Source organism: Leuresthes tenuis, unplaced genomic scaffold (genome assembly GCF_036924035.1).
Source record: "Leuresthes tenuis unplaced genomic scaffold, fLeuTen1.0.hap1 SCAF_19, whole genome shotgun sequence".
NCBI lineage: Eukaryota > Metazoa > Chordata > Actinopteri > Atheriniformes > Atherinopsidae > Leuresthes > Leuresthes tenuis.
In genome coordinates this window covers 20,482,399-20,543,346 of record NW_027325373.1, presented here as the reverse complement: position 1 = coordinate 20,543,346, position 60,948 = coordinate 20,482,399, and the positions used below count along the sequence as shown (strand labels likewise).

The window sequence follows — 60,948 nt, the reverse complement described above, 5'->3', positions numbered from 1 at the left end:
TTGAACATTTGTAGTGTCGCAGATCCACATCACAGGTTAGAACCAGTGTGGTCGAATTCTCACTGCAGCGCCGTTGCCTTTTGTGAAGTCTTTAAGAATTTTTCCTCCCATCTTTCCTCAACTCCATGAAGTTTTCACGAGGTCAAGAAAAAGAGTTCAGGAAAAGGCAATAGAATTTTTTTTTTTGACTGGACCTCCTGAGTCTCCACAGAGGCCTTGCAGGGTCGTGTGCTCCTATCCTTGCAGCGCCACCATCAGGTGGAAATCATTGTCCAAAGCCCACACACACATGTGGTGGATGCTTGGCAGCCCCTTCAGATGAGCATTTTGTCCAACCAAAACCAACATGATTGGCACCTCTGTATTTATGCAAAACTTTTTGATACGATACTGACTGATATTTGAAATGCTTCCTACGACTAACACACATCAATTCACTACATAAGAGCTCCTTTTGTGGATCTCTTTACAATGATTCTTTTAGTTTTACATGTTCTATTTGCCTAATCATTAAAAGAAGTAACACATTAAATAAATTGCATTTCTTTTTAAGATTTATTAAAGGGAACAGACCATAGCAGAGCTAAAAGGCAAACTCTCGGTTATAACATAATTGTAGGAGCGATGGTTGAATGTAGTTATTCAGAGCGTCAAAACAAGTAAAAACTTAACATTTAAGGTTTGATCAAAAGTTTTTGAAAATTGAAAATCATAGAGAAAACTTAAAAGAGGGATCAACTTTGTTGAAAGAAATGCATTTCCTAATGGACTTTAATCTGTAAGGGTAGATTTTTACATGCTGGCACTAGTCTATGTTGATATAAAATGAGTGCTGCAAATAATAGCTTAAATATGATTTTATGTAACATTTTCTGGGTTTATTGAGAAAGAGATTTACATTTTGAAATGTTTGCAACTCAAATACTCACTTGATGAAACGTTGAAATAGAGAATATTCTTAATATTTTTCGTGGGACAGCCTGTCCTAAGAATTAAAGTAGGTTCTTTTTAAGGGAATTGCAACACTAAAATCACTGGTTTCTTTTTGAGGAATCGCTGTTGTATGATATTTACACACATATCATATTCTGTATTTTTCTCAACATACAAAACTTAATATGACAAGTACCCAGTATTTATGGCTATAAAATAAATTTTGCGAAGTAAAAAGTATTGTTTTACTTCCTTACTTAAGTAAAACCATTGGAAAACTTTTTTAAAAAAATGTTCTAGGGATTTCAATCAAAGAGCTTTTAAAGGGGAAAGAAAATCAAACATTAGTGACTTGAACTTGAAATATTTAGTCTTGTCTTTTTAAGTTTTACTACTTTTACTCTCTTCTTAGAATAATTAGGCAGCATCAAACACTTTTTTAAAGGTTAAGCTGTACAGATATAATATTGATTTTTTTTTTCAGACCACAGTTTCAATTTGCTAAAAATCTAAAATGAATGAGCACTGCATCGATAATTGTTTAATTTAGTTTCCACAGCTACAGCTGTGACAGTTTTTACTTTACTGAGTTATGCGAGTGTTCTGCTCCTCAGTATATATCAGTTTTACAGCTTTAATCCAAAGTCAGTTGGAAGTCACAAGCGGTGCCCTCCTCCTTGTGGTAGAGAAGTGAACAACAGTTCCAACAAAAACACATTGTATTCATTGCAGGATTTATCTTCAGATATAGATTTCCAAATATGTTCCCAATCAGTCCTGTGACATTCACCTAATCTTCTCTTGGTATGTTTTCTCATTGTTTTGTCACAGGAATGTGCTTTGGCTCTTTGGCTGATTATCCAGCCCGAGCCGCCACAGTGTGGGGGTTCAGGCGAGCATAAGATGAGGTGAATCAAGGGGGAGTGGGGGTCAGTGAGTGGTGGCAGTGTCCTCTGTTTATAGTGGGATTAGAGGTTGACCTGCCCCCTCTGTTAGCCTTCTCCTTTTCTGTAACCACTGAGGGATTCAGCACCAGAGAAGTGAGTGAAATAAGAGCAGAGAAAAGATCTCCAATCAGGCATTCACTGGTAACAACAGCATAATTAAAATAACATCCACACAGTGCAGACAAAGCTACTCTTTCAGATAATGTTGAAATGTGTTTTAACAAAGGACCGTTACTTGTTTATCTACCTCTTCTTCGAGGGGACTCCGCTGATTAAATGTCAAAATCACTTTACTAATCAGGATGAGTGACTAGTGAAGACGAGAAACTACAGTCTCTACCTTTTTTTTTTTTTTAAATGCTCATGCTTCCTATAGTATGAGGCAAGACTTTGATGATCCCTGAAATCTCTCGATGTTGGATGGAATGCCATGAAATTTGATGCAGATGAATCTGATGAGCCGAAGACTTTGCATCCGTAGCAATAACAACAAGTCAAAGATTTCTTTGCATATGAAATATCTCAACTCAGTTGATCTGCACATCTTTTTCTCCACAATTCTTTTAAAACAACCATGACACCACGACCCTTGCCCCAAAACAATGAATTTTACTGACTTTGGTTGTTGTCTGACTTCTCCTCTAGCACCACCATGAGGCTGACAATCATGTCTCCCTCCACATTAATGTCCATCCATCCATCCATTTTCTGTACCCACTCCAACTAAGGATCAAGCAGGGCTGGAGCCTATCTCAGCAGTCATAAGGCAAGAGAACATGTCGCTAGTCCATCCCACATTAATGTTTTGAAGGGATTTTCTAACTTACATCCATTAGGTTGGATTTGATTTGTCCAGAGCTTTGCCTTATGACCAAATCTAATGAAGTTTTCCATTTATCTCAACTTGAGTGCCAGAGAGCTATAAGCATACCAAAACATTACCCTAAGACAGTGATCGCTGTAAAACTGGAGAACTTCTTTTAAATGATCTACACTGTCTCCAAAGCAGTTAAAATAAAAAAAATAGATTTTCTTTTTCAATTTGTCAGATTAATGATGTGTTTGATATGACATTGTGTGAATGAAAGCATACACCACAGTAAAGATGGGCCCAACACCTACACTTTGGATGCACATGCAGGTCCCTAATCTCCATCAAACCCTTCAGACACTAAGTCGATGATCATGTTTTCTATTTAGAAAATTAAGTAAAATAAAAAGTTCACAACCTTCTTCAGCAACCATCGGAGTATTTGATCGACAAATAGCTAAATAATTGTGGTGCAGCTGCATTAAATTTTTTTCAAACTGCACACAAAGTCCAAAACACTCCGTTCACTGAACTCTCTCATTGTTTTCATTACTGCTGTGGTATTTGGTATCTTAAAACAATCACACAGTTTTGTGAAAATTATGTACATTCCTCAAATTATGTTATTATTTCATTCTGAATAGTCCAATGAGTGACCGAATTTTCTCCTGTCCCATGTTCGGCTCAGTGAGAGTTAAAGGTTAAACATCACATGAATGAATGTTTCTCCAAAGAGAGACTCAAATCCAGAGCTTTAAGCAAGGAACATAACAAACAGCACCTGGCCCAACAAGCAGGAAGAGAAGAAGGAAACTGCAGAAGCAGCAGAAAGAGAAGATCCTTTGTTTGTCTTGTACCTCATGAGATTAATTTTTGCGGCAGATTTATGACCACCATCCTGGTCAGGAATAAGTACTGAGAGTATGTTTAATGTGAGTGAGTGACAATTTTTACAGTTGAGTGTTGCTCTGCTGTGAAAATCATCATGTTTCTCCAGTTTTAGCTTCTCTTCATCATTCAATTCAGAATAGAATTTAAGATCTTTCTCCTCACATATAAAGCTCTTAATGACCAAGCTCCATCATATCTTAAATATGTCATTGTAAGGTATTTTCCTAACAGAGCACTTCGCTCCCAAACTGCAGGTTTACTTGTTGTTCCCAGAGTTTCTAAAAGTAGAATAGGAGGCAGAGCCTTCAGTTATCAGGCCCCTCTCTTGTGGAATAAACTGCCAGTAAATATCCGGAAAGCAGACACCCTTTCCACTTTTAAGATTAGGCTTAAAACTTTCCTTTTTGATAAAGCTTATAGTTAGGGATGGCTCAGGTAATCCTGAAACATCCCATAGTTAAGCTGCTATAGGCTTAGACTGCTGGGGGACCTCATCTGTCGCACCTTTCCTCACTTTGCTGTCTTTTCCCCCCTGTTTAATTTCTCAAATGATATTATGTACATGTGACATTATTGTGGTTATTAACTTGTGTTTCCCTGTTCCAACAGATATCGTTTGAATGGCGTTTTTTTCCCCCTCTTTTCTGTCTTCTCAAACCCCAGCTGGTCGAAGGCGGATGGCCACCCTTCCTGAGTCTGGTTCTGCCAGAGGTTTCTTCCTGTTAAAAGGGACTCGTTCCTTTCCACAGTCGCCACAGGCACGCTCAGGACGGGAGATTGGACTGAAGACAAGTTTCGGTGCAATCTGTTGGTTTCCTTAGCTAGGATATTATTTTTGAATTGGCTCCATATGAATTAATTGGATTATGATTACAATGAATAGAATTCCAATTGGCTTGAATTGGACTATATTATTTAAGTGCCTTGAGATGACAATTGTTGTAATCTGGCGCTATGTAAATAAAATTTAATAGAATTGAATTGAATTGAAAATGTATTCCAGTACGAGGCTGTTCTTTTATATTTTGAGAAATTTTATTTTGTCGATGTGTTTGTTACAAAGCAACAGCAAATACTAAACATACTTCCCTGCTATTCACTTTGTATAAAAGCGGAAAGAACAAAGCACTGGCTATGGTAAATATTAGATACGTGTATTCATGTTTATTAAATGTAATGTGAAATGTCTAGTACAACATCAAAAAACACCATTGATTTTGTTTAGGTCCCCCTCCAGTCACCAAATCAGCTTTTCCCAATTGGGCTCATAAAACTACAGATAAAGACTTTACTAGCAGATGTTTTAAGTCCTGTTAAATGTCAGGTGGCGTCTCCATAGATCTGAGGTTGCTGCTTCTTCCCAGAGTACATATCACTGCATCTTCTCAATGTTTTTTAATTACTCAGTGGTGGCCGTTCATTTTTAATCTCGTTATTTGCGTCACACAGTTCCGCTTCATGAGGTAACTGTTTGCTTGATAACTTTGGAGGCATGTACATCACTTTTATCAAAATTACAACTATAAAATTAAAAATATGAATGATATTGAAATGAAATGAAATAAATATTTTTGGGGGTAATTATTGTATGATTGTAAAACGAAGAAGGAGGAACCGTAGAAGAAGAACCACCTACGGACCCTGACGTCATATCCATGACAACAAAAGCGCTTTCTTAGCTAGTTACCTCCGACGTATTAACTCAATCGCCTGTGGCAGATGGTTTGCTTCACTCGGTTTGCCTGTTTTGTTTTTTAAAAAGTTTTCTTTGGTGGCACAATGAAGCGACACGTGCTGCTACTGTGGCTGTTGGTCTGCTCTGGCATGACGGAGGCAATCGAACCTATCAGTACCACCATAGCGGTGGGCATGGCTGCGGCTCTCACAGGGTTCTTAGCTAGCTATCAGAACATTTTCTATTACTTCCACGAGTGCTGTCGACCGGAATGGATTTCTTTCAACAGAACAGGTAATGCATTTAACAAAAATGCAGGTCTCTGTACTTGACTCTCTACTTCTTCTGGTTTTATTAGCGGTTGAAATGCTGTGTCGTAAGAATTTCACAATTAAATAGCTTTAAGAATGTGTAATTACAAGTTACTGGTATAATTTGAGCTGAGTGTGTGCTCATGATACATGGAAAGCTTCTTATACTTGGGCTTACATTTATTTACCGGGTAAAAATGAACTGTAATAGTTGTAAACGATCGGTTTTACATCACTTTTAATGTGTTCACTTTTGGTGTGTTGAACGAAGCCCGTGTACTATCACGTGCTCATGACGTATCAGGAAGTTCCCCGTTGTAAAGGAATAAGCTAGTTTGTCCGCAGCAGGTTTAGCGCGGTTTTGTCGTATTGGTGTAATTGGTTTGCCACTTGAAAACGACTCATGTTGAAAAGAGTAATTAGGTTCGACGATGAAAGTGGTACACGGATATTTGTCGTTACACATTTTTCTGACAGCCAGTGTGCTGGTGAACGCGTTTGACCCGATCACAACAACCGTCGTTGTCGGTCTCGGTGCTAGTCTGGGGCGGACGATTTACAATTATTTACACGAGAGTTGCGATCGCAAATGGATAGCCTTCAATGCAACAGGTGAACATTTATATCCTGTAACTTTTACAGTTTACAATTTACAGTTACGCACAGTCGCACAGTTTTTTTCTCTAAATCAGAAAACCTAAACCAATCAGCACTTTCAACAGTTGGTTCAACTGGTATTGACCCATTCAGGCACCTGTAGCGGTATATGCGTGTGTGTGGAATAAAAACGATGCACATTAGGTTTGCAAAACTAAGAACATGTGTGCAACATGGCGGTGAAAAACTTAAATAGTCTGTACAGTAGGTTGGTAGTTCATTATGGTGTGTACCTGCCGTTTGCAACGTTTGTAAGACCATAGTGATTTTCTAAAGCATTCTTTTTTTGGCAGAATCAGAATGTGGGGAATTGGCTTTGCAGAGTGTTGGGAAGAGGATGTTGCTACAGCCTGGTAGACAGTCTCCAGCATGTTATTGCATTTATTAACTCCTTCAGACCTCATGCATTATAAGTGCATTTTATCACTCACACACTTGAGGCCATAAGCAAAAATGCACACACGTTTTTCTCCACACAACCTGGAAAGAATGTGTGGTGAGAATGTGCACACCCCACGCATCATTCAGAACATCTATATAGGTTTTTTTTTCAGAGTAATTTTAATTTTCTCTTCTTCTCTGATGAGTGTTACAGTTAAATCTGCACTTCTTCTCTATTCCTCCTTTCAGCATTTATCTTTTTATTTTTTTACATGTTGCAAATTATGCCTTCACATATGCAAATAAGTAATTAGAGGAGTGTCCACATCCATTTGTGATTAAGGTTGAGGTTTAGAAAAGAGTACCATACATGTGCATAGCTTTATAAATCTGGCAAAAAAAATCTACATGAACATATCTGCCTTTTATACTTGAATCTACACACACAGTTTCATGCATAGAGCCCCTGGAGTGACATTTGCATTACTTGTAAAGCTGATAATCTTGTTAAGTATAAAGTCATTGACTTATTATACAAGCTGAAGGCTATTTCTTCTTTCTTCAGAGCTGTTTGGTCTGAATGGATTAAAAGATGTGACTGTTCAGAAAGTGGGATTTTTTTTTCATCCCTTTTACTCTGTGTTAGGTTTGGTCCTTCAGCTTGGTTTGCTGTTGTAGTTCATGTCCATACACTGATAGTGTTTCTTATTCCATCTTCCTCACAGGCTCTGTCAGACTTGTCCTCTGCCTGCTGTGGACCACCATCTCCTTGTTATAGTTCTTAATTCTTGCCCGGCTTTAAGCTTTGTTTTTGTGGACAAAGCACAGTTGACTTATTTTTTTAAACATTGAACAGTGGCAGCTCCTGCTGTATGTGCAGATAGCATCTGTTGTGCCAGAGTTTGAAGTATTTCTTCATTGGAAGAAAGATGATGAATGATAATAACAAGAGGCTTTGACGAGAGTTTGATTTTACCAACTGGCCCTGTTCTGTTGAACTGATTGGCTCGGCTCAAGATTTCTGATTATAGACCGATGGCTCATCCAAGTCTGTAGAAGAAAACCTCACAAGAACATCTCCCCTGATGTTTTTTTGTAACAAACCACTCAACACATCAGGTTATTCTGCTTCTGCAGAGTATCCTATGACAGAAAATGACGAAAGGCTCCCCACATGGTCCCACTACATAGTTTGTGTGAGCAGTACTGTGAACAAGAGTGTTGAGATCAATGTCACAAGAAACACTATCCTTGTATTCCTTTTCCTTTTAAATATATAGGTAACTCTTTGAGAGTCCTGCACTTCATAAGTCATTATAATGCATTTTAAGCCTTTGTAAAATGGTATAAATGCCTGTTATCATGCACAGCAACTTGTGACAAGGTTTCCAGATGTGAAACACTGCTGTCACGTTGACATTGAGATGCAAAGCTTTAATGAATGCTGTGTGTTTCTAGCGTCTAATCCTGCTGATATTCCTGCTTACTTTCTAGGTCTCAGAATCGACCTGGAAAACAAACTGTTTGGACAGCACATTGCGTCGCGCATCATTTTAAAAGCTGTGAATGGATTCATGAACAATGACAACCCGAAGAAGCCCCTCGTGCTCTCTCTGCACGGATGGACCGGCACCGGGAAGAACTTTGTCAGTAAGCTAATCGCTGAGAGCGTTTACAAGGAGGGAATGCACAGCAAATTCGTTCATGTGTTCACATCCGAACTTCACTTCCCACATCAGAGTCAAAGTGCTATCTACAAGGTATGGAAAACTATGGATTTTACTCTGAAGGGAAACACTGGGACATTGTTTGGTCTTCTGCATTAGTTTATTCTGCTGCTGTTTGTCCTCAGTCCCAGTTACAGCAGTGGATCAAAGGCAACGTCACCAACTGTGAACGCTCCATGTTCGTCTTTGATGAGATGGACAAGATGCATCCGGGCTTGATTGACAGCATTAAGCCGTACCTGGACTACTATGACAAGCTGGATGGAGTTTCTTACCGGAAATCAATCTTCATTTTCCTCAGGTGACAAACCGAGAGCGTTTTCGTTGATTGTACGTTTGTTTTATGATGCCTTTCAATAACTGGCTCTCAATTCGATCTGATTCCAAGCCAGTAAAATCACAGGATTTCTTAAGTTTTGTGATCTGCTGAATCTATTGTTAAAGCTTTCACTCCTCAACTCACCCGTTTTGGACACATCTCTGCTTCTGACTGCCACGCACAGAGCAAAAAAAAAAAGATTCACTGTAACTAAAACACTGTAATGAAACGTGACAGACCGGCTTTGAGGATCCAAAGGACAGAAAACAACTGGATCCAATGGATCATGATGAGGTTCATGAATGTTGTGCTAAAATACAGCAAACTGAATATCAGTGGTTTAAGTGTATGAGGTGTGTTTCTGTTAGTGTGTCTGGTAAATTTGTTTTGCACCACACAAACTGCATAAAAACAGAAAATAGGAGGTGAACTCTAAAATATTTGCCGTGTTTTTATTTTCTCATAGCAATGCTGGAGGGGAAAACATTGTACAGACCGCTTTAGATTTCTGGAGGGCCGGACGAGATCGAGAAGAGATCGAGCTCAAAGACCTGGAAACGGCACTCTCACTGTCTGTCTTCAATAACAACAAAAGTGGGTGGCGCTCGCTTAATTACCTCTGTTAATATTCAGCAACTACTTTAGTTCGGAACTTTTGAATCACTGGAAGTATTTGTCTCCTTTTTTAGGTGGATTTTTTCACACGAGTTTGATCGACAAGAACCTGGTCGACTTCTTCGTCCCGTTCCTGCCTCTGGAGTACAAGCACGTCGTCCAGTGCGCCATGGCCGAGATGAAAGGCAGAGAGCTGCAGCAGGACCGAGGTGTGGCAGACAAAGTGGCCCGGGATTTAGTCTATTTCCCCAAATCTGACAGAGTGTTCTCCGTCAAAGGCTGCAAGACGATAGAGAGCAAACTGGACTACTACACATAATGTTGAATGGCTACTCGCACTTTTTTTTTAAAAGAAACTCTCGCAGCTACATGACTAAAGACAGGAAGTCGAGCTGACTGAAGAGGTCTGGAAGTTTCTCTGTTTGAACATGTGGCCATTGAGACTTTATCTGGAGGCCTTCTCTGAAGTTGCATCTCACTTACACTGAATGAAAACGCTGAAGAGCTCACCGCAAGCTCAATAAAAAATGAAAACGATTGGAAAGAAATCCTTTGCACCTGATTTAGGAGCTTTTATATCACAAAAGTCTTGAAGACAGTTTAGTGTTTTTTTGTTTTTGTTTTCCACTGTGTGCTCCATGAATGGGAGGACCGGGAACACCTGCCTTAATGCTTAATTTCAGAGTTTTTTTTACAATATGTCCACTGTACACATAAGGCCATTAGCAGGTGGAGTTTGACAATGTGATGATGTGATTACAGCAGAGAATACAACTTAAATTCATCTTTGGAAAATTATGTTTTCTATGCTTTTAAATTGTGATTCGTTCATATGATGATTTAAGTCAAATGTGTTTTCTTATGTAGTCAAAGATCAAGATGTAATTTTGACTGACAGGATGTTGATGATCTTCTTCCACCATCACTGGATCTAAATTAACTCAGATTAGGAGATAAAAAAAAAAAACATTTGTTTTTACTGGATTGTACATGAGTGTTTGAGTTAATTTCTGTTATCAGACATGGAAGTATGAAGACTCTGCTGTAAGATTTGTTGGAGAAGGAAAAAAACGCTCTGTTGGGTTTCTCAGCATCTTGATATTCTGTACGACTACTTGTAGTCGCCTCTGACTGTGAAAGATGTTTGTGGAGGTAAAGTTGACAGTGTTTTCGGCTGTAAACGCCATCAGAAAAGCAGATCACGGATTAAAAGAAATGGAGTTTTCCTGATGTCACTGTGTCTGTGCCGCACCAACAGGGGGCATCGCAGCAAACGAACCTCAACTCACGGAGACTTCGAGCCACGCTAATAAAACATCTTTAGAAATCTGCGGGTGATGAAGGCACTTGGACTTAGATAGGAGTTGTGTAATGATCAAACAGCTCGCAAAACACGACGGTGCAAAGTGCAGCTTTGGGTATTAAACAGCTGTGACCTCATGGTACAGTCGGTGCTGCAGGCAGCCGTGTGCTCCGGAGACCTGGGCTGCTGTAAACCCAGTCACCCAGTGACTAAGGCAAGAAAGGGAAGAAGCGTGTTTGTCAGGTCAGAGTAAATGTTTGTGTAAGAGGCCACTCCCATACAATCAGATTACTGATATGTGGGCACAGATTAAATACAATGTAAATGGAACTACTTTTATTTTTTTAAACTGCAAACATGATTCATTGGATTACAGAAAAAAAGGAAATTTGCAGTGTAATCTGAATACTTTAAACATTAAAAATCTTGCACCTTTAACTGCAACACAAATGCAGCCAGTCGGTAAAGTGTCATTTTTCTGCTGATGTAAGTCATTCTGTGTGGGACGCTGATCCTTTCATGCATGTTTTTTATCGATTGAAAGCCACGTGGAAGACTTTGTTTCTGTAATGCAAGTGGAGCATTTACTCAAAAAGTTTTACTTCTGTTTTCAGTGTTAATATAAAGGAAGAAATATTCGATCAATTTAACACAACAAAAAGTAGATGAGTAACTATTTACCAATGTGGAAGCCTGAGTGGAGAAAGTCTGAACAGTAAGAACAGGTCTGATCAAACTCAGGTTGCTTCACAAACAGCAATCCTCTTTACGCACACGTCTTTAGTGTCAAATTACGTAGGTTAACAGTTATTACAGAGTAATTACTCAGAAGAGGGGTAGAGCTGATATGTGTGCTTCAATAAAACTTCCAATACCTCGAGGATAATTGACTTTTAATGTTGGGTATGCAGGTGAGTTAATGTGATCTCACATCTCGTTTCCATCAAAATTACACTTTGCAATTGCATTGCTCAGCTTTTCCCACGTAAAGCTGCTCTGATGTTGTCAAGTTTGCTGCTTTGGGTTTAAAGACCTTCCTGCAGCACTCTGGACTCATCCAACATGCTTAAAAATTACTTATAATTGAGGAAATGACTTTATCTGTTAAAACTGGAGGGATGCTATATATGTATATATATATTCATCTGAATATGACACATTGGGGTGATGGATTTCATATTTGCTGCCTGAGCTGCTGGGAAAAACTCTTGTTGCATCGTGACAAACGGATGTTATCACATTTTCAAAAGCACAAATTCCTGAATGCAGATGAACAGATGTCACTAAAGCAGACATACATAAGGAATTAGCAGTTTAATTCTGGTGCACCCAGTAAGATCATAGGAACTGCTGCTCTGCTTTTGCTGAACACATAGAGCCATCAGTACTATCGGTTACGCAGCGTTCACGGGAAAATAAAACACAGAACATCAAAATACCTGGTTTCATTTCAAGTTTATTTATACCAAAACTTAATAATAATCATGTTTCCTCCTAGTGTCCTTTTTGTTGCAAAAAATGTTCCCAAGCACAGCTTCAGCAACCTCCCCGACAGTCCGGTGAATGAAAGGCCACTGCTTGTTGCGTCTCTGATGTAATCTACACTCTTAGTAGAACATTAAGAGGTGCAGGACAATGTAGGCAAGCAGGTTAAGAGTCTTAAACCAGCAGAACTGCATTAATACAGCCATCATTCTCTGGGTTATTTGTCACCTGGGCGTATTTACCTGAGAAGTAAAAGAGTTTTATTACTTACAGATTTATCACTCACCACACAAACATCTACTTAGAGTATGACACACTTAAAATAACCATCAACCCCATCCAGAAATATGTAGCTGTCTTAATGAGCTCATATAACCCTTTAAAGAAAAAGCACAAGAAATGATGGATTACTGCAGTGCAAGAAATGAAATAACCAGACAGGAGGACTCACCCCAGATAACCTTTCCTCCTTGCGTAACCAGGCCCAGCTCGCTGACATTAACCTCTACCACTGTTCCCTTTGTGATGACTCCCAGAGAGGTGTAGAGGGGTGAGGAAGGGTTCTTCTTCACTCCCAGGATGGGAAGGCAGAATGTTGCTTTCAGCTCTGGATGTGTGACATGAGCTTTCTTAAAACGCAAACCCTAAAAAGGAGAATGAGGACGAGTTTAAAACAAGTGGCAATTCAGTTCTACCATTAATACTCGAGATGTGTGAAGGTGGGGCAAGTTATGTGAGAGCACAACAAAACATTACCCACAGTGTGATCTTACCATGGGTCTGATGAAACGTTCATACTTTGGAGGTTTACGGGTGAAGCCGTCGCCAACAAAGCAAACTTTTGTGACCATCCTCTTCCACGCTTTCTTCTGCCTCTTTCCAGTTCTGATGACTTTAAGGACTTCCGTCTCTCCTTGGGCACGAACCTTTGGCAGGGGCACCTCCCACTTACCCTACGGAAAAGATTAAATGTTTAAAAATCACTGCTCTGTATCGCTAACATAAACCATAAAAAAAGATACATTTTCATTACAAAATGTGACTGAAAAACAGGCTTCAGACTTACGGCCTTCTCTTTCCTCTTCTGCTTGATCATGTTAGAGAGAACTTTTGCACGCGACTGTCCTTCTCTGTCCAGCAGGTACGCTGGAACTGCTCCCTCCGGGGTCTTGTCATCATCCTTCTGCTTAGTCTTCCTCTGTTCGTGCATTTTGATGCTGTAAACATACAATTCAGACTTGTTCATATATGTATTGTGCATAGTTTGAAACAGACAAGATAAACATAAATGTAACAGCATTAAATGTGTTTTTCCTCCTCCACACTCACGTTTTCTTCATCTGGATCTTCTCTGCATGTCTTTGTTTGTGGTAGAGTTTGGCCTTCAGACCGATCAACTTTCTGGCTTTGTGCGACCGCTCATGAGCCTCTCGGCTCTCCTTCTTCCTCTTCTTTTCATGGTGGTCCAGGCGGTAGCCATGCCGCTTGCGGTGGAGCTCAATGTGCTCGTTCTGGGGCTACAAAACAGAAACAAATATGAATATAGATGTTTTCAGTGTTTGAATCCCGTTTTATTTTTGGGTTTACGTCCCTCATGAGGTCAGGTTTAAGCAAATACAGGTTATATCAACAGAGGTTTAACACGCAACTGCTTAACCTTCATGTGGGCTGATACGACTTTCTAACAATATAATACAGGAAAAAAATGTCAGTCTCTGTTTTCATGTTCTACTACTATACCTGCTTTGTTTGCAAAAGAATTTGGAATTAAATTAAATTTAAAATAGATTTCCATAATACAGCCGTGACTATATATCTTCTACATTTAAGTCTTCGTTTTTCATTTTAATAATATTCTAATTAACAGCTTATTCAGCAGTTCTTTAAAGTCATTCTTGATTTTTACCAGTAATCCTGTTAAATTTTCACTTCCAGCTGGTATCACAGTAAAAGTCAACATACAGTGCAACATCTTAATAGTTCATATTTATATGACTGGACAAGTCAGTCAGATCACACTAGAGTTTTTATGAAGAATATTCACACTTGGTAACGTTACATTTACTAAAGCTGGACAATAAACAAGAAGTTCAATACCACTCAGACATCTGTAACACCAAAGCACAGTAGTACGTCCATTCGCCACATGCTCGCCATAGCTAATGTTAGCACAATATGCTAATGTCTTAAATTGCCTGATTTAAGCAAAGTATACTACCTAACGGCTTTCTTTGCTTACCATTTTGCGTTGAAGAAGTTACGCCTTACAGTGAATCGGTTGGAGGTGGATACAGTTGGTGAAGACAATGATTATTCGGTGTTATTTGCTTCTGGCTGGGGTCGTTTTGATGTTGTTTTCCCCGTAGCCGATACTTAGAGGAAGTGCGTCATCACGCTGTAACCGTTTGTCCGTTGGCTTCAAATGAACGGTTTAGGTTTAATGAAAAGTATATCGAGATTTTTTTGTTACAATTGTAAAATTCTTGTTTTTGATAAAATAATGGTACATTAAAATTCCCTATTTTTTTAAATAAGTGTATTCAACTATTCAAACGCGCTAATAGTAATGGAGCAAATGCTCTTTCATATGCGGAACTATAAGTCATAAACTCCTAAGTGTCCAGAGGATATATTTTGAGGATGTGATCTAAGGCGTGTATTCTCAGAGTTACAAAAATGTTAATTCCTTCATGGGTATTTTATATCTCCAGTTTTTAATAAAGTCAGTATTTATCTACTTGTTATAGGAACAGTCTCACGGTTTTAATCTCTCTGAATGTTCTAGTGTTCCCGTAACGAAAGGACATTGCTCTGGTTGTCCACCTCTGTCTTATGCTTTCACAACATGAGTCAAGCGTTGAGACCGAGAAAGAAGCGTTCTTGACAAATAGACTGGAGAGATGCCTACCAGAGCTTTGCAGACGTTTAGCAGGATGATTAGGGTAAGATCTGATTCTTAAACGTCTTTTTAATATTTTAACTGATGTGCTGACATAGATTCGTTTAATTTCATTGCAGTGTTTTGGGCCACAGGGGACGTATTTATTAGCTGCACGGCATCAGATCTGTAGATGTAGAGTAAGCTGTCATGTAAGGAGGCATTACAGCTTTCTTCCAGGTACGTCGTTTTTATTTCTAGATCCTTTTGAATACTTACTTTATTTGATTTATTATCAAATTATTGTTTTTTTTTAAAAAAACAGTCTTTCCTGGTAGATATGAGGAAATTGATATTTTTTCTAACCTCTTAAGAGATGAAGAGACGCATCTCATGTCATATCAGAGACTAGAAGTACACATGCTGCTGAAAGGCATAGTTTATGGTCTGATTAAAAGCTCCACAACGTATCTTAAATGGTTTTGTTTAGTCATCTGCTGTTCTCCAGGACAATAACGGAATTTTACATTTTCATTTACTTCTCTTTGAGATGTTTACCTCACCTCAAGTTGATGTTTCAAAAGTTATTATTTATTCAGTTATGCAGACTAAATGACAAGTTCTTGTACAAGTACTATGTCGGAGAACTTAAATTGTAATAATTCAACCTCACGCTCACTGTTACAGATGAAGTCAAGTCACTGCGGGCTGTGGTCAGCCCTGATATATCCAAGTAAGTAACTGCTTTCTGCTGCCAGGTCATGAATGCTCCATAGATGCAGGTGTATTGTAGGAGCCATGTTAACCGTTTCTGTATCTGTATCTGCAGGATTCGAAACATTGGCATTATGGCCCACATTGATGCAGGGAAAACAACCACCACAGAGAGGATGCTCTACTACTCTGGCTATACAAGAGCATTAGGAGGTTTGTGGGAAAACAACACGAGTAAATTAATCTCTGTTTGCTTGTGCTTAACAGTTTGTTTCTGTCACTGCTGCTATTAGATGTAGACGACGGAGATACAGTCACAGACTTTATGGCTCAAGAGAGGGAGCGCGGCATCACCATACAATCAGCAGCTGTCACGTTTGATTGGAAAAGTCATCGCATAAATCTTATAGACACCCCAGGTAAAAACATTCAGTCAAAGTATAAACCATTCCAGAGGAAATGAGAAGAAGCAGCCACTGAGATGTTTGTGTAACTGCAGGACATGTTGACTTCACTCTGGAGGTGGAGCGGGCGCTTCGTGTTCTTGATGGGGCTGTCGCTGTGTTTGACGCATCTGCTGGTGTCGAGGTCACCGCACTGTTTCTTTACTGTTTTCTTTTCCATCTGAAAATCTGTTTCGTCATGTAATGGGTTTGCTTCTGTCATCCGTAAATCACCAACAGGCTCAGACTCTGACTGTGTGGAGACAAGCAGAGAAGCACCACGTCCCGTGTGTTTGCTTCCTGAATAAGATGGATAAACCTGCAGCTGAGTGAGTGACTTAACACCAGACTTTACACAACAAAACAAGTTTTGTTTGACCTTTATTTCCCAAAATCAAGCGGGAAACTCTTATTCTTTCCACAGCCTAAATTTCTCCCTTGAGAGCATAAGACAGAAGTTGAAAGCCAATCCAGTCCTCCTACAGGTATGTCTTCAGAAAACACATCACGTTAAACATCCTACTTTATAAAGACTTTATACAATGCATCAAAACAGCTGACAAGAATTTAGGAATTAAAAGTGTCAAATGCCATGTGGTGTATATGGATATCTCAGCCAAGCTCAGCCAGAGGGTTTTACATTTTAGCTGTTCCTAAACTTTTCCATCCTATTCAGATGTGAATGCTACGAGTCTGAACTTTAGGTATATATTAAACACTTGGAAACTGAAAATATTTTGGTAGGTAGCTGAAATATTAAAAACTGTCAGCATCCAAACATTTCTGGACCAAGTTGACTGTCTGATGATGAACACTTGAAATAGAAATGAAAATAAATGCATCACAACCATGATACTGTCCTCAAGTGCAATAAGAACACGGTTTTATAACGGTGTGAAAATCTGCAGCCCACATTACCCACAATACATTTAGGCTGCAGACAGTTCCGTTGGACATTCGGGTGTGTTTGTGCTTTCAGTTGAAGCATGAATGACGAGCGTGTTGCTGAGGTCTAACTGGGAACCCTTCAGGGAGCATATTTACTTTACACTAAACAAAGAATATTCTCTGAAAAGCCCGACTTAGAGATGCACGTAGACATGTTAGTCCATCTGAAATCATATCAAATAGTGCTTCACAAAACCAGACAAACACACCATGTAGATTATGTGGTCGGGGTTCAAATCAAGCCTCCAAAGTTCCTTCTTTTTTAATAAATATGTCAAATTCGCTATAAAACTGCTCTCGTTCACATATTTCTCCGTTTCGTTTGTCAGATGTCTAAACATGTCAGAAATTGCGATTTAAAAGTGTCTGACAATGTCACCATTAAACTAACTTAAAGACTACGTCTGTGCCGGGAACTCAGCTGCACTCACATGTGTGATGAGCTCCCACGAAGAAAGTTCGAAGCAGCAGAGAGTCTTGAATATTTTCTCAAACAGTCCATAGTGTTGTGGCGTAGGACATACCTCAGCGAACACCTGAAGGGGGTAAGCTGTAATAGAGCTGGAATCCTTGCTCGATGCGACTGCATGTAACTGTGCTGAAGCCACAAGTCCCCTTATACAGCCTTTATTTAAGCTGGGCCATTCTACAAGACCTGTGAGCAGACTTTGGTGCTTACGGTCGGAATATTTGTAATAACTAACATTCAAAACGCCTTAGTATGAGAGTATGTGACCCTGTAATTTAACTGAATCCCCCTTCACAGATTCCTGTGGGCAGTGGTAAGAACTTCACGGGTGTGGTTGACTTGTTAACCAACCAGATGCTGATATGGAAGCAGAAATCTACAGGAGATGACGGTCGAGCGTTTGAAATTAAAGGTGTTGACTTGTGTGATGATGCAGAACTCCTGGAGGCAGTCAGTGAGGCCAGGACAGCTCTACTTGAGCAGGTGCACGTCTGAACATTTACAGCTGCGATGAATTCTAAACAACAAAATGCTCACATTGTAAATTCTGCTCTAAATCTCAGGTTGCTGATCTGGACGATGAGTTCGCTGAACTGCTGCTCACCCAATTTAGTGAGGATTTCAATGGCGTTCCTTCCATCAAAGTGAGTCAGCCATCACATCGTACTACAGTTTGTAAAGCAGCACTGTCGCCTGTGAACACCACCTGAACTAAGTTTGCTGTGTTTCCAGCTTCAAGAGGCTGTGCGGCGAGTGACTCTGGCCCGGAAAGGCGTCCCAGTGCTCTGCGGGAGCTCTTTGAGAAACAAAGGCGTGCAGCCTCTCTTAGATGCCATCACTGCTTACCTGCCTGCTCCCAATGAGCGACACCATGACCTGGTGTGAGTTAACTCTTTAACCTCTTGCTAACTCAGAGATGTTTCAAAGTAACCCATTTTTTTGCTCTTTTGCTCCCCCGACACTTGTGGGATATAACAGCACACTGTGTGACCCCTGCAAATGTACAGCAGTACACATGGATTTGTTGTTATGTTGAAGAGGCCATAAGAAATGCCATCAAAAGCCCCACAAAAGTGACTCACTACACAACAGTCTAAGCCCTGTTCATCATTCATAATCCCACAGGCGGTGGTATAAGGACGATTTATGTGCACTGGCGTTCAAGGTTCTCCATGACAAGCAACGTGGACCTCTGGTATTCCTGAGGATCTACTCTGGTACTCTAAAACCACAGGCAGCCGTCCACAACATAAACAGGAACAGCGTGTATGTGTTTTCTTTTCCAGTTATCTATGCCAGATTAACCTCACAGCAGCTGCACTGTTACAAAGTGTTTCGTTTTAATGCAGACTGTCAAAAAACGTTTTGTTTCCAGTGAGAGGATGAGCAGGCTGTTGGTGCCGTTTGCTGATCAGCATGTAGAAATCCCCTCAATGACTGCAGGAAACATTGCACTTACTGTAGGACTGAAGCAGGTAACGCCTCATATTATGCAGCTCCTTTGAGCATTTCCCCCCTCGGGAGGTTCTTCATGTTTTCTGCTTCCACATCAGACAGTCACAGGAGACACCATCGTGTCATCCAAGGCCTCAGCAGCTGCCGCAGCTCGCCGAGCCCAAAATGATAGCGGGACAGAGAAGAAACAGGGAGAAAGCGCTAGCATCATCCTCTCCGGCGTGGAAGTCCCTGACCCCGTCTTCTTCTGCACCATAGAACCACCCACCATGGCCAAACAGGCAGGTCAGTGATTATAGTTCCACATGTAATAATGTTTAGCTGTGCTCCACCAACATTGGAGCCTTCACACATTTGCATGCTTTTTTTCCCTTAAAGATCTTGAGAATGCACTAAACTGCCTCCAGAGAGAAGACCCCAGTCTGAAAGTGAAAGTGGACCCTGATTCCGGTCAGGTAATACTGTCTTTGGATTAGCCAGGGTTTAGTTTTGTCAGAGCCACTGAAGGGTCAACTAATTCCTTCTCTCTTCATCCTCAGGCCATTCTATGTGGCATGGGAGAGCTGCACATTGAAATCCTCCATGATCGCATCAGAAGAGAGTACGGCATCGAGACTCACCTCGGACCGCTGCAGGTAGCCTACAGAGAGACGATTCTCAATGAAGTCGCTACTACAGGTAAAAAAAAGCAGAAATAAGTTGGTACATTTCAATAGCGGTATAATTCTTTTTAGCAACTCCTACATGAACTCGCTTGTGCCAATATAGATACATTGGACCGGACATTAGGGGAGAGGAGACATGCAGCGACAGTACAACTGACCGTCACACCTGTGGACAATGCGTCATGTGAATTAGCATTCACCAAAGAATTAGAGGGGCTGCTGTCACCAGAGTTAAAAGCAGCAATGAAGAACGGAGTGCACGGCTCATATCTTCAAGGTAACGCTGACTTAACCGGTTCTATCCTCATCTTCAGGTTTGTTATTTTTTTAACACGCCAGAGGCCATCTGATCTTCTTCATGAATATGTATTTCATCAGTTAAGTCTTAATAAACTCAACAAAGTGCATGCTTTATGAGCTGGGTTCAGTTTGAGCGGTTCTGCTCACAGTCATGGATAATGCAGTGAATTCAGCTTCCTGTCTCAACGGGCCATTCATTTCATTCAGTCTCTGTCACTTGCGTGTTGTTTCAGGTAAAATATTGAGATGTTTGTGTACTTTCCATAAGCTTGAGGGGCTAATCAAAACACCATTTACATTCATGAATGTCAGCAGGCAGCCCAGAAAGAAAGATTAGGATTGAACATTACTCAAAATTTGTAGTTCTAATCATGAACCAAGCAGCACTGAAATCATAAACCTTAAATTCTAACTTGTTCTAGTTTAAATGTTGTTCAGTTTAAAAGCTAAGTAAGGAAACAGATTTTCAGGTACTTATGCACACATTTTTCTTCCACTTTCAGGTCCACTGCTGGGTTACCCTGTACAGAATGTAGCTACACTGATCCAAAGTGTTTCCATAGAACCGGGGACGTCTCCTGCCATGGTGTCTGCCTGTGTGTCTCGCTGTATGGCAAAGGTAAAGCATGAATGGTTCTCATGTTGTAACTGCTGGTACGGTCGGCAGAAAAGCCAGAGTTTTGCTTTTTTTGGGTGCAGGCGCTGAAGCTCGCAGGAGGCCGGGTCCTGGAGCCCGTCATGTCACTGGAAGTGACTGTGGGAGAGGAGTACCTCAGCTCTGTGCTGGGGGACTTGGCCCAAAGACGGGGAACAGTCAGAGACATCCAGAGTCGTCATGACAACAAAGTGCTTCTGGCAACCGTGCCCCTGGCAGAGATGATGGTGAGACGATGCTCAATGCTAAAATGGAATCTGTTGTCCTTTGGTTTAAGTTGCCACCCTCAAAATTATTCACTTTTCAAATCTTTTCACACATTTTCAGGGCTATTCCACAGTCCTGCGAACTGTGACATCAGGCAACGCTACCTTCTCACTGGAGCTGGATGCCTACGAAGCCATGAACCCTCAGGACCAGAACACACTTCTAAAAAGAATGTCTGGTCTGCTGTGATCCCTATGGGACAACAGAAAGCCTTCTGAAACAAGACATGGCGTTTACGGGACTCATTGTTACTACTGGACTATTATTATGTAAAAAATACTATTTAAAGTGAGGAAATAAAGTGATAACATAAAATAAATGTGCAGCCAATAAATTTACCCTTGTGATTATTCATTTTCTTTCTTTGGAATGATACAGAAGCAGCTTGGTTGTCAACATTTTATTGACAATTCCAGAAACATTCATATAAAAACGAGTGCAATTGCAGAAATCAAACACTTTGACATGAAATGGGATCAAGAGTTGGCTCTAAAAAGGTAAAACAGCATTTGATTTCTTAGTTAAAACCCAAGGCTGGATTTGATTGAGTGTGCATCTGGTTCCCTTCTGGTCCAAGGCCAGCCTTTCAGTGGTTTTCAAATCCCTTTGTACTCACGCGGGCAGTAGCTGGAAAACAGTGGCTCAGCTGGAATCCCACGCCTTATGAAGGGGAAAAAGCTCATGTTATCACACTATTTATTATACTAAATTAGTGCTGTTCTTAATGGGAACTCAATACTTACTCCACCATACGACAGCGGTGCACTGACAGTCTGCTGAATGCGTCGTCAATGTCGGTCACATCTTTCGCACTCCACAGCCGCTCTGCCACGGCGCTCGCACGAGGCCTTCGGGTGAGGGTGGGACATAACAAGATCAGGCTACTGTCACAGAGAGTGTTCCTGTTAAAAATACTTTGATTCTTATTTCGTTTGATCACACAAGCCTTACCACAGTCTGGGTGTCAAGTTAGTAGCGTCCACATACTCTCCCCACAAACAAGCTTCTCCACCAATCACAAGCTTCTTCTGTTCCTCAGTTCCTGTTTTAAAACATGCAATACGTGACGAGGTTGGGTGAGTTCAGCTTTCACAGGAGAAGAGTGCTAATAAAGGAAGTTTAACGTGAAACTGAATTATGATCTCTTCATTCAACAGGCTTACACAGACTTGCACGGGAGCGACAGCTCCGTCACATGTGAGATCTGTTTAAAGAGTCGAGCGCAGTCTGAGCCGGACGACAACAGAATGAAACGATCACACAGTTCTGGTCAGAATTATTGGCACCCCTGAATTTCAAGTACATGTTGCTGAATATCCCCAGAAATGCAAATGAACAAAGGTTTTTAATCAGAATATTGAGCAGAAGGGGAAATACTTAAAAACCATCTCTGAATGTTACTTTTTGCCATCTTTTTTAACCTGTAGTTTCTGCTACTCCTCCATGCTTAAAGTTCAATCTATACATTTGTAAGAGCAGATTGCATATCTCACCCAATATCTTCAATTGATATCAGTTATTTTCATTCTTTTGTGCTGTTGTTGTGCTGAAATGACAAAGCCTCCAGAATTCTTCATTCATAGGACGGTTTTAGTGCCTCTAAGTGGCAGCAAAGCAGCCCCACAACATGACACAAACTCCAACAAGTTCACTGTAGGCAGGCTGTACTTTTTCTTATGGCTTTCATTTTGCTGTTAATGAACAAACTGTTGCTGTGTATTCCAAAGGAGCTGTACTTTGGTTTCAACAGGTCAATATCCCAGAGAGTCTGTATCTTACCTGTGGAACTTTCTGTGATTGCTTTTAATGTGTCGTGTACAGAGTATGATATGGGCTGAAGCCACCAGTCTCAGCCTTAAGCTCTTTATAAAGGTATAGAGGACTCCCCCCCTCCTCCTCTTAGACTTTGCACAATACTTTAGGCTGACTGTGAAACTGCTTGATTACTTTACAGACTGCTGAAACAGGGATTGGTTTTTAGTGTTTGGAAATGATAGCAGCAGGTGTGCTACTCCCAGGACTGCTCTTTTGTCTACACGCTCGTGTAAAAGAAACAATGATAGTTTTTTGGGATAATACAACCACCCTGAAGACACATCTTTATACCAGTGTGCTATAAAGTCACCCTCTGAGGAGTAATCTTCTTGCTTTTGTTTAACAACTTTGCAGATCTCACTTCAATTTACCAATAAAAACGCCCAAAATTCTGTACTTTTAATTTTGACCAGGACTGTTTAAGTGTATAAGTGAGACAAATGACCAACATTAGAATGTGAATGGCACAGAAGCAAGAAAAAAAAAAAGAAAAGTCAATCAAGCCGACACCAACCCTTAAAATCTTGCGGGTCGGCCTTGTAAAAGCCCCGCCAGTCCTGCCCATAGGAGATACGGTTCAGGTACCAGGGAGAGGACAGCAGGGTCTGGTACCCTGCAGTTGTAATATTTGCCATCTCGTTCTGGTATTGCTGCTGGTTTCCTTTCCAAACGTGGATAAGTGTGTCTGGTTTCAGCTAAATAGCACACATACGTCAAGGTTTCAGGAAAGAGAAAGAGGAGGAACACAGGCGGAAATGTGAGAGTCTTCTGTCTGAACCATCAATACATTTAGAGTTTTTCCATGTGCTCGTGCTGATTCGGCATCATTCACATGGTGATATTTTAAAGAGGTGTCTATAAACCAAAGAGCCTGAGACTAACTTGCATTCTGGTTGACTTTCATGGAGGACCAAACCGAATCTTTTCCACCTGACCGGTAGACAATGACCAGGACATTTTTCATCCAATATCTATTCCTGGTTTCATTTGAGCATTTGGTAGCTCAGGATTGGTCCTCCATAGTGACGAAACGCATCAACCACCAACCACGCTGCCCCATGTGCATTTAATGTTAGTCTGACTCTCAGTGTCACATCTGTGCAGTTCTAAATGTAAGCCCATTGAATAAAGACATTGAATTGAAGAAAATCTGATTCGTCCTCCCACCAAATTAATTGATTCAAGATGAGACATCATTATTGTAAAAACTGACCGTTGAAGTTGAGTGGCTCGACTTTGTAGTACTTCTGCCAGTCCTGTGCGTAGCTAATATAATCTAGGTACCATGGGGCTGAGAGGATGGTGGTGTATCCTGCTGCCGTCACCTTGTTCATCTCGTTATTACTCCCGCTGCCGATCCACACATGCACTACCGTGTCTGGCTTTAGCTGCAAGTGTTAGAAGCCAAGCTCCTGTTCTTAGTTTAGACACCATGATAAACACTCGTTCTGGCTAAAGGAATAGTTTGACATAGACAGAGCTGGGTGAGAAGTCTGTGTGCAAACAAAGCTACCAAAACATATTCAAGTTACACTTATATGTAAGAATATGAGCCTAAAGTAAAGACTCTCAGCTTTAATTTGAGGATAATTTGGTCTGTCCAAAGAACAAAGTTACACAACTGCTCTGGCTTTTCGAAATGTTTTTTGCCTTTTTTGATATTAGTAGTTTAAGGACAGCATTTTGGTTGAAAATACTTTGTATTTGCTCTGAAATGTTCTCATGGCAGACTTGGAAAATGATACGTATTCTTCCCGAAGACTTTCTTCAATTGACTGAATGTTGCAGAAGGATGTTCCTTTACCGTGGAAAGGATCTTTCCATCATCTACCAAAACTGTCTTCCATCAAGGTTTAGGCCTTTTGATGTTGTGGAACCAATTGTTTTTCCTCAGAACGTAACAAACCATTGATTTCTTTTTTTAAAAATCCCCCTTTACAGCCCAAGAATGGCCTGTTTTAAATGAATTCCCAAATCTTTCAAACCTATATGCAACACTCTGAATTTAACCAACTTTATCTTCCAGTTTGGATGTAATTTCTTTCAAATTACAGCTGAGAGTATACACTTTAAACCCATATGCATTATGTACCCAACTTGAATATTCTGCTTGTAAGCATCACAGAACAATTCCGTACATTCCCAGACCAAACTGTATCTGAAACCTCTCGGCCACATCTTTGACAAAAAGCCTTTTTAATTCTACAAGTAAAAACCAGGATGCAAAAAGAAAAAAAAAAAAACGGTGGTTTTCTATGGATTACGTGCCAGCTGTAGAGACCATAAAGTCATTTATTTATAGTTTGGGATGAAAACAGACAAGCTTTAAGAATTATGGTCAAGAGGTGCTTTTCAAACTATTCCTTTAATAACACAGAATCAAAAAATAAAACTTAGCTTTACATGTTGCCACATTATATCACATGCAAGTCTCAGCATGTTAAAATCCTACCTTAACACCATTGTCGAAGACCTCTTGCCAGATAATGTAGCCCTTTTTAGTAGTGGTGACAATATCCAAGAGTCTATCAGAACAAAATAGGGAAGGTAAAGAATTAATAAAAAAGAAACTGTTTTATACTTAAATAAAGAACGGAACCTAAATAAGAAAACACACCTTTGGATGTAGAAGGACTCCAGTTTGCTGTAGTCCTTTCCAAAGCCTTGCTGATCCATGAACTTCTGAATGTCCGGGTTGGACTTCCTGCAGGAGAAAAACAGCAACTGACATCCGGCTAATGTTCAAAGGTTGAACTGAAGTAACCGACATCGTGCGCACAGAGTCTCACCAGCATGTGAAATCCACTTCATCTCCTCCCAGGTGAACGTAGCTGTCAGGGAACACGGCGCTGATCTCCTTGAAGAACTGTTTCATGAAGTCGTACGTAGTGTTCAGGATTGGGTTCACAGGTCCGAAGGTGCCGGAGAGCTTGGAGCCAGAGTAACAGGGTGTCAGCAGATCAGTCTGGCCTAAGTGGGAAACAGATGTGAGTAAATACCAAGAAAAAATAAAATAAAAATGAGGCAGTGACTCAGACGAACTCACCTTTACCCCAAGACTGTGTGTGTCCTGGAGTGTCAAACTCCGGGATGACTCGGATGCCTCTTAAACGAGCAAACTGGATCACCATTTTCACATCAGCTGGCGTGTATACGTGGGTGTAGGGGTGGTAAGCACCCTGTGAACATTTTAATGGACATAAACAAGCTGGAAATGTGGAAGAAAACTCGACTTTTTCCTGAGACTGAACACTAAAAGACTAAAAGACCTGCTGGCTCAGCTGTGGGAACGTCTGGCTCAGGTAAGGGAAGGACTGATCGTCAACGATGTGCCAGTGGAAGACATTGAATTTGTTCATCGCCATCGTTTCCTGTATGAAGGAACAAAGTAATCTTTAGTATTTAAAAGTAGGTTGAATTCTAAATGACGCAATACAATAAAGTCTTACATACCAGATTAGCCAAGATGACTTTAATGGGAAGGAAATGCCTCGAGGTGTCCAACAAGATGCCTCTATGTGCAAACCTTGGGAAGTCACTGATTGCTGTTGAATTGATGCTTTTCTATTAAAATAAAAAAAAGAGTTGAAACCTGACCGGAGAAATCTTAATTTTATGAGGCAGAAACAGTCAATATGTCCTTCACTTACAGCTCCATATTCATCCTCATGCACCAACTGGCTGAAAGTCTCAAGACCTGAGAAGGATTTTAAAGGACAACCATTAAAAGAAAATGTAAAACGGTAATCGATGTTGTTTTTATTTACAATAATAAAAATATGGTTGTGATAACTTGTGATCTTATGTTGCAGGGAGTTTGAGAAGTAATTCTGAATACATGTTACATAAAGAAAACCATTTTTCTGCCAACTAAAATGTTAAATAAAAACAGCATAGGGTCATCTGCATCTTTAAGCCCTTTAATTGAAATTATGGCAACATGTAAAATAACAATGAATATTTTTTCTTTTAAATATATGCACATTTTGAATGTACAGCTTCCCTCCAATTTTTTTGGGATGTCTTCCTGGCATCTCATTTAAAATAAACATGTTTTGAAACCTTTAACTTTTGATGTGTTGCCTCTGGAGGATTTTAAATCAAATCTACAATTCAAGTAAGTTTTAAATTATAGGACTAAATTTTTAATCTAATCTAACAATAGTAATAATTGTTACACTAGTCTGATATTGTGTGAAAGACTCCAGGCAGACACCACTCTCCGTGGTCTGTTAAAGGCAAAGATTCGGCCAGGAGACGATTATCTTAGCAGACTATGAAGGAAAACATGTGCTTGTTGTGACTGATGAATAAGATGTAACTAAGGGGACATTAAGTTCCCACTTTAACAAGTTACCACTTTAATAATAGAATAAAGAAAAATAATCTAGTATTTCTAGCTTTTTTAGAAGTGACAATGTCATTTTTCACTCCTGTTATCATTGTAATGCGAGTAGCTTTCAGGTCTGGACCACGAATTATACATTTTTCTTGGGCTCCATGAAGACTGTAAATGACAGTTAAAATATTACTTTGACTTTAAAGACCAAAACATGCAACTAGAAAAAAAAAACAAAAAACATACCGGTCGTTTGACAATGAATAAATAAAATCCTACCATGCAGGGCTCCCCAAACCGTCGGTGCTTTCAGGACAGCAAACGGTTGATCCACCGACAGCTCGTCTGCAGACACAAACAAATGTAAATTGGGCAGGTGCTTACGTCAGGTCTGCGTTAATCCTGGTCTGTGCTGTCCAGGAAATCCAAGTCATGAAGTGGGATCATGAGAGTCTTAACTCGAGGAAAGCACACACCCCCCCAAAAAAAAACCTTATCTTATCTATGTTCTTATCTAAAATAATAAGAGACAGATCTAGGCCAAGTTACAGTTTTCACAGAGAGATGATAAACTGTTTATTAGAGAGTTAGCAGAGGTGGTTCAGAGTGTACCCAAGATGTAAGGGCTGTAGCTGGTTGAAGTGGGGTTAAACTGGTTCAGGAACTTCAACTTGAATCTAAGAAGCTATGAGATTATTAATAGAAGAGGAAAAACTGACCCTGATTATTCTCTATTTACTGGTTTTTGATCCACCATACTAGATCATAGCTAATTAAATATCACGCTTATCTGGACTCTCTTGACAGGTCAAAGAACACTCCGCCAAGAGCACAGCTTAGATACAAACAAAATAACTCTGAAAACAAAGGAAGAAAGAGAACACACATTGTAACTCCATTAACATAAACCAGAAGTGTGCTTCCCATGCAAACAGGCCAAGCTGAGCATCCTGTGTTAGACTTTTGGACTTCAGGTTTTCAAAATGCTTATAGAGCTACATCCTCTCATGTCAACACATAAGCCACTGCACAGGCTGTTTGCACAGAACCTCCAACATAATCTTTGTTCTTCACAAAACACAAATGCAATCAATTATTGAAGTTTGCACCTTCAATAATTCTTTAAAATCTCTAAATCAGCAGCATCATTTAATCTTTGGTGGAACTAACAGCTCAGAACAAAAAGCTGTTCTGACATGGCAGAAACTCATTTTTCTTTCTGATTTTCTCTTTTTTTTTTTTAAATGTATATATTATTACTTGTAACATCTCAGTGTGAAAGCAATACATCTATGGATTGAAAAGTATTCTATCAACAGAGAGCAGATGAATGTTATATCTAACCAGTAAAACGCTTGATGGTACTTATACTTACATTATATAACAGGCCGAGATTTATAGTTAGATAAAAGCAACAATACTGTGATTTAAAAAAAAAAAAGAAGCTCAAATCTAATGAATGTACACTTATTTGCAAACACTGCCTTCATGGAAACAACAGAATAAGCCAAATTATTGAGGAAGTGGAGAAACTCACATGACTCATCAGATGTCACACTGGGATATCCGTCACACTCAGAGTCAAGTGATGTGATCCACACCTGTAGCTCCAACAGGTCTGACGGGCCCGCTCGTTCGCTTTTATTCACCTTCTGCTTCTTGGCACCGCCAAACATGTATTCATAATACCTATAGGGAGACAGGAGGGGGTGAAACTGGTCCCTGAACGCACCGCGACGCTGCGCTCTCTCCAAACGAACACCACCAAACAGATCATCCTCTCACCTTCTGTAAGCGTTCTGCAGGAGGCTGCAGCTCGGACCAGCCGACGACTCCTTGGCGTCTGTGATTTTGAAGCTGGAGCCACTCAGCTTGAATGTAACATCTGAGATCTGCACTTTCTGCGGCAGAGGCCACAGAGAACCGTATTTTGACGCCCGTAGAACGGGCTCAACCTCTTCGTCGAAGAAGTTGTCCTGCAGTCCCTGGCAGGAGCCAAGAGCCAGCAACATGAGGGTAAACTCCAGTAATCTGGTCATGTTTACAGTTGACAGGAAAGTCACAAGACTAGCCTGTGAGCAGACAGCGAGCCGCTTAATCAAAAGGCAGAAAGGCGGGACTTCAATGCGGAAGTCAAGCCTTACAAACAATTTAAAGGGGAATCACAGTTTTGTTTAAATACACAAAGGTCCTGAGTTAAACTTTATCCAAGAGATTGAGAAAGTTTCAGAAGCCCTTAGAGGAAAACAATACAAACAATATTCTAAGTCTGAGCAAATTGCCTGTTCCCCTCGTTTGAAGAGCCCTGAAAGGCAAGCAGTGGAAAAAGAAAAAGAAAAAGAAATGTGTTTTCAGTCGGACCGACTTAACTTTTTCTACTTCGTGCCGATACTCAGCCACATATCCACTAGACATTGCATAAATCTGCATTTTCATGTTACATTTGGGCCAAATTGGCTCAATTAAGGCATGCCCTACCAAAGTTTGACCCAGCTCATGACCTCATGATCGGCCATTTCTGATCCGGACAACACTTGGCAGTGCCACATCTGATCCACACGAGCCCAAAGTAGCCTAGACTTAGCCCAAATGTGTTTGCTATCCAGGTTTGCAGAAGGCAGCAAGGTATTGCAGTGGCTAACAAGCTTGCTGTGCGCTCTAGTGGTCTGGTTTCCTCTCATCGTCCAAAAATGATCCATACTGGGTTAATTGGTGATTCTAAAATGACTGTATTGGTGTTGGTGGTTGTCCGTCGCTCTGTGTATACTCTGGTGGCTCGTCCAGAGTGTACACCGTCTCTCTTGCTCATTGTCAGCTGGGACATGCCCTCAGCCCCTTGACTCGGAACAGGATAAAGCAGGTGCAGAGAATGAATGGATGGTTTGTATAAATCCCATGTGATCCATTCACATTGTTGCTCAAACAACAGCGGAAGGCTTAAAACCTGTCCACTTGTTTTAAAAAAAAAACAGTACATAGAAAATACTTACCTTTTAAAAATAGACCCATAAAATAGCAGGCAGTTTTACATGAAAATCATATTTTTAATAAGCTTTATGTACATTTTGAATGTTAAAATCTTCATTTTTAAAACTGTTACATAACCTAATTCTCTTTATGGTTGGTAATCTATCTTCAAGAATCTGATGATAACTCGTGTCTTCCAAGAACAACTTCTCTCATGACTTACATTTGCACCTAAGTGAGCTGTATGAGTGAATTAAAGTAAGAGCAACTGATGACATGTCCAGGGTGTACCCTGCCTCCTTCCCAGTGGTAGCTTGGATTGGTTCCTGCCCCATGCAACCCTGAATTTGACTGAGCGGGTATAGAAAATGAATGAATGGATGGATATTTATGTCTGCTTTCCAGCTTTGTTCTGGTACTGTTTACAGTTTTAACTAATTCATATCTCAGCCCAATCTCACTTGTGATGCAGGGGGGGATGTTTGAACATTGTTTACAGCAAACAGAACTGAAAAAGCGCTTAAGTCTGCCTTAAAATCTATCAAATTAAAGCGAACCACGCTAACTACTTTACAATGTCCAGTAACACATTTTTGTATTGTCTGCGTATAGTTTGGCACGACTCGAACAGTAGTTCCCAAACTAGGGTCCCTCCAAAGATCACAGAGGTGATCATATTTACTGAATTATCAGAAGTCTGCGTCAGGATGAAGAGCATCAAAAACTGCTGCTACACACAGAGATGGGTTTTTGCGTGTTTTAGGAGACTGTAGAAAAGAAAACTTTTGGAGGACGTTCAGTCTTATTTAGCTGATGTTGCTTAGGATATTTATCAGACTAATCATGCTGGACCTCTACACTTCCAACCTCGACGACAGAGAGTACCTCAGCTATAATGATGCGCCTGCCTTCAAGCTGAGTCAGCGTCAAAGAAACATTTCCTGGAGAACATGTAGAAAAAATCGTTTAGGATTGTCAAAGGACCGAGATTAGCCAAACACTCAGATTCAGCTTTTTCTCCAATTCTATCATAGTCTGGTTATTGGTGAAAACCTTCAACACCTTTGTCCTTGTCAGGGACCTTTAAGAGAGAAACGCTCAAATGAAACTTTTGACAAAGGGGGCCACAGCAATGTATTATATAGCAATATATAATATCTAGAAAAAATAAATAAATATATATATATATATATATAGCAATGTCTTTATTTATTAATTAAAATACTCCATAGAAATAATGTTCAAATGAATTCCAAAAAAATAGAGAACAAAGTAATAAATCAGACATCGTGACTAATGGACCTGGATTCAGTTGTTACAAAAAGATAAGTATTACAAATAGTTATAGTATCAGTCAAGATTTTGGCAAAACAGCTTGTTTGAATTTAGAAAGTAGTTTAGTTTATTTCTGTTGCAACAGCAGAGGTTGTAAAAGATTCAGGAAGTTGGTAAATGGCCTCAGTAACAGTAGCCACCAGAGGGTAGTAGTGTCGCGACACATCTCTTTCTGAAAAGAAGCGAACTGTTTTCCTCTTTCACAGTTTACAGAGAATGGTTTAATGTGGCCTAAATGTTGACTGATATGTGGTTGAAGCAGAAAATTCTGCTTCAGCTGCTTCTTAAGAATTCCGAGCTGATAACTCCTCAGCTATATCTTTAAATTCTCCTTTGGGGAATGTGGGAAATAAAGTAGCAGCATGACTATCCCAAAAGCTGCCAATACGTTACAACATGGAACTCTAAAAGAACAAGGCTGTTACGGATAAAGACTGGATCAATCCTGGACAATCCTGTTTAACTCAGCTGCCAGGAAATACACATCTCTCACATTGTGAGACCAAAAGTCAGTTCACACATTTGACATTGTGGTGAGGGGACCAGTCTCTTTTTGAGAGCCTTAAATCAAGTTGCTATTATGCAAAATGTTATCGTGAAACAAACTGTAATGGATAATACAGGGACAAGGTCATTCCTGAGTTTCAGAGCTGCTCACATCCTCCAGCAAGGTTATTTTTCGGATGTGACACAGGAACACAGAAGCTCCTCTTATTTCCAGGATCTTGCAGATGAGGAGGCTTCCTTAACTTCTAATGACCTGTGAAAACAGTGTTGACAGCCTAAATGGTACCAGCTGTACATGGGGTCAGAGAAACAGTCTGTTAGTATATTTGACCTTGCACCCGCTCTCCCGAGCAGTGAAAAAGGAAATTCCAACAAAGAAACAGCCTGACTAAGTTACTTTTGTAACCTCGCATCCAAGAACTACCACACCGTGGTTCCTTGTTAAAGGCATCAACACGTTAAACAGGTTTCACTCTTATCTTGCTGCATCTGATGGCCCTCAGGAGTCTAAGTGGTGGGAAAAAAAATAAGGTTCTCATTACGTGCTAGGCTAGGTAAGGCGTGGAACTTGTTCACTTCACTTTAGTCAAACACGTTGGTCATGTTTACTTACCCTTAAGTTTCTCTTTTCAATGTCTTGCACTGGATTTGACCTGCAAAAGATCAATCATTCTTGACTCTTTTTTTGTTGGTGTGAAATAAGCAAAATACAAAAGGAGTCTTGGTTGAGATCCAACACATGCAATCTTAACATGGATGCATTGTTTTTGATTTCCTGATCTGGTAACGGAGAGATTATGAATCCCACAGTACCGATATGTAAAAGACCCCCCCAGGTATTCCACCAATGACCAAGTCACTGAGATTGAACTACATAAAGAAGCACAAACCAAGAAGATATGATTTGTTTGTTTTATGGTTCAAGCACAATGAAATGCACAAGTGCTTTGCATCTTTTGATGCTTATGTTGTGTCCGCTTTTCATCATGTTTCTTTTTGGCTGTTTCTTTTTAGCTGTTTCGCATCACTTTTACCTTCTCAGTGTGGAATTGTGATCATTTCATGGTTCCTTTTATTTCAATGTGATTGTTTTTATCTCTTTGGGATCATTTTGTGGACCAGTTTAGTTAGTTATACTTGTCATTACATTTCTATACATTTTGTGTCTCTTTGTGGTACATCTCTGTATTGTTATGCATGTCTTTATAGGTTGCTTTGTATCTCACATTGGTCTTCTTATGCACCTCATTATGGACATTTACATTGACTTTTGGTTGTTTTATATCCATATGTAGGTTTGTAGCCTTTTAACTCCCCTCAAGACCAATTAACGTCCCATTACTTTCATTATTATTAATATTATTGTCATTATTTTTTGTAGTAGTAGTCTCATTTAGGTCATTTTGCATCTATTTGCTGCCATTCCATATTTTCTTGTGGTCATGTTGCATCCCCTTATGGTTATTTTGTGTTGCACCCTTTTTTCTCCCCCCATTTAGTCTCTTACCAGTTATTTTACATATCTTATTACATATTTCATTTTGTTTTTTTGTGTCCTCATTTTTTATATTTTTCTTTGATTAAATCAGTTGCCCCTGGGCCTGTGCTCGATGACTCTTTCTGGAATCAGCCCACGACTGTATCTAAATTTACACAAATATATTGTCCACGAAGTATCTTTTTATGCCATCCTTATATAATAATTTTCTGTCATGAAGAATTAATTTCTTTACAACCAAGCCCACCTCTTCGTGCACTGGCCTGTCTGTACAGATGAATCTACAGGATGACCTCAGCGCTTAAGTTTTCCATAAAAAAATGGAAAATAAGACTAATAATATCCCCTGATGAAAACAGAAAGACTGCTTATGTGGTTCTTTACAAATACAGAAAGATCTCAATGCATAATGGACCAAATCAATTAATCAGACATAATAACATTCCAAACAGAAAGTTTTCTACTTTGCCATAACAGTGAGATATGAACTGCTTTTAATTTGACTGAGATAGTTATTTAAAGAAAAGGTAAAGGTGGATTTAACACACAGCTGGAATGAAGAAGTTAGTTCTTCAGCTCCAGTGTCCGCACCTCGTCCACTAGGTGTCTCTCCTGCCACACACGAGCAGCTTTCCCTGCCATAATGAGGCCCTCCTCAAACCACCTCACAATTTACTTCTAATGAACCGTCTTCTGCATTATCTTTACCGGGAGGCAACAGGGATGGTACTGTTTCGTTTTCACAAACTGATGATGCGAAGGGAAACCGAATGCGAGTCTGTAATCACCTCATCACAAGTGCGCTACAGATATAAAAAGATAATGGAATGAAATAAATAACAGCATTACAGCCTGGAGGGTCCACTGAAGAGTTTAGTCACATCCAGCGAGGGCCACAGACGTGACTCACACAAGACGTTCAGTGATAAAATTGGACTTCTAGTTGCCAGCTACCTCAACCAAAAACCACAATGCCTTTATAATGTTATAGAACTGAACACTGGGCTGTCCTGACTCAGTCAAAGATCATGGCTCTTCCTATATATCATTGTTTTGAAAAGCGTTCCCGTAGTTTATTTAAAGCCCCCGAACAATAAGGCAAACAATAGCTTTATTTTTCTCTGTGCTCTATTCACAATGTTGGGTGGATCTTGTTTAGTCTTTAAGGCAAAATTGGGACCCATACATTTACCTTGTGTCTACTAGATCCTGAACACCAGCAATATATTCACAGGTACTCATGCACTTCACTATAATTAGAAAGTATTTTTTAAACTAAAACACTTTAGTTTTTTACACTCTTCATGGATAAATAAGGCACTCTGCAAGGTGAGTATTTTCATTAAAAAACGAGCTCCTACAGTGAACTTTATTGCCGCATACTAGTGATGATTACCAACTGTTTTTGGCTTGTGGCATTTTCACCAGTGGTTGTGCTTGTTAAAGACTTTACAACAAAAGAGGGATCCAACCAAAAAGGCTGGAACCACTGGACTAAAACATCAAACTGGGGTCTGAATAGTTCAAACTATCCCGCTGCGAGGAGCCAAAATGCTGCTCACGCCGCTCAGAGTCGGCTACTTTTTCCAAAAAAACATAATCACATTTTCAACGCTCTAACTTGTGAAGGATTTGGCTGGAAAAACGACACTAATAATTACTTTCTTGTTTTTTTCTAGTGGATGGGGGGTTGTGTCTGCTGCTGCCCAGTGAGACCACCTCCCTCCACATCCCCATGCATACCCCTCTTTGTCTCTCACTTCGTTTCCTGCGAGAAACGGCGATCCTCCCCCCTTCTCGCTGTAAACACACCCATTGATTTCAGTGGGAGCGCAAACGAGGATCGACACTCAGGAGCGGAGCAGCTGCACCGGAGGAACGTCTTCAGACACCCGTCACATCAAAGCTCTTCTCTTTATTACCTCCTTTATAAATACACACATCCAAATCTTCGAGAGTTTGCAAGTATAGTGGCTTAATCCTGATCGCGCGTCTGCCTGCATTTCGGGAATAACCAAGGAGTTCCACTGCCCGGGCGCACGGCTTGCATCGTGGCTCTTTCAGAAGTGGCATGTCCGAGGGATACTGCGGGCACAATTGAACTCCTGCTTTCACCCAAAGAGGTAAAAAAAAGAGAAGATAATTCGCTTTCCTGTGATCTATTATTGCTCGTGAATAGATATGCTTATCTATAGTGTAACAACGGCTGCGCCCCCTAATCTCCTGGTGATGGAAAACTCAGGGCTGTAGCAGATAAAGCGCAACAGAGAGCAGCGGGATAATGGGAGCAAAATGTAAACATTTATTTGTTTCATCACTATCATTTCATTGCTGTTTGCACATCGATTATGGCAGCTCTGATCTCCACTAAGCCGTTCGTGTTCCTTTTACGTTTTTCTCCCCATGCGTGCTCAAGATGTTTCACATGTTTACAGGCGACATCAGGTGTTACATGCTCTCCTTTCCATCATTATGGATGTTTTCCCTAATTTAGACCCAGTTGGACGCGTGAGCAGCTGGTTCGAAGCTATAAATTTGATTCTGTTTGGGATTAAGATTGATGGAAACATGAAGATCGATAGCTGCTGCTTTGCAGTCTTTGTTTTGCATCTCGCTCGGCAGATGTAGAGACCTAAGTCCACATAAGCCTGGTGTTTACTTTTGAAGTTGTCTCCCTCCCATCCCTCTTCCTGTGTCCATGGTTGGCTGTGAACACCTGGCAATGATTTTAAACAGACTGCAGGCAGCAGCCAGGCCTCGGATCGACTCCAGGGGCTGCAGGCATGGCTTTCTATACTGTGTGCTTTCTGCATGTGGTATGTAGTGTGAGCTTTCTGGTTGTGTGTCTGTGAATCTGGTTTCTATAAGGGAACTAGGGCATCTCTCACAGAAAAGCACACTCACACTGCTGACACTTTGTGCCAACCTACTTTAACAGAAGATAGACTGATAAGTGAGTCAGGACAACTTGAAATTGTTGGCACTAATTTATGGCTTATTTTAGGGCAGCGGCTATTGTTCTTGTTTATTACATTGCTGTTAAATGTCAAAAGAAAGAGAGGGGCAAAATGCCAATCACACGCCTTCATTATTCCATGTGATGTCTCAAAGTTGTAAAGTAGTTTGACTGATCATCAGCCCAAAAGCTTCAGAGTCATGTACGTTACAAAGACAGTAGCAAATTCTCACCTTGTAGTGGATGATTTCTTTTGTCACAGTTTTAGTTTGGAAGGGAACTGAAACTGTTGATCCTCAAAACATGTTGGTCACATAAAGAGATTAATGCTTCAGGCTTTTGTTTTCTCCGTCTTTTCAGTCGGTAGTTTAATTCTAAAGACGGACAAAACAGCCATACTGTCGGGGTGACAGGCAATTGAATGAATAAAGCTAGACTGTCCTCTTGCTACTTTTGCTTCCTCTTTAAGGTCTGAAACTGAATTTAGTTGTCTTTGAAAGGGTTTCATTGCACCTGTAAAACGTGAAATGGCCAGTGAGGATGCAGCTGAAAAATCTTTTAGCTTGTTCTCCTTTACAGCAGAATGACGACTGACAACTTTTTAGTTCCACATTTTGAATTCTCATTCTCAGCCTTGACTTTAAACTGTTTTTCCTCCACGTTCCTAAAATAACTCCAAAAATACGTTAATATTCTTATTTTAGTCTTGTAACATGAGGTGTTAATGAGCCGTCAGGAGTTTCACGGGAGCTTGTAACAGCCAAGTCTTTAAATTTACACAGTTTGCTGTGAATGTAATGGAAGTTTATCTAAGCAGTGATATCTGAATCTGATTTAATCAATAATCTGTGTTTAGATGTTTATGATTATTGCTTAAGAAGACAATAGCCTTTGTGTATTTAAAATGAAGGATCATCCATAGTGAAATGTGGTGTTACCATTCTGACATGACTCTTTATTCTTACAGTAGGCTCAAGTTACAACAATGTTACACTTCACTAATAAATGTTAGATATAAGAAAATCTCAAACAAGGGATGAATTTCTGTTTAAGCTTGACATGTTTGTCACTGGGTTTTCAGGCCTAGCTGGTAATCCAGGTTTTATTGTTTGATAAGCAAATAGTTAAAGTGGTTTACGGCCCCTTTCTTTGTTCACCTTTCCTGCACTCACTCTTAGTGCAAGTGTGTACATACGAGTGAGCACATTCATTTGCTGAAATGAAAATCTTAGATTATAAGCGCTATTTACATGGAACAGGATGTCTTTTAAGTGGATGGTTGCAGGAAAATGAAATGTTGATATTGCAAAATTCTTGACATAAACTATTTTTTGGTCGTCAGACAAGCATGTTGGCATTTCTGACAACAAGGTCGTGTCTTGCTATGCAGTTATCAAGATAAGATAATGTTAAGGCATGACAAGGCCATTTCACAGAGGGAATTATTTTACCATGGAAGTTAGAATACAGACACATAAACTACAGATTGTTTGGTCTCATGGCCCCAGTGGTGAGATTATTTGCCTCTGTTCCATGCCATTACCAGTGCAGAATTCTTTTTATTTTTTTCAGTCACTGTACTTAACTATATTTCATTTGCATGGGCTCATTGAGGAATGGATTCATGCCCAAGGGCCCAAGTAGTCAGAGGGCCCCTGATCTGAAATATGATACATATACCAGAAAGAGACACAAAATCAGATGCAGAATGGACGTAAATGAAAACAGCAACAAAGAGAGGTAAAAATATCTGAGACCACAAAGAGATGCAGAATTTCTAAAAAGAGATACAAAATTACCAAATTATGATGCACATTTTTAAAATTAAAAGGACATGACAGTAAAGCAATGAAAAATTGACCAACTTGAGAAATAAAAAACCCAAAAAGAGATGCCCCAGAGACTCAAAACCACCAAAATGAGACCTAAATTGTAAATCCAAAACAACCAAAACCATGCAACTAAGCAAGCAAAAAGAATTGTAAAATTATCAAAATGTGACACAAAATGACCAAACTATGCCAAAAGCAAACAAATAGACAAATAATGATTATAAAATAAAGCAAAAAGACTAACGTGAACCACAAAGCAACCATTAAGAGACCTATATTACCATAATGTGGCACAGAATGGCTACAGCAATTTGCATAACGATCTAACTTAGACACATAATTATCAAAGTGGTGCAAAAAAACAATACAGGAGCACAAAATGGCTATAGTCTTCTACAGTATAGTGATTCTGGAGCCTTTTACACTTTTGTGTCCTGGAGCCCATTGGTTCATAATCTGTCCAATCAGCTGAGTTCATATTGAACTAGTTTTTCTGTGATCAGCTTACTGTGCCTCAGACCTGAACTACCTTGGGTCATATTTATTAAAATGCTAATTATTAGCATATGTAAAACCTCTCCAATTAAGTTCCTGACTCATTAGCATTACTTACTGGAATCAAGCTACTTACACCTTCCAATTAGAAAACCAGAGCCTCAGTGTGTGCATGTGTGCTTGTGGGAGGTGACGAGTGCAGGTGAGAGACCATCGTGAGGATATTCTCATTACAGCTGAGGCCAGGAGGTAACAAGTTACCCAATCTGCAGCTGCTGGAATGGGACAAATCCTGTTGAATCAATTTTGTTTGTTTCATAAACTTCTGCACCAATATTAGTGATCATACCCGGCTGGATATAGACATAGCAGGGTATTGTTAAATGCTTATACCACCATGTATATCTATGTTCACAATAGTTGCAATACAAACACAGTGTTGTTTAGGGGTTTTTCGTATTAATTTAACAGTAAATGTTTACGGTATTAGTAAAGATATAAACGATTAGAGAAAAATGTAGAAAGCCACAAACGGAAGAGGAAGACCAAATCAGAACGTTAAGAACTATTGCTTGAACATCAAACAACAAGTTCATGGGGATTCATTCACTATTCACTAAGACATGAAGCTAAAGGTGTGAGTGATCATTAAAAATCCCCACTGCTCTTGCATTTGTACCTGCAGGGTTGAAGCTTGATTTCCTATTCATAAGACTGCATGCTGAGGATTGGGGAGCAGATGATGCAACAAATGGAAAATGGAAACTTTCCTCTCCTCTCTGTAGTTTGGTTGTGGGGGAATCATTTATGACACCTGGGGACTTTTGAACTCTCTCTGTCTTGGATTGAAAATCTGTCTTGTCTTGATTATCAAATCCTCACCCAGTGACTGATCTCTTTCACATATCGTGGCTGCTAAGTATTGAGGTATTCAAATAATTATAGTCTCTTTCCAAATTAGGGTTATAGATAATTAGGCAATTTAAAATCAGGCTGATCTTATCATTAGATAACTGTCTTTGAGGTATTCCGACAAAACACAAGCTATTCAACAAAATATATTATTAATAAAAGAAAATGATTGAATGACTGAATTTTCTTATCTTTCTTATTTATTCTGGTTCATTTATAGCTGGAAGGCAGAAGTATGCCATGCCACACGGCTGTTTTGAAAAAGTTTTCTGAATGTTTTCAAAGCCCTTTTGCCTTCGACGTTTGGAATCCTTGGAATTCACAGTAACTGTCAGGTTGTGAGCTGACCACACTTTGCAGCTGTTTGTTGTCAATAAAGAAGCTGCAAGCATTCTGCAAGCACGCCAACCTTGTTTTGATTCTAAAAGAAGGGAGACTGTCAAGGTCAATGGGTTTATTCTCAGATTAGAGCAATCCTTTATCGGATTTGATTGAATTATTTCTGACACCTGCGGCCTCTAAAGCAGGCTGAGAACTGATAAAGTCTATTCAAAGAATGTGTGGATTTACAAGGTCACACAGGGACCCAGTTCCTCTGTTAACAGAGCACAGGAGGCACTTGACTTACTTAGAAAATTAGTTGGAATGAAAGCGAGGACAGTGAAGATGGGAGCACATTTTTCTGGAAGGGGAGTGGAGTAAATTGGGTGCATTTCTGAGAGGCTTAAAAGAGTCCCGCTGTCTCTTTCTTCTATTCTTAAAGAGCCCTCTGCAAAGGGACACTTACTTGTAAATCAGTGTATCTCTGAAAGACGGGGATTACCAGTGCTCAGAGCTTAAGGTGGAAAATTGTTTTCGACTTGACCTTCATAGCCCCAAGATGTATGCAGTTTTGTCATTTTTATTCACTTTATCTCTTGACTAATGTATTTCTCTTGGGGAGGACTGTAATGTCTTCTCCAAAAAAATGTTAATAACTCTCTCATGGATTTTAGCACTGAATCATTCAATATTTCAGCATCACAGTATTTGCATGTGCAGCAGTCAGTGCTGAGAGTAAAATGTGTTAGGCAAATTAGGCCTATTTTACCAGCTGATTAATCATCTTTTTTAACCATAAGAATAACAATCTAGTCTCTATTAGCATGATTTAGCCCGAATTTCAGCGAAAAAAAGTGCTGCTTTATAATAGAATCTAAATGATCTTTTGGACCCCTGCAGCATGAACTGTAGATATGTCATTCATTAAAGAGAGATTTTATTTTTCTTTCCATTTCAGGATTCAATGAAAATGTCCGTGTGTGTCCATGAGAACCGAAAATCACGAGCCAGCACCGGCTCTATGAACATCTACCTTTTTCACAAGTCCTCCTACGCTGACAGTGTCCTCATGCACCTCAACGCGCTGCGGCAGCAAAGGCTTTTCACAGACGTGCTGCTTCATGCCGGCAGCCGCTCCTTTCCCTGTCATCGAGCCGTGCTGGCTGCCTGCAGCCGCTACTTTGAGGCCATGTTCAGCGGTGGGCTGAGGGAGAGCCAGGCCAGTGAGGTTGACTTCCGAGACTCGATCCACCCAGAGGTTTTAGAGCTCCTGCTGGATTATGCATACTCGTCACGTGTCGTTATAAATGAGGAGAATGCAGAGTCACTACTGGAGGCTGGGGACATGTTGGAGTTTCAAGACATTCGTGATGCCTGCGCTGAATTCCTTGAGAGAAACCTTCACCCATCCAACTGTCTTGGCATGCTGCTGCTGTCTGACGCCCACCAGTGTACCAAGCTGTCAGAGCTCTCCTGGGGCATGTGTCTAAGCAACTTCCCTGCTATTTGCAAGACAGAGGACTTCCTCCAACTGCCCAAAGATATGGTAGTGCAGCTTTTGTCACACGAGGAGCTAGAGACAGAAGATGAGAGACTGGTTTATGAAGCTGCCCTTAACTGGATCAACTATGACCTGGAAAGGAGGCACTGCCATCTTCCAGAGCTCCTGAAAACAGTCCGCCTTGCCCTGCTGCCTGCCATCTTTTTAATGGAGAATGTCTCAACAGAGGAGCTGATCAATGCCCAGGCTAATAGCAAGGAACTGGTAGATGAAGCGATTCGCTGTAAGCTGAAGATCCTTCAGAACGATGGTGTTGTCAATAGCCCATGTGCTCGACCAAGAAAAACCAGCCATGCCCTCTTTCTTCTGGGTGGGCAGACCTTCATGTGCGATAAATTGTATTTGGTGGACCAGAAGGCAAAAGAGATAATTCCAAAAGCTGACATCCCCAGTCCCAGGAAGGAGTTCAGTGCCTGTGCCATTGGCTGTAAGGTGTACATCACAGGTGGGAGAGGATCTGAGAATGGGGTGTCCAAAGATGTGTGGGTCTATGACACTCTCCATGAGGAATGGTCAAAGGCAGCACCCATGCTCATCGCCAGGTTTGGCCATGGCTCTGCCGAGCTGAAACACTGCCTTTATGTCGTTGGAGGACATACTGCAGCAACTGGCTGCCTCCCTGCTTCTCCATCTGTATCACTCAAACAGGTGGAACAGTTTGACCCAGTGGCAAACAAGTGGACCATGGTGGCTCCTCTGAGAGAGGGTGTGAGTAATGCAGCAGTGGTCAGTGTAAAGCTCAAGCTGTTTGCCTTTGGAGGAACCAGTGTCACCCACGACAAACTGCCCAAGGTTCAATGCTACGATCCACAAGAAAACCGATGGACTGTGCCTGCATCCTGCCCACAACCGTGGCGTTATACAGCTGCTGCTGTGCTGGGAAACCAGATCTTTGTCATGGGTGGAGATACAGAATTCTCTGCATGCTCAGCTTACAAGTTTAGCAGCGAGAACTACCAGTGGACTAAAGTGGGTGATGTGACAGCCAAGCGGATGAGCTGCCAGGCTGTGGCATCAGGAAACAAACTTTATGTCGTGGGCGGGTACTTTGGTACACAGCGATGTAAAACTCTGGACTGCTACGACCCGACGCTTGATGCATGGAACAGCATAACTACTGTGCCATACTCGCTCATTCCTACTGCTTTCGTCAGCACCTGGAAACACCTACCAGCTTGAATCCCAAACTGTCTACCTGCACCCTCTCCATTAGGTAAGCTAAATCTCTATTTTCCTTAATATCCCTCTAAGACCAATTAAGCTGTGGTTATTGAATCAGTTCTATAAGGGTTCTTAAAACTTTTATGGGTTTTTGAAAAGATAAGCTAGATATCCTTAAGTTTTGATCATAAACATTATAATTATTCACTGATTGAGGCCAAACTATTGATTATGAGGAAACAAAGCTCTTCTATTTGGTTGAAATGGGATGTCAGTCTTTACAACTACTTTGAATATAGTAATATGTACACCAGTAAAACAGTATTATCTTCATTTTTTTTTTCAATCTTTACCTCTGAAAGGGCCATACTCTGGATTATTCAAGTTTGACATGGTGTTGTGTCTCTTGTATTTGTTGCATCATTCAGAATATGAGAGGTATTGGCTTGATATGTGGAGTCCTCTCAGTAGAAAGGAAATAGATCTAAATGAGGGATGGTAGATCTTTTGGGAGGAATTGACAGGGGCTTGTGTGTGTTAGTTAAGTGAGTTATGTGGCTGTGGGGATGGGCCAAAGGACGGAGAGGGTAATTGAAAGAGAATAGGATACTTTTATGGCTCCTGCGGGGGGATTCTCTCTGAGAGGGAAAAGGGGGTTGCCAATTAGACAAGCCACACACCAGCAGGCTGCAACACCCGGTGTTGCTAATCCACTCATAGTCGCCCTCCTTTGATGAGGTTGTGGTCTTTAGGATGGGTGAGAAGGGGGTAGCCTGCAACTCACACAGTGTCAGAAACCATACATCACCAGTTAGAAGAAGAGGGGAGTGAGAGAAGTGGCAGCAGGGGAAGTAAGCAGAGAGAGTGCAGAGCCCTACCCGTCTTATCCCAGACACACACCCATCACCCTTCATAGCAGTGGTCTCACTCTGAGGATTTACTGTCTTCAGACTCAACAGTCTCTTCTGCTTCCATCTATTTCCTAATGTCCTTACTCTAACCCTGCTCTCCTGTTCTGATGATGAACAGGTCAGACGTATGTGGAACATGGGTAGTCAGCTGGCAAAACCTGATCTTTCTGCTCACTGCAGGGTCACGATCGCATCACATCACGCAATCCCCATACCGATGCACACACGCATACCAGTGCAGGCAGTCCTTTTCATTTTTCTGTTTTCTTTGTTGTTGTTTTTTAAATGCCTGGCAGTCCTTGGCTCCTGGGGATGAAAAGGAGCGAATGAGAGTGACTTCTCAGCTGTCCAGCTCTGCATGTCTCCATTTGATAATGCTAGGAGACGGCTCAGAGCAGCTTCACTGCTGCAGCACGATGATGTTCCTTCTCTTTACAGGATGAAATCATTTTTAAGACTTATTATTCCCTTCTTTTTCAGTGACTCATCTTTGAAAGGGAGAGGCTAGAATGAAGGTTCAAACTATCTAGCCTGAGCAACACAGTGCTCAGTGAAGTAAATAATCCTGTCACTAATTTAATACAGAATTTGTTTTCTGTGCACTTGCCTGTCATGGCAACTGACGGTCCACTCACTGAACGTAGTGAATAGACTAAATGTGGAGGAATGGAAAAGAAGGCTGACTGTGTAGGAATGAAAGGGAAAGGAAGTTTGGTAGACCTCACAGAAGGAGATTGTAGCAGTGAGAGAAAAAAAGGGGCTCTCAGTTTTTCCCAGGGGAACAAATCTAACTTGTGTGAGATTTTCTCCTTTTTGGATTTTTCTCTTGGAAAGCTTTTGTTGGGGGTAAATGGTGCTCACAAAATCAAGTAACATTATAGTGTAGATCACCTGTCATGAAGTTGAAAATGTGGTCATTTTTTAGGGATAGCGCCTCTTGATTGTAAGTATCTAATGGCTAATGAAATAAAGTCATTCAATGCCAGTTAGATAGGACTGAATTCCATCCATCCATTTTCTATACCGACAGTCCGTTAATCGGGTAGCGGGTGGGCTGGAGCCTATCCCAGCAGTCATCGGGCGAAAGGCGGGGTACACCCTGGACAGGTCGCCAGTCCATCACAGAAACCACAAAGAGACAAACGAGACAAACAACCATGCACGGTCACACTCACTCCTACGGACAATTTTGGTGTCACCAATTAACCTAACATGCATGTTTTTGGATGGTGGGAGGAAGCCGGAGTACCCGGAGAGAACTAGGACTGAATTGTTTACCTGAACTGCAACTTTATGGCCAGGAAAAGGTCACTTTTACACCCCAGCAAATTCAGGTTGCAGTAGGGAAAATAAGCAAACAAAAAATAAAAAGATGGAGAAGGATTTAACATTTCAAGACTCTAAATTAACACAAAAAATAACTAAAATATATTGGGGGAAAAAATGGACTTTGGTGTTTTTTTGTTGTCAAGAAATAGTATCTACAATACCAGACAAACATATGAACATATACGCACACCTTTTCATTCAAATTGATAGTCGGGTGTGTCCAAAATGTTTTGGTGCTTTATAACGCATGTGATCTTCATACTGCAAGGAAGTAAGACTGAATGTCTAAACAAGCTCATACAAACCCATCTGGTTTCTAATTCCCGTGACAGTGTTTAAATGGTTTCACTGTTATCCGGCATGTGCAGAGTGTTGGGAAAATATGTTGACATTTTGGGAATATGCTTATGAAACTCAGATGATTTTGACTTGCATAAATATGAAACCTCAGCCAGCAGCCAATAAGCTTAGATTCAGTTATAGGAAGTTACCATTACTGGCTAACAAATAGTCTTTCCCATAACACACTGAAAAAAATACAACGAGGGGAAAAATAATGAGCTCCCTGATTGTGGACTAAAGACTTTTTTAATTTATCATTCAGAAACATACATTTCTCCACATGCAAAAATGAACCTGGTTGGAGTTGGACTCTTCTCTGCTTTATATATTTCAAGAAAAGAGCTGATCACTTTAAACTCTAGATAAAGCCAGGTTTCAGGCTACAAAGTGCTCTTCAAGGTGCATTTATTCACTCTTCATCACATGCATGTCCTCCGGCAGCTACAGCATGAGAAAGCCCCAGTTAGAGATGGATAATGATATTACATTCACATTAGACACACACATCGAGGGGCCACCAAGCCTTTAACCATCTGTGCTGTAGAGATAGGCACATATTAAGTAAAGGCTCTAAAAATGGAAAGGTCAAACTGAAATTCTGAGCATAAAATGCACTCAGATGTGAAAAGTATAGTAGGCAGAAAGCGAGATAAGAAGCTGGATGAAGGCCAGGCTGCACTGAGGAAATAGAGTTGGTGGATTTGCCAAATCTATTAGTCTGGGAGGAGATACAGCATGGACACATTAGTAAGACCTGTGCAGTGTAATGTGATATACTATCAGTGTAATGAAACACTTCCTAGGTGAGATGTATGGCATAAAAACGGCAGTTTAATCATTGAGTATAGATCATTGTGAGCGAAAAAATCCAAGCCAACGTAACATATTGTATGTCAATAGAAATACAGGTCTCCACTGAACAGAAACTGGAATACATAGCATTTGTATAACACTGTACAAGTGTTATTTTCATTTCTTCCACCTCGACAGAAACTATTATTTTGAGAAAGTTTTAAGGTGATTCAGAAGCTTTAAATCCAAGTCTTGTTTCCCCATAGATGTATGTTATTCTCTACCTGTTAGGCTTCCTCTGTGCTTCTTCTTTTGAATTATGAATAAGTCACCTTTTAACTTGTTTGGCTCAGTTTACTTTCGAGCATCTCAATCCATCTTATTAGCCTGTTTAACGAGTCATTCTTCTCTTCTCAGATTTCCCTGGTTTGCATCATCTACCGGTCTCCCAACTGTGAAGAAGCACACATTCTCTTCCTCTGAAAGAGACCCCGAGCAGTGATGTACAGACGCCCGCATTCATTTTGATGTTGCAGAAGCAGAGACTAGATCAGCTGGACGTTTTCTGAGAAGGAGGCTGAGACGTAGAGTACGACAGTTTTACGCAAACAAACCAAACGGACTGCTGCATGCTGTATGAGGCACAAACTCAAAACTTGTGTGCACCTTGTGCTTTCATGCTGCAAACATATCACAAACCTGCATTTTTCCCATTTAGTTATAAAAGGCTTGTGAGAATCTGTATCAATGTTTTATTCTATGACAAGAAAAAAAAAAAGAAGAAGAAAAAAAAATCTAGCATGATGGATGTTCTGTTTGGACTGATGGATGGGGAGGCAGTGGTTGGTGTGAAGAACAAAAAAATAAATAAAATCAGCTCAGTCTGACTGAATATATATACGATTTGTAAAAGCACAATGAAGGAGAAACCCCCCACCCTCTAATAAGCTCTTTTATTTGTATCCTCTTTCATTATTTTCATTTTCTAACTTGTGCTTCTAACTGCTCCGACACAAAAACAAACCTTCGAGTGTTCCTCTTATGAAGGCTTTGGCGGTTGGCTGTCGCTACCGGTCATGAGGTGTTGATGAGCAACACCAGCTGAGGTTGAGGAGGATGGATGGGGATCTGTGAGTGGCCAGGGGGTCGAGGTGCCTCGAGGTCACGACCTCACATGTTTGCTGTTTTTCAGCAACGCGTTGACGGCTGCCTGGGTCATATTCGGTTTGGAGTCCTTACTTCAGAAGGAACACTGCCACATTGAGCTGTACACTTAATGCTGTAAAAGACCGGCTGTGCTTCTATTTTACTGATAAATGTGGTGGTTCACTTGCTGAGTCATAGCTGAACCCTTTTGTGAGCATGTCCACTCATAGTGATTCAGTAATCCTGGCATGAACTCCTCAGAAATCTTGTCATCATAACCCAAACTGAGTTTCTGCTTAAACTTGCTGCAATGTAGTCTTAATTTATATGGCAATGATAACTCTGTTATTTTAATATGTTTACTCCTATTTATTTCTTCTTCCTGCATTCATTTGTGAATGCATGTTGGGTTGTGTCATGCATGTCCAGGTGTTGTGTTTTATTTGGTCTCAGTGGGGCTGCATTTTGCACAGTTCAGTCTTTCCCAGGAGGAACTTTCTCTTTAAAAGACACAGAAGTGCACCTCTCACAGGGTTTTCTGCCGTTTTCAGCGGATGGAAGAGGAATAATGACTCACATTACTGTTGACATGAAAGCAGTCATTACTAAGAACAAGAGAACCTCACCCTAAATGGCACTGAAAGTTTTAACCTGAGTCCAAACATGCCTTGAATCAGCCCGACCTGTACCAAACCAACCAAGAAGACATAAATCACATAACAAATAAGACTGCTAGAATGGCACAGTATGTGACCCATTAACTACTGGGACATCACAGAGCAACCCTGACATGGTTAAGAATGCGACAGTCTTTGCAGCTGTCCCAAGGACAACTGGAGGACGGTGACATGTGCCAACTTGGCTCCTCTGAGTGTTAATCCAAAGTCCTCTTAACCATTTGGTCGAGAATTAGTCCTATCCAGAAAGCTGTGTGTTGTTAAGGCTAGACACCACAGTGCTTTTCACCATAGTGTCATTGACGCACATAAAAAAGAAAAAAGAAAAGAAAACATTGCAAGTTCCTGTAGACCAAAAAGCAGCGAATGTCTTAAAATGCTTGGTGACTTTAATCAGTGTTTTTGTCTGTGTGTCTGTTTAGGTGACCTGAACATTGACTTGTTACAATTGAATATCAATTGAATTTCATTGTAGTTGGTAATGTCTTGGTGAAATATTTATATTTTGTTTGCAACACTCTTCCGTGTGGACTCATGAATCACACTTAGTGGTAAACAGCCCCATAAATTCCAGTTCAGCTCCTTAAGCCACCCAAAAAATTCCTCTGATTGTGAATTTCAAGACTTCTGCAGAGACCATTGTGACAACATAATGTTGACCTCATCCAACCATTGAACTGAGAGACTCTGGCCCCAGCAATCAGATAAGGGCCTTTCTTTCCCATAGAATACATGTTTCCCTGGCAACAGTGAGTAATGAATGCCCCTTCAATTTGCACCTAATTGCTGAGTGGCATTTCCCCATTTCTACTCTTGCTGTCCTCTTCTGTTTTATGTGGAAATCCAGTTGGCTCAAACTCGAGCATGGCATCTTGCTTCTTATAATGATGTAAATTAGACAGAAAATACTGTCAGTGTGCATCGGTTTCTTTTTTTTCGTCATGTAAAAGTTTCATTTCTATTTTTTATGGCGTTATTTTGTACGTGTGATTTTTTTCACAATGTGAAATTCATGGCTAATAAACATAAGAGTTTTTTCCTCTTGACCGTAAAGCATTGCCTCTTTTTCTTCAGTGTGGAGATTATTTGTCTGTCTGCATGTATCAATGTGATGATGCTGATTTAGAAGGGAAACACAGCTTCAACACAGCATAGGGTGCTTTCTCATTACTGCATGTTTTGGGTATTTAGGCAAGTTTTAAATGAATATAGCAGCCAAAATGTCTTGAGGTATTTAAGGCAATATATCATACATACAGGTTTTTGGTCTGTGGGGGAGGGATTGAAATTGTCTTATCTATGCCTCTGGCTTCGAAGCTTCCCTTACAAGAACAGGCAAAACAGCCAGATACTTTCCCTTTCTCTGTCAAGTCACCTTGGCAACAGCAACCTTTATCTGCAAAGTGTGGGGGCTGGAGGACAACATGAAATCTTAAAAAGCACCTCTCCCTTGTTCTCTTCCCCCTCCCTGCTTGGCCTGCCTCCCCTCTCACTTCCTGCACCCCCTCTCAGTGTTCATCAATAAAATGCATTGCAAAACGGCTCACCAGTGAAGCCTTCCTACATTTGACATTCCCCTGGTTTGTAACATGTCTAACATCCCATTAGTGAGTGACTGCAGAGCACACTGCCACCCGTTGCATTACTCCAGCTCCGAGGAGTTCAGCTCTGCTCACTGTTTACATTCTTCACCCTGACACAACTCCTGACCAGTGATGTGTGTTTGAGAAACACCAGTTTTTCTGGATCCTGACCCTCATGCAAACAAAATTTGCCCATATATACTTGAGGGTGGGGGAGCTTGAGAAATAAACATGTTTTTTTTTTCTGAAAGTCACAGTTTGTGCTGAGATGTTGAAACAAGCTGTTAAAATCGTATCTAGACTATTTCAGTCGCAAGAGTGTTTTTTTTTTCAAGCACTTCGAGAGCCAGGAAAGGAAAGAGGTTGACACACAAGGTGAAATGTGGGGGTTCTTGTGTGTGGGAGGCCCCTCTGTGCGACCCCACAATCCCCTCATTAATCAAGACAGGAAGTTGGACTTCCTGTGTGCCAGGAAGTAGCTCTTATCCCCCATCTCCACACCCCCTCCGAGAACATACAGCGGATGGCTCAAACCTTCAACTCTGTGAATCCTTTGGGTGCTGTTAACTTATGCAGAGCTTGGCTGAGCAGACTCAAAACTCGTGTTTTGTGTGGGCAGACTGTATGTGTGGTCCAGTGGGATAAAAACAATGTACCTTAATGTCACCGTTGCCTGGCAACACAGGCATTAGCCCTGACTCATGACTCATGCAAGCGCACACAAATACATTTCCAAAATCCATACATTTTCCAGTAGAATTTAAAACTTCAAATCAAAACTCCTTTTCCGAAAAAAAAGGTAAAAATGCGGCACTGTGTAATTTGTAAATAGAAAACAGAAAATAATGATGTTCTAATAATCTAGACCTGCAATTTACTTCAGCACTACAAGGTAAAGATATTAGATATTGAAACTGAAAATAATCTTTTAGGATTTTGAAAAATATCCGTCTATTTTGAAGTTGATGCCAGCAACAGTAAACAAAATGGGATGATTGATTTGGCATTGCTTTGCTGAATTAGGCAAGACTTTTCTGGGTGGTTTTTAATGCACTGTCCATCGTTCAGGATGAATTGTACTTTCACAAATGGGCCAGTTACCAAAGGCAAAGTGCACTTGAACTGTGCAATCATAACAAGTCAGATGTTCCTTCCCCTAATTCAGCTGGGTTAAAAATCTCCAAAAAGAATTTTAGATTCTGATTAATCAAACCAAAATGTAGTTTTTTCCTCTTCACCTCAGTCTGTTTTAAATGAACTCCGGTCAAGTGAAAGCAGCTGCAGTTGCGGATCTGTTTTATGCATGGCTTTTTCTACATATCATTTGAATTTTACTGGTATTTGTGGCTTTAGTAACAAACTGTGCTCACTGACAAGTAATGTGAGCCCATGAAGTGATTTTCACTGAGAAATCATGTCTGTTCTTAATGCAGTGCTACCTGAAGGTCTGCCATTCTATACATGTCTGCAGCCTCTCTCTTCTGGTTCTCTGAATCTAAAAATGATGTCATGTGTCGAAAATAATGAAATCCCCAAACTATTTGCAGATCTTTACTTCTGAAAGACTCCGGCTTTGTGTCATGCTGTTCTTGAAATGTGTTACTGCATAACGTTTGAATGACCATATACTAAACAAAGATCATTATTATCTCAGTGTCAACGTTTGTGTAATATTCCTGAATAACTGCATGATTCATAATGTTCGAAAACATTACGTGGGGCTTGTTTTTGGAAATAGCCATGTTGTTTTTTAAGTCTTTGATGTCAGATTTTTCAATTAATGTGAAGCAGAATTCACAAAGTATTGCTTGTTAATCCATTGATAGGGAACATGACCTGTGAATGATTGTTGTGAGACAGTTTTGCTAAATCAAAGTATCATCGTCAGACTTCTATGACCATCTAACAAATCCAGATTTAGATGATAAAGAAACTTAAATATTGAAAATAAGATAGGAACTAGCATGAGTAATTGCAAAATAATGAATTCGCTGTCTGAAATATCTGCTGCTAGTGGTCTTGCTTTTGAAAAATCAAAGTTTGATGAAATTAGTGAGCATTTGAAAATTAGTGTTTGTTGTTTCAACCACTACTGATGAAAATCAATCTGAAAAGACTCAGACTGGTTAAGGTATGCAAGTTTAGTTCATACAATTAGTCAAGAGTTTTTATTGTAATGAAATAATTTCAAGTAATGCTATCTAACATAATGTAATACTTTTGCTGTTATATCTCACCTATCAATGAATAAGTATTCTATGTTCCAACATGGCTTAAGTTTGCCTTTCCATATTCTAGACTGTCAAACCCCGAGTAGTAAGGTTCCACCTAAACATATGAATCCTTAATAGATTTTAAAATAAGTCTCCTGCTGTTTCTTTAATAGATGGGATTTTGTGTGTACAGTACAAAAAAAATGTGTTGGAGAAAAAACTAGGAAACACACAGTTCAACTTTGTTAAGCAATTCAAATCCATTTATGTGGGTTGTGCAGAAATCCAAACAAAATATTCACACAGATCCCAAAACTTGGACCATGTCCCTTAGGATTTCTGAGGATTTCATCAGCTGAGGGGAGGCGCAGGTAGGTGGACATGGAGCTGTAGAAGCCCTGTGATCTTTTTTACTTGAACCCACTCACAAGAAAAAATTCAAACCACCCAGGGCGGAGCCGGTTTAAACCATTCCAGACACAGACAGACACTATGATTGTGTCAGGGATGCTTTCAAAATGAGAGCGTTATCCGGTGGGTTGTGCTCGCTCTGAACTCTGAGTTACATCAGCATTCAGGCAGGCAGCTGAAGCCCAATCCGCCTTAGGAGAGGGATGTGTCAGGGGCCAGCGTGTTTCCGTCAGATATCCTGAGATGGACATTACAGGGAAGACTTGCTTCTGGCAAAGTTATCTATGTCTTTGCAGCATTTCTTCTGTTTTACTTAAAATTACAGAGCTAAAACATCTGGCCACAAAGTTTTCATATCATCCTCTGTTATTCCTTTTCATAGCAGCTGAACTCCTCCTTTCTTAATAAGAATTGAAATACAATGTCTGAATACTTGAAATGAATCTGTGTTGTACATTTGCTGCAGATTACATTGTTTTTTTGTGCAAGTTGAAAGCCCTTTGAAAAGCCTTTCAGGTCACTATGCTTATCATGACTACTGGGCAGACTCAGGAGATAACAGTCTGGGGAAAAATAGCATCTGCTGGACTGCAAAAGAAAGGGCCATGCAAAGCTTAGATCAAGCTAGTATTTTCAAAACATTCCCTTATCCGCGCTTCTTTTAAGCATCAGGACAACACAGACAGATGGCTGTAGAGATGTTTCCTGGTTTTTGGATGTGACTTTTTGAGTTTTGTTTCCGAGAACTCAAATTTCTGTTATCTCTTGATGTTTTTAAATGTTTCTTTCAGCTCATTTTGGCCATGACTAACACATCTTTGTTAGTCCTCTGTTTATCCTCCACAGGATGTCCCTTCCCCCTGTGTTATCGTGAGAAGGCCGAACGAATGGATGAGAGGTAATTAACTCTGAGGAGGTCTGCTCACACATACAATGGCTCTGTACTTCTTTCTCCGTTCAGTTTTCCCATGTCCCTTCTCTGTCCCACTTGTCATTACTGTAGCGCTGTCTCTGGATAATCCCTTGACCCCATCCTTAGAATTTATGGATAACCCAGGAAAAGTGCCCTGTGGATTCAAGTGTTTTGCAGCTTAAAGCTAATTTGCAAGTTGAAAAAGACCTGACGTAATCTCCAATCAGATGAGAACATTTAGAAAAGTGCCGTAATTAACAAGGGAGCAACAAATACATGACTGAATACATTTTCTTCTCATCTTAAGCAATGAACTTTAAGGTATACTTTGAGATATTAGGCTTCTTTCTTGTGGAAATTTAGATTGATATTACTTAAATTTGAACAACTAAAGTACATCTACAAACATATGACCTATGTGGGTTTTTTGTAAGAACAGTTTACAAGTTATTTTTGCTTTTTTTCTGATGCATCATATACTATATCACAAATGCAGCAGAAACAGGGATTAGTGACCTGTAAAATGCAGCACTAGAAGCCTGTGAGGCTGATAGTTACTTTTTTTCACCAACTTTTTCTTTAGTTTCTAAAAACGTAGAACTTGCTGAACAATGATAGACTGCAACTGAAATGAACAGGGATTAGATGACAAAAAATGACAGAAATTACCAATGTAGGTATGGAAACCCAATTACTTTCATGAAAAATATGAAAGATATTGACCAAAACTGCAGCTGTTAAACACCCTAACTACCACAAAATGAATTTGAATTAAAATACATTTTTATTGTTTTTTGATAAATGTAAAAGTGAAGAAGAATTATTTAGATAAGGCTGTTTCCACATGTGCTAAGCTAAGCTAAGTAGCTACTGGCAGTAGCTTCATATTCACCATGCAAACGTGAAGCAACAGCCAGTATTTCTCATAAAAACATCATGGCAATGCATTTAAGTTTTTGTGTGTCAAGTAAAATCTGAAATGTTTTGGTTACTGATAAAGGTTTAGAGTGTTAGAGTTAGGTTAGAGTGCGATCTTCAAAACTTTAGAGCAGAAAAAAGTTCAATTAAAAGAAACTTGTAGTAATCACACTCAGCATGATTGGCAAGTTATTTGTACACATTTTTTCCCTTCTCACAGGAGGAATAAAAGAAAAGTTTTGAATTTGCCTTCATCACTCAATAGATGAATAGATGTATAGATAATTTACTGATCCCGAAGGAAATTTCTGAATACTATCTTTTTAGCAGGCATCCATTTCTTTGTTCAGAATCAAGGTTTAATGATGTAGCAATAAACACCACTTACAGTTTATGATAGGGGATTATCATTGCTTCTGTAGCATTTTTCTTCAATCTGGACAAATAAAGATAAATGATATTGACAGAGGGCCGCACGGTGGTGTGGTGGTTAGCACCATCACCTCACAGCAAGAGGGTTCCAGGTTCAACTCCCAGCTGGGGATGTGGAGTTCTCCCTGTGTATGTGTGGGCCCGATGACTGCTGGGAAAGGCTCTAGCCCCCCCCCCCCGCAACCTGACTGACAGGAAAATGGATGGATGGCTATTGACAGATCAACAATCACAACAGTCCAGTTTCCATCTGTAAAGCTGTGCTGTCAGTACACCCAGAAAGTTGAGATAAAGGAAAGCGTTTGAGGAAAAAAAGAATTAGCAACACCTTTTAGTGGTTATAGATGTTTGCAAACAGACTTTCTGTTGGCTCCCATCACTCATTATTAAAACAGAATAAACATACAGCTCTTCCAGACTAAAGACCACTCGTGACAGCTTGAGTGCAACAGGAAGGAGTAAACAGGATGAAGCTGATGTCACTAAACTATCTGAATCCTCTCTGAGCCGGAGCTGAAACACCTTATCTCATGACAGAAGCATAAGGGATCCCTCTTAATCCTCCCCTGCTGGATCCTAGACATGTTATGCAGCTTCAAAGCTAGAGACAGAGCGTGAGACTAAAAACAATTTAGATGAGACAGGCAGAAGCTTCTTCAAATAGTGTTTAATGGTTTCGGAGAAATTGTGATCCAGAGATGAAGTCCTGCTTGTGTAAGACCAGAGATAAGAAGCCTGATGTGTTTTGTTAAACAGTTGTCTCAGTACATTCATGTCTCAACTGTCCTGAAAACCGGCTCTCATTTCTTCTGACAGCTGCATATTTTGGAGCCAGCAAAGCCAAACCACTCTTCACCCTTTGGATACGCTGAAGCTTTATCAGGCTTTTTCACATTGATAAGACGTGTTTGGGAGTCATTAGTACATACTTATTAACCGCTTAACGATGCTTTTAAGGCCACTTAGCTTACCTCAGCTATCTCAGGCTTATCTCATTGCTGAAAACCACAGAAAGATGAAACGCTGCGCTGCTTCATAAGATGTAATAAGAGTTTGGGGTGAGTCACTGCAGGCAGCGCTCTCATAACATTGTTTACGTTCTCTTTGAAATGGGGTTGGTGGGTCTTTTAATCAGCATGGCTCAAAGGCATTTGCCCTGCAATTTCTGCTGTTATATGGATTTTCACTCGGGTGTGGTTTGAGGTTGGATAAGTAGGGGGGCAGATGGAGGAGGTCTCAGCTGTTTAGGTGGGTGGATGAGGTAAACTCACTTTACTTTAAAGTAGCATAGCTTTGGTGAAGTCTGGACATAGTAAACACTATTCACTCTTGATGTGAATGGAAGCCAAAACAATCAATTAACTTCTGCCTTCTAATTAAGATAGGGAATTCACAGGTGGCGGGTGTAAGTCTGCACGGTTTGCTTCTACCATTCCTTTTCAGCTACCCTTTTTAAACACACAGCAATAGAAATGCGCGACTGTGCGTCACTGTTCATTTTTGTATGGTTTACATTTTGTCATTACTCCCCATCACACGCATCAAAGTTTGTTATTGAGGAATGCTTCTGTACGTACAAATGCTAGGTCAAAAAATATATTGAGTTAACAGAATTCCCTCCACTCAACTGACACACAGTCTCCCCACTCTTAGAAAACAATCTTTCTTACTGAAATGGTGCTTTGTTACTTTATATCTTCTCTTCACTGAAAGTAGGTGCCTGCCCGCCAAAATGGCCTAAAGTTAGATTCTAAGAAAATGGAACCTCTAATGTTTATGAGAGCAGCTGCATGTAAATTGTCAAAATTGCGCCCATGAAAGTAACAGTTGTGTTGTGAAGGTTGTATTCTAGCCCAAACTAGAATCTGTTTTTAAACCCTAACCAAGGGAAGTAACTGACTAAACCCAACCAGGAAGTGACATAGTGTCAGTGAAACATGTTGTTTTCATATTGTAACCAAGGCAAAAAGTAAATTAGTATAAAATCTATTTGAGCCCCTAACCGTGATTACTCTCTAACCCTAAAAAAGGAGCTTTGATTTCTGAATTTTAGGGTTAAGGGTTGTTGTAAAGTGTTGTTAATAGAACATAGAACAGAGGAGAAAAAACAGTTATTACATGTTGATCATGAACACTTGTTTCATGCTGTTGTTAGAATAAAAATGGTGCATGTAAAGCACCATCCAACCACCCTCCTTCTTCCTTATGAGGACTTTGAACGACATCTGTTCTGAGGTAGACATACTTGTATTCCCTCATGCCTTTTGTGTGGGTGGTGACTTACGGGACGTTTTTGTAGGTCATGCTGAAGGGTATGAACAAACAACCCATATGGCTTTATCGATTGGAGGACTTGTTGGAAAGTAGTTGTTGTAAGTGCAATAATCTACAAGGTGCAGAGGGGGCACAGGACTGTTTCATCACTTGAAGCATAGCTAGCCATGGATTCAAATGTCCCAGTGACCCAAAGGTAATCTGTAAAAACCTCCCTTCACTTCACTTGTTGCCAACAGCAGTGGCTCTTTTTTTTCATTATTTTAGGCAAACATAAGATATTCTTTCCATACTCTCTTGAAGAGCTCTATTGAACTCCCAGTCCTGTTCATACTGTTTTTCTCCACCAGTTTTCTTCTTTAGCATACCACTAGATGCTATTTAATGGTTCACTAACTTTTACGCACATTTATCTGTGGAAAGATCTTATTACTTTCTAGTATCCAAACCTGCTGGCTTCAAGTCTGAATGAGTATCTCCGTCACTTCTTAGTTTCATGTTGAAATGGCATCTCTCTAGATCGGGTCTCGTGACAATAATATATCACTTTTATCACTTCACCTAGGTCTGAGTTGCATGCAGTCAGATTAATGAACAGGCATGCACAAATTAGAGTGGATCCTACATAAACATATGACCTGCTTCTCAAAGGAATTCTACAGATCGATCTTCATGATTTTTCCATACCATTATTTGTTGAAAAGCATGAGCCTTTTCGAAGGTAGCTAAAAGCAGCACATATTGAAAGTGAAAGAAATGTATATGTGTGTGCAGTTATTAATCAAAGCAAAAATGTTTACAGAGCCACACTGTGGGGACCAGTGTTCCTTTTAATGAGAAACATGGCTCTCCACAATTTAAATGTTTACAATAAAAACTGAACTAATATTGTAACAATAATGCTAAGGCTCATTCAGTGTCCAGGAAACTAACTCACTGTCACTGAATGTAATTTCTTTAGCCCATTACGACCTGCAGTTACACACACGTCTCATCGACATATCTCAAGACACATTTTTTTCATATTTTCTGTATATTGATCAACATAAGTGGAAAAGTTACAATAAAAGCTGAATGTTTGATCTCTAAACTGATCTTTATTTCATGTTTCTTGTTTGAAGAGGACAGTTTGAAGTTTTCCTGAAAACGGGCGGGTTTTACAAGGCTTTTTCAAACCAAGCCTCAGGTCTGAATGGGTTAAAATATGTCACACACTAAAAAGGCCTACAATTTTTGATCTAATAATTGAAAAGATTTTATATTTTATATATATCTCTGAAAGTAAATCTGAGCAGCTGAATGTAGATAAGCATAAAGCAGAAAATGTTGTTTAAAATTGTTTGGCAAAAATAAGAAATGTTGGTGACAATCATACTTAATGAAGAAAAATGGATTGCAGCAATCTTTAAGGAGAAAAAATATCTACAATCTTTATTTCCGATCATGCTCAGCAGAATTACCCTCCCTGATCTCCTCAGTCAGCTCTGCTTTCAGTCTGACAGGTATGTCTGAACAAACATGCCCAGGCTAAAACCTTAATCTGCAAATCAAAAGCAAAAAAAAAACAATTTCGAACATTTCTGAAAAAAAAGACAGCTAAGCCGGGAGTTTATTAAAGAATTGTAATAATCTCGCTGATAAATTAATCTGCACTGATGTAAGATGGCCTTGCCACAGCTAATGAATGAGTGTGACGGGTGCGCAGAACTCCAATTTCTCAGGCATTTTTATAAGCACTTGAAGTCAGACTGTGGTCTAAAGTTGCATTTCTTGCTCTCTTTCATCAATTAGCAGTTCCCCTAGAAACGGCAGGCTTACAGATGGAGCAAAGGTGATGCTGGGACAGCAGTGGTAGAGGAAGTGGGGGATGAAGGAGCCCACTGAGTTTGTAATTAGCAGAGTAATGCAGGACGTCTCACAGCTGGTTAGTATTTTGACTGTTTTATTCGTTGCTTGCCTACCCCCGTGGCAAGTTGTTATCTGTGCTTTGGAGTGATTTCATTGGCTCCCAGTGACCCCCTAATGGGGCCTCTGAAGCTTTATCTCAAGAACTGACAGTGGGGGACCCCTAAACTTTTAGTATTAATCACACAAAAGGATTCCTTGCCTGACTCTGGCATGTGGTCTCCATTGGAGTCGCAGCAAGCATGAGTGAAGATGAAAGCCTGCCCCTCTCCTGATCCGAATGTGCACCGCACACGCCAACTCTGCTGATGAGTGACCGCTTTTGTTCTGCACCAGACCACACACATGTGCATAAACACTGAAAACCGCATATGCGCTTGAACACACTTCGAAACACCCACAGACACATTAAGTTAGCCACAGTCACTCAGACACCAAGTCCTCAATGTGCTGTGTGAAGTTTTCAGAACATTCAAAGCTTTGCGTCAGAAAAGGCGGCTGGCATTTCAGAGGAGCTTTATAATGAGGATTTACCGACAGCTTTATTAGCCACATAAGGCTTTGGTACAGCTGGGCTTCTTGAAGATGTTTCGGGCTCTAACATTTGCTTAATTTAAATGAATAAGGAAGGTGGAGTTCTGGTGAAATGACCTACATGAAAAAGTCATGACGGGAAGTTAAATCATGCAAGTGATTGCAGCAGGACTAAAGTTCCTCTTTTCTTTTGAATTCTCTAATCTCCTTTTTAACTGTGCATGATGGAAACAAAGTAATAAAATACATTTGTGCGTGGTCTGAATGAATCACACTGACAGAGCAGATGTGCATTTCTACAAAGCCCATTCACATATGGAAAACGTTTACAGAAATTACTGGCTAAGCAACTCTTTGCAAGCAACCTGTGTACAGTTTTGAGGCACCACAATGCAAGAAGGCAGAAAACAGAGCAATCAGGAGGAAAACCAGATGAAATGCAGAATTCCATCAGTTTATAAAGCTTTGCAGTAAATCCAAAGTGAAATATCATGCTGCTTAGCATACTTGAAGTATGAGGTTTACATCGATTTGAATCTATATGGAAGACTTGGTTGGTCAGCATGCACACTTCTGTGTCATGTATAGCATATAAGGTATAATGGGTGGCAGAGGTACAGTAGTAGTTAAACAACAATTTTAGGGCAGAGTGGACCCACCCATAAGCCGTCTACGGATTAACCACAGTCCACTTTTTGTTAGAGCACTAATTATAATTGGCCTATGCCAGTTATTTCTCAATCCTTAGACCTTGTCATCCTAATCTCTGCTAATCCTCCTTTGTGTTTGTAGAAATTAGTTTGTGAAGTGAGCTCAATCTAGGTCAATCCTTTGGCCACTTTGAAAAGAGACTGACAGGTTTTGTGCACGTGTGTGAGTGTGTGCGACCCCTTTGACAGATTTGATAGGAGGCTGCACGAGGGGAGGACTAAGCAGGGGAGTAGTGGTGGGCACTGAGTTGGGCAAACACCTATTATCGTCATTTTAATTGAAGATTAGTGGGAGGACTTAGCTTGCAGAGGCTGCAGGGAGGCATACAGCAATGGGTTCTGGCAGCACTCTCTGTGGGCATGGCTTTGTGTTCTTTGCATAAGCCTGCATATCTGTTTCTGCTAAATATAGAGAAAAAAGTAGATAAACAAGAAAAGGCCTTTTTAAGGGGGATGCTGTGGATACATTTCTTGTCTGCTTTCTTTTCTTTGCAAGAACAAAAACTTTAACATGACTGAGTGAAATGACAAACAGTTTCAATCGGTGTAAAATGAGTTTGCCCCTGGACCAAGTGAGAAACAATATTCTTCCAGAGGATTCCCATGGCAGTAATGGAAATGGGTCACAGCATGAGCACAAAAAGAGAGTAGTCAGTACAGAGGTGAAAGTCATCTGTGACAGTATTATAAAGGGAGAGAAGAGTACATGATACTCAACTTTTTCAGTTGAAAAGATAAAATGAGCAATGGTCACCTGTTAAAAGATACTCAGAAAACCATTTATTTCTGCGTAAGGAGTTGTTTTATGCAGAAAAAAGTCTGTTTCTGTGATAGAACATCAGTGGAGCAAGTCTGTGTAAACATTTAGGGAGAAGTTAACTACAATGTTCATGGTGAAAGAAACACACATCACCTATGGCACGCTTAGGCAAAGAATTGCAGTTTTAAAAAAGGCGTTAACAAGCTGCAGTTTCAATACATTTACTTTTCGGTTCTGAGTCATTTTTTTATATGAGTTAAGCATCCAGGGTGCTGTGTTTATTTGATATACCACTGGATAGTGTAGTGGTATGATTGCTACCTTCCATGTGGAAGACCTGAGTTCAAATCCCCTGCATGACTCCAGTAGTGGTCCTTAGGCATGCCTACCTGTAAGTCGCTTTGGATAAAAGTGTCTGCCAAAAACATAAACATATATTTATCAAAGTATTTACATATCAGCCACCACATTGAAACTATAGACAAGAGATAACACTGATTACCTCGTTATGATGAAATGTTCACCATAGAAACCCTTAATCCTGACATTA

General features: G+C 40.2%; 5 protein-coding genes across 8 annotated transcripts; 3 read left to right on the top strand and 2 right to left on the bottom strand.

Annotated features, from left to right (window-relative positions):
• Window positions 1-5,241: 5,241 nt before the first annotated feature.
• tor1 (torsin family 1) lies at window positions 5,242-11,024 on the top strand. 2 transcript variants are annotated; one of them, XM_072371259.1, is made up of 5 exons: window positions 5,242-5,551; window positions 8,101-8,366; window positions 8,459-8,634; window positions 9,119-9,246; window positions 9,342-11,024. In XM_072371259.1, exons 1-5 carry the CDS (start codon window positions 5,362-5,364, stop codon window positions 9,584-9,586), a joined length of 1,005 nt encoding a protein of 334 aa, XP_072227360.1. In that variant the 5' UTR covers window positions 5,242-5,361; the 3' UTR covers window positions 9,587-11,024. The 2 variants fall into 2 exon arrangements, with proteins under 2 accessions (XP_072227360.1, XP_072227361.1); XM_072371260.1 differs by lacking the exon at window positions 5,242-5,551 and adding an exon at window positions 5,860-6,180.
• A 982-nt stretch (window positions 11,025-12,006) lies between these two features.
• Window positions 12,007-14,454, bottom strand: nsa2 (NSA2 ribosome biogenesis homolog (S. cerevisiae)). Its single transcript, XM_072371729.1, has 6 exons — window positions 14,295-14,454; window positions 13,385-13,572; window positions 13,122-13,272; window positions 12,829-13,008; window positions 12,507-12,699; window positions 12,007-12,297 (listed from the first exon to the last, which is right to left on the bottom strand). Exons 1-6 carry the CDS (start codon window positions 14,295-14,297, stop codon window positions 12,230-12,232), a joined length of 783 nt encoding a protein of 260 aa, XP_072227830.1. The 5' UTR covers window positions 14,298-14,454; the 3' UTR covers window positions 12,007-12,229.
• A 240-nt stretch (window positions 14,455-14,694) lies between these two features.
• gfm2 (GTP dependent ribosome recycling factor mitochondrial 2) lies at window positions 14,695-21,058 on the top strand. Its single transcript, XM_072372676.1, has 20 exons — window positions 14,695-14,997; window positions 15,074-15,173; window positions 15,621-15,666; window positions 15,763-15,860; window positions 15,941-16,066; window positions 16,147-16,235; window positions 16,331-16,419; window positions 16,515-16,575; window positions 17,805-17,990; window positions 18,071-18,151; window positions 18,240-18,388; window positions 18,633-18,773; window positions 18,883-18,982; window positions 19,061-19,247; window positions 19,341-19,417; window positions 19,502-19,640; window positions 19,731-19,904; window positions 20,431-20,546; window positions 20,627-20,809; window positions 20,910-21,058. The coding sequence occupies exons 1-20, from the start codon at window positions 14,956-14,958 to the stop codon at window positions 21,036-21,038; spliced, it is 2,313 nt and encodes a 770-aa protein (XP_072228777.1). The 5' UTR covers window positions 14,695-14,955; the 3' UTR covers window positions 21,039-21,058.
• A 125-nt stretch (window positions 21,059-21,183) lies between these two features.
• hexb (hexosaminidase B (beta polypeptide)) lies at window positions 21,184-29,087 on the bottom strand. 3 transcript variants are annotated; one of them, XM_072372678.1, is made up of 14 exons: window positions 28,789-29,087; window positions 28,541-28,692; window positions 27,283-27,348; window positions 26,315-26,361; window positions 26,118-26,228; window positions 25,934-26,035; window positions 25,711-25,843; window positions 25,454-25,634; window positions 25,282-25,368; window positions 25,117-25,189; window positions 23,878-24,052; window positions 21,801-21,891; window positions 21,593-21,697; window positions 21,184-21,509 (listed from the first exon to the last, which is right to left on the bottom strand). In XM_072372678.1, the coding sequence occupies exons 1-14, from the start codon at window positions 29,040-29,042 to the stop codon at window positions 21,446-21,448; spliced, it is 1,641 nt and encodes a 546-aa protein (XP_072228779.1). In that variant the 5' UTR covers window positions 29,043-29,087; the 3' UTR covers window positions 21,184-21,445. The 3 variants fall into 3 exon arrangements, with proteins under 3 accessions (XP_072228779.1, XP_072228778.1, XP_072228780.1); XM_072372677.1 differs by lacking the exon at window positions 23,878-24,052 and adding an exon at window positions 23,179-23,359; XM_072372679.1 differs by lacking the exons at window positions 21,184-21,509; window positions 21,593-21,697 and adding an exon at window positions 23,179-23,359.
• A 6,042-nt stretch (window positions 29,088-35,129) lies between these two features.
• Window positions 35,130-48,798, top strand: enc1 (ectodermal-neural cortex 1). The gene is made up of 3 exons (XM_072371417.1): window positions 35,130-35,433; window positions 40,785-42,600; window positions 46,340-48,798. The coding sequence occupies exon 2, from the start codon at window positions 40,791-40,793 to the stop codon at window positions 42,564-42,566; it is 1,776 nt and encodes a 591-aa protein (XP_072227518.1). The 5' UTR covers window positions 35,130-35,433; window positions 40,785-40,790; the 3' UTR covers window positions 42,567-42,600; window positions 46,340-48,798.
• Window positions 48,799-60,948: the final 12,150 nt, after the last annotated feature.

Coding starts and splice junctions, on each gene's coding strand:
- tor1 (XM_072371259.1), top strand. CDS start 5,362: ATGAAGCGACACGTGCTGCTACTGTGGCTGTTGGTCTGCTCTGGCATG. Junction 8,635..9,118: donor TCAATCTTCATTTTCCTCAG/GTGACAAACCGA, acceptor ATTTTCTCATAG/CAATGCTGGAGGGGAAAACA. Junction 9,247..9,341: donor TGTCTTCAATAACAACAAAA/GTGGGTGGCGCT, acceptor CTCCTTTTTTAG/GTGGATTTTTTCACACGAGT.
- hexb (XM_072372677.1), bottom strand. CDS start 29,042: ATGACCAGATTACTGGAGTTTACCCTCATGTTGCTGGCTCTTGGCTCC. Junction 26,362..27,282: donor GGTTTGGGGAGCCCTGCATG/GTAGGATTTTAT, acceptor AATCCTTCTCAG/GTCTTGAGACTTTCAGCCAG. Junction 21,892..23,178: donor CGACCCGCAAGATTTTAAGG/GTTGGTGTCGGC, acceptor GTTTTAAAACAG/GAACTGAGGAACAGAAGAAG.
- nsa2 (XM_072371729.1), bottom strand. Junction 13,273..13,384: donor AAGATCCAGATGAAGAAAAC/GTGAGTGTGGAG, acceptor GTATGTTTACAG/CATCAAAATGCACGAACAGA. Junction 12,700..12,828: donor AACGTTTCATCAGACCCATG/GTAAGATCACAC, acceptor TCTCCTTTTTAG/GGTTTGCGTTTTAAGAAAGC.
- enc1 (XM_072371417.1), top strand. CDS start 40,791: ATGAAAATGTCCGTGTGTGTCCATGAGAACCGAAAATCACGAGCCAGC.
- gfm2 (XM_072372676.1), top strand. CDS start 14,956: ATGCCTACCAGAGCTTTGCAGACGTTTAGCAGGATGATTAGG. Junction 15,667..15,762: donor GTCAGCCCTGATATATCCAA/GTAAGTAACTGC, acceptor CTGTATCTGCAG/GATTCGAAACATTGGCATTA. Junction 20,810..20,909: donor TGCCCCTGGCAGAGATGATG/GTGAGACGATGC, acceptor ACACATTTTCAG/GGCTATTCCACAGTCCTGCG.